Genomic DNA, 72,089 nt, shown 5'->3' on the forward strand with positions numbered 1-72,089 from the left:
GATTGGAACTGCACTACCTCGATTCGTCTCCATTGACTCTCTGGAATGTAATGATCCCATTGGTCCGAGCTTCGAGTCCCAAGGTTGACTGAAAGAGTCAGCAACCTGAGTTCTTTGTCCTCCTGTTGTCATTGAGTTTTGCACTCCAGTTGTTGGTGCTGGTCTATGTGAGCTAGAAGTAACATAATACTGATGTAGTGGTCCCCCAAAGTATGTATATCCTTCTAATTCTTTCTTGCCCATTGTTGAGTATTGCCTCCCATACTTATCGTAAGCGGCAATTTTCACTTCCGATCCCTCTGTGTAGGTAAAGACATAGAGTCTTTTTTTGTCTGTCAACTCTCCGGTGTAGGGTTCTTCACATCTATAATAGAGATCTTGCTCCCCATTATTATATTTGTATAGCCCCACATAGATGTTATCAGTGTTGATCCTTGTAGTTTCATTCTCTCTTCTTAACCTCGCATTAGGGAAGTTCATTATTGGTGCTTTCTCCTCGAGTTCTTCATCTATTTTGGCTTTGGTGCCCATCAATCCCCACTTGTCCACAATGTTAGGGTTTAGGACTACCAAGTACATGGTACCCTCGTCATCTAGATATCTATCTCCGCTATAGCTCACAGGCACTAAGTCCTTGAACTCACTAGGTCTATCTTCTATCTTTACACAATAGCGGTCCATTCCATCTTTGTAGATCTTGGCACCTTGCTCATTGTCGTACTGGTATTTTATGAACAATAGCTTCATGGTGGCGGAAGGGTTTGATGATCCTGCTGCCATATTTTCTTTGTTGTTCAGGTTCAAGTGTTCCAAGTTTTCGGTGAAAATTTCGTAAGATCTCTCCGAAGAAGTATCAGAGATACTTCCTTCAAAGATCGGCTCTAATGGTTGCACCCAACTTTGGTTTACACTTCCCTCGGTTGATATGACACTTGCTGGTTCCCCTTGTTTTGGTTGATTATTCTGGAGATTCCTGCCCGATCTCAAATTCATCAATTCCCCTAAAGGACTGTAGCTTTTCCGTCTCGGCAATTTGTTTTCCCCAAGTTTTTGTGGTCAGAATTGATCCAAACTGATTGATACTTGGTCAATTGTTTAATCTTGTCAGTTGGACAACTTCTGTTTCATCAAGTGAGAATTTTGTTACTGTTATGCTGAAAAAGACATTATACGCGTATGATGTCTTTTTTTCACAGATTTTGACTATTTTGGTTATGCTCACTCTCAATGGCCCCTTTATGCTCTGTTCACTCACAAAATTCAGTTTGAACTCTGTTTGAGCAAGTTATGGCTAATTTAGGCTTTTCTTGGCAATTTTCCGCTTTTGACTTGTTTTTTGGGTCAATTGTGATCCAAATGGGATGAAACTTGAAATATAGCCTCTAGATAGCTATTACAATGGATCTGTGTTGGCAAAGTATCAAAATATGTCCAAAATTAGGTCAAAGACATCATACGCGTATGATGTCTTTTTCATCAATTTGGGTCCAAACTTGATATTTATGCTTTCTACAGTGTTTGTAACAATCTTGTCAGGTCAGATTTCAAAAATAAGCAGTGGAAGTACAAAAAGACATTATACGCGTATGATGTCTTTTTTCCCAGATTTTGACTATTTTTGGTTTTTAGCCTTCTCCAATGTTTATAATTGAGTTTCAAGTGTTTTTGTCAGGTTTGAATATAAAAACAAGATCTGAATCAAAATTTCTTGTTCTTTGCGTTTTTTTGCTCTCTGACTTGGTCTTTTGGGTTTCTGAGAGTGTTAAAGCCCTTGTTTCAAGTTGATCTTAGGGTAAAACCCCCCTTCTAAACACTCTGGCAATGTCAAATTTTCAATTTTAGTCTCTGTTTAGGTCCTAAGACATCATACGCGTATGATGTCTAAAGTTGCAGATTTCCAGTTTTTTCAGCACAGAACTCTTCCAATAGCTCTTTTAAGTGCTCAGCAACAATCAGTTACACAGAAAATTTTTCTGAACTTTGTTTATTGCATATTTCACTACCAAAGAGACTTTTTCAGTGATCTAACATGCAATCAAACACATCAAGCAAATAGAACACCAATCGATAGCTCTAGATCAGGATCAAATCAGGCCCTACCTAAGCTACTTCTAATCATAAAATGGATTTTTTTTGCAATTGAAAATATAAAGAGATTTACTACCACACAAGGAGTAGCAAATGCTTTTTATGTCAACAACCACTTAAACACCATCAAAAAACAATCTAATCTAAGCTAAACTAAAAATACTGTCAACACGGAAGACCCAGGAATACCCCACTTCCTAGTATCTCTCGAGACCTTCGGAGTCCACCACTCCTAGATCTTTTCTAACTAAAGTATACAAAGTAGTTTATACGACTCACCTCGTAGGATTAGTCTAAGGTCACCTACTTAGGGCTCTCGTCCCCGGCAGCGGCGCCAAATGTTAAGGCGGTTACGCCGCTAGCGGAAGCTAAATAGCGAGAACTCAACCAACAACAGAATTTGTCAGACGAGGACGGAGCTTGACCCGCAGGCGCATGGAAACAACTAGGTGGGTGTCAAATCACCTACTCGACCTTCTAATGACAATCACTACTAAGGAAATCAAATCTAAGTTCTAAAATACGCAAGTGACTGAAATCCGTACTACGAACGAATGCTATACGAAACAGGATCTAGAATCATCGAATCGATCTCAAACTCAAGGGGAGGTCTATACACTAGGTAAGAACAACACCCTAAAGACTTGAACTGCAAAATCAACCTATAACCACTCCGTGCGGTAAACGCGTATGAAGACAGGCCGAAAAATACAGGTGACCGAAACTTGACCCCGATGGTACCAATGCGTAGCTCTACTCGTTGTGGTTCTATAGATATGCTGCACGCTCTATTCCGACACACGAGTTGGAAGAAAACTCACACCGAAGCTCGTAGGAACTTACCACACATAGAAGCCGATAGCGCGCACTCTTGGTATCTGTGCGTAGCTCTCGCCGTTGCTAACACAATGGCGGTGTCGCTTCTCCAATGGCGGCTCCGTAGCTCGCGTAGCAAGGAGATAAGACTCTCTCTCTCTCTCTCTCTCTCTCTCTCAGACACAGTCACGGCGCTCAAAACTCACTTTGATTAATCATTTAATTTTCTTAGGTTACAAAACTTTGGCTTATATACCTCAGCCTTGGAGGTGAGAACATCTCTAATTATTTACATCAGCAGGTGAAATTACGTCGGGATTACAAGTTGGAAACTCAATTGAGTCCCGTTACTTAATGAATGGCTCAAATCAAAATTAATGTCGGAAAGACATTTATTACAATCAATGGTTACAAAATGATGGGCGTGAGCAAAAATGCGGGTGTGATCCTCTGCTGGCTCAACACCAGTGTATTCACCCTAGGTGTAGAGTTTTTACTACCGGATGGCATCATAGTCATGGAATGCCGAGTAGACCACTTGGCACTCATCACTGAGGAGGTCTGCTTGTGCGATTTCTTCCATCTTTGCACCATCTTTCTCTGGATGCTTTCACGCACATACTCTACGATAGATAATTTCACGGATCTAGCAAGTTCTTAACCATTTCTCCACGAGTTTCATGATAGATATTGGTGTGTTTCTATTTTAAACATTGACCATGTTTTGGTCAAGACCTTGGTGCTAGCCATGTTCACACGTAAAAGTCAAGGGCTTCTAGTTATTCCATTATATAATCATCAGATAGGAGATGTGATAGCAAACAATGATGGGTTTGAATTTGATAGTGACATGATCCAAAGCCTCTCCGGGAGCTACCATGGATGCTAGATGGCTTCAAAGCACCATTTTGGCCTGGAGTGGAGAAGAGTGAGTTCTTTGCTTGGTTCAAGGAGGGGACTTCTTTGCTTAATAGTTTCCATTGCAATGTCTGCTAATGGTTTTGCTCCTCTAAACAGGTGGTTGTTGGGTATCTTCACAACGATTGAGGATGTAGTTTTGGATTGTCTTGTAGGATTTGGTAGATTGGTAACGGAGCGTGAGTGTCTACAATGACATTGCATTAGCATTGAGCAAGATCAAAATTTATTTTTGGTACGTGTTCAACCACAGCAATGGCTTCCTAGTGATTTAGGATCCATATTTTAACCTCTAGCAATACTTCCAGGTTGGGCAACCATAGTCAATCACTCTATAGGCCATTGTTTTCCACACTACCCATGGTGGCCCACCTACACACGCCACCCCAGTAGCGCAACTGCCACAAGTATTGCGGCCACCAAAAACCTAAATCCCAATTTGTATTGATTACTTCATATAAACTTATTCTCTATGTAATGGCAAATTAAAACTTGGTACTGGTTGTTCATAATATGTTTTAATTTTTTATGAGTATCGTGTACTATGTGCTTGCCACTATGTTTTAATTTTTGAAGGCAAGTTAATCTAAGGTGTTTAATCCTTTAGTGAGATCTATTTTAAATGTTTTTTTTAATCTTATAGAGGACATGGTGCAAATGATCTTGGAAGTAAAGACACTCAGGGTTCTTTATAAATAGCCAAAAAATTACTAGTTTCATTCATTCATTCATTCTCAAATCTCTCTATGTTTTTTTTTCACAAGCTTCTCTTTTAGTCTTCTCTCATTCACATATTTACCATGGCGAGGGGAAACCGTGGACAACACGATCAGCGTGGGCCACCTGCAAAACTTGGGCATGACCCTCAATGTGGTCCCCCCCCCCCCGGTGTTGACTTTATCGACAATGTGCATGCTAATTAAATTCTCAAAAATGTGTATGCAATGAATAATTTATGCATAGCATGAAGTGCATGCATGCATTGCTATGCAAGGATAAGCCAATGGAGCCAACAATGACAACAATGAAGCCAATAATGAAAACAATCACACTAGCAATGAGGGCAACTAGATTTCACCTTTGTTTGCTAGTGCGAGAGAAATAAGCCCATCGAACCATATGAGTATATTATATTGTTTTGTTTTGCTCCATATCTATCTTGTTGTAGTTTCTTTTTTTAGATATGTACTTTCAACACTTTTAATATTAGTCTAAATGGATTTGTTATTGCAATCTTTCAATGTTGTTCAAAGTAAAATTCGATTATTATGGACTGTAAATTGTTGAAATTGGCTTATTGCAAATAATTTGTGTGCATGTATCATTGGCCGATTGATGGCTAATCTTGCTGCTCGGTGTATATCACGATTTTTGAAAAGAGTGTGTGTGCTCTGATCTAGGTGTATTTTTTATATTTGTATACGAGTTTGTATCTGTATGAGTGCACACAAGTGGAAAGAAATAAAGATAGACTTATCACGACATAAATTGGATTACATTATTTTGGATTGTATAGCCTTAAAATTGGATTGTTGCAAATGAGTCGGATGTAAGCCTCGTTGTCCGGTTGGTGGTTAAGCTTGTTTCTCGATGTATATCATGATGTTCAAGTGTGCAATGATTCGGGTGTATTTTTGTGTTTGTGTATGAGTATACATGAGTGAGGCATAAACTAATCTCAGTTGTAGCATTGTCTAGTTGATGGTTATTTTGTTGCTCGAGATAGATTATGATGTTTGAAAGAGAGAGAGAGAGAGAGAGAGAGAGAGAGAGAGAGAGAGAGAGAGAGAGAGAGGAGTGTGAGTGTGTGTGTGTGTGTGTGTGTGTGTGTGTGTGTGCGCAGTGATTCAGGTCTATTTATGTGTTTGTATGAGTGTACATGAGAGAGGCAACAAAAAGAGAGAGATTTGTAAATGATGGATGTTTGATCGAGGTGTGTTCACCAAGAGATAAATACAAGGTGTGTGTGTGTGTGTGTGTGTGTGTGTGTGTGTGTGTGTGTGTGTGTGTGTGTGAGAGAGAGAGAGAGAGAGAGAGAGAGAGAGAGAGAGAGAGAAGAAGAATTTGAACATCATAGTAAACTATCACAAGAGACGTTAAAGATCTATTTGACGAGGAGAGTTGAACTCTAGACCGGTTATTCAAGAGGGAAATGGCATAACCAATCTACCACACTTGGGTGATAGAAAGGTTATACCATTTTCCTAAAAAAAATTAGCACACATACACCCACTGGCACATCACACACACACACATGAGATAGAGAGAGAGATAGATAGATAGTTCTATTATCATCCTCGGAGGTCAAATATGACCTATGGGACGAAATGAACATGTCACATGGTGTGAGTGGAGGTCATAAGTGACTCTCGATGCTCAAAAATGGTTGAAATGAGCGTCGCAATAGAGAGTCCACATCATGGTTGGGAGAGGAAGGTATGTAGGGAGAGCTCATGGCTGAATATATGGGGAAAAGAGGACCTAATGTGGTCAAAATCTGAGCACTCAAGTAGTGTGTGGTACTCACTCTCTCGCACTTGACGAGGGCATAAGTTGCAAAGTCGATGACACTCCTCGCCAGTGCCCCAACGTCCTGTCTCGCAGCGTAGAGAATGGGAGCTAAGACGAATGGAGGCAATGGTGCAGATCGCACTCAACCGGATGGGCTCAAGGATGTAGGGATGGGTTTGGTTACCTCGTTAGAAGAAGAAGAGAGATTTGTAGTTTGGGACAACGTGTGTGGTGTAATGGCTGAAGCGAGAACCTCCGGATTTCTCCCAAGCCGTGATACATTGGCATTGTAAGAAGGCCTCATTAACTTGGGAGTTGATTGTGCATCCTTAACCAAGTGACATGCATCCCATCTTCCAAACCATTTCTTAATGTCAAGCATCCACGCCGAACTTAGTATTTTTCTCTTAAATGTCTTTTGAACCTTTTGACTTGCTTCATATGCGATTCTAGGAAGTCGATGCAAAGGGCTACATTGTGTCTTACGCATGTACTCCGCAACCCTTTGCATGCCCAAGACCTCAATGGGAAGCGATCCAGACTCAAGAAGTAAGAGCATGTAGGGTGTTTGTGTCTTGACTTGGATAAAGTTGGTGAGAAAACGCTTTTGGACATTCTCAAACTCTTTCCAAGTAGACTTCCCGATGCTTCCACCCCACACCTCCACTCCATAAAGAAGCACCGGTGTCACCAATGTGTCAAAGAGGTACTTTTTGAGAGCCCAAAACTTGATCTCTCCAGCATTGCACATGTTCTCAAATGCATAATAAGCCCTCTTTCCGGCTTCCAAGTGACGCATTGCACAATCCTTCCATTTATGATTGGATGGAACCTCAAGGCCAAGGTACTTGAAGTGATCTACCACTTCAAGTTGCTCATTGTTGTATACAATGCATGGATTTTCATCATTGAGGATCTTTACAAGCATAACGTTGGTTTTGGATCCATTCACGATCAGCCCGCTATGTAAGCAAAAGCGTTCCAAGACACTCATAACTTTTGTGCATCTTCTAAGGTATGTGCCAAGAGCACTACATCATCGGCATAAAGCAAAAGCATGATCGCCGCATTTCCGATCTTAACCTCTTCTATGCCTTCTTGCTGCATAAAATCAAGAACCATGCATTCCAATTCATCAATGAGTAGCCTAAAGAGGGTTGGGAAAAGTGGGCATCCTTGTTTGACACCAATGGTGCTTGCAAAAAATTCTGAAATTCCATTTCCCATACGTAGTCGACATAACACTTTTTGGTAGATGCGAAAGACTGCATGCATAAATTCTCTCGGCACTTGAAGGCTTTGCATACGTCTCCAAAGATTTCCTCGCGGTACCATGTCAAAAGCTTTCTTGAAATCCTGAAAGCAACAATACAAATTTTTTCCTTTCAATCGAGACGCTTCCATAAGAACTCGAAGAGTGACAAGGTGATCAATAGTTCTATGATGCTTTTGAAAACCTGCTTGGCCAAGCGCACGTTTGCCATTCTTTTCAGACCATTCACTTATCTTCATCTCCATGATATATCCAAATAACTTTGCCATCAAAGAACCAACCATTATAGTGCAATAGTTGTTCACATTGTTTACATCTCCTCCTTTGTGCAAAGGTTTAATCCAATTTGCACTGCAATCATGAGGCATGCCATACTGAAGTGCAAGGTTAAACATATCGCATATCCAATATCGTGTTTTCTTGCTTGTCCATTTAATCATTTCAGCCTTGACACCTTGAAGGTCCCCTGCCTTGCGAGTAGCAAGTTTCTCAAGCACTCGGCATACATCTTCAATGGTAAAGAAGGGAGACATAAACGGAAGGGAGCTACAACACTCCATCTTATCAACATTGGGTTGCTCATAGAGGTTCTTGCAATGCATATACATATCCTCAAGAGTCAAGCCACCAAAGCTCTCAACGTGCTTACCTTTTAGATTTTGCCAAAACTTGCCACATGCATGTGCTTTCTCTTGCGCTAAAAGAAGTTGTTTTTTGACTTCCCACCTTCTCCTCTTCTTTTGAACAAGTGCTTTGTATGTGTGTGAACATACAAGTGCTTTGTATGTGTGTGAATATTCCAAGTAAACTTCCTTGTCTTTGATTGCATACAATCTTAGCAAGCGTTTTCGGGCTTGACTACATTCCATGTCAAACCATTTCTTCTTGGTGCTACCCTTCTTAGACCTTTTGCAAGACATGTGTTTCACCGAAAAGAATTCCTTTGCACAAGAGCAAATTACTTCTTTGAAAACTTTCCACTTGCATTCTAATTTTGGGCTCTCTTGATGCTCTATCATGCTTAAAATTTGGTACACCATATCAGCATATATAAGTGCTCGTTTGATGTCTAAACGTAGGTACAAATGATTCACATCATGATTGGAGGCTACATGCTCAGGCCATTTACCACACTTGAGGTCAATACATAACATCCTATGATCCGATTCCGGATTCCATTCACCAAGTGTAAAGCTTTGTATACACTCTAGAGTGGCTTCCGAGAACAACATATAGTCAATCACGCTATCACCATTGTGCTTTCTACATGTAAAGTCATTGGTGCCTTGCCATAGAGATACACCATTTGCAATGAGCATTCCGGTACTATTGCACATATGTAGAAGTGACTTTCCATAGTGATCCGGTTCTTTTTCATCATTAGAACTTCGATTATACATGTATGAGTCATCCATTCTTCTTGAGACATGCGGCATGTCGACTTGTTGTGTGTCGTGTTGTAACATATTTGTGCGAGCATTCATGTCTCCAAAAACAATGACTTCACCTTGATCCTTGTAATGAGCAATGTCTTCCTCTAGTTCAACAAAGGGCTGATCTCTATCCATATGAGAGAGAGAGAGAGAGAGAGAATATTTTTAAAATCTGCTCGTCAACTTCCAAAAAAAGCACTCGCCAAAAATTACGTCCGCTAGGAAATGAGGGAGTGACAAGGGAACCCATTGACAATATAAAATAAAATCAGATTTCAATTGCTCACATAAAAAGATAATTCTAATGAACGTCAAAAATAATAAAATTTCAAATGTCCACCTACCTCTCTTCTCCTCTAAGACTTGTTTTGGAAAGCAAATAACCAACACCCTCCACTAACCTAACAATGTGTATTGAGCGACGGTACTTCTTGTGGGAGTGAGCAATGCTTGCTTGTCTATGTGAGTTCGTCTCTAGCTAGGAGGTCATGGAGCCTGCACTTCATCTTGTCCCTCAGGCTGTGCCGCTTATCACACGTCCTGCATGCATGGGTGTGGAGCGAGTGTGAGAAATTGTGTGTTGTGAATGTGACAAATTCAGACACTTTGCCAAGGATTTCTGAAGGCGAAAAGTAATACAAATCCTACAACACAAGTCTCAAGTGAAGGGGACGGCAACCATGTTCATATTAAGGAAATCGTGGTGGAAGGGAATGAGAATCAGTTAAAGAGTAGCAAAGGGGCAAGATAGGGGAGGAAAATAAGTCTATGATTTGTGAAAAGGTGGACACCAAGATGCAGGAGACTTTCGAGAAGTGGAACCTCACACTGCAAATCTCTGAATGCACGTACAATGAAAATGCATTTGCTTTTCTTGCTTCAACAGCTAAGTTTATAACAGTGACAACTAAGTCGGCGGTGCAAATCAGATCTGAAGAGGGCAAAAAGGGTAAAGTCTGTGGCAAGGAATTCCATGTCACTTGAGGCTATAAGAGCCTTGAAAGGGAAAGGCTCGTCCCCACCCCCCACGCAACAGAAAGCGGGGAAAAAGTGACATTCCACTTCAGAACCCCTTTGTAGTGCTTCAAGAAAAGAAATCCCTTGATTTGGAACCCCCGGATTCTCTTGGGACCAAGGATGTGGCAATTGGGCAGGGGTTGGATGTTGAAGAACTTTATCCCTCTCTCCCAATGAAGCCTAGATGGATACTCTCGCTATACATTCTTAGAACCTGAAGGGATTAAAGACCCAGAAGAAGAGTGTCCTCTTCTGTGATGAAGTTAAGAAGGACAAAGCAATCAATTTCTAGGCCATCCAAGAGCACCACCAAGATGCTTGTAGCTGGAGGAAGCAAGATTTTAGGAAAACGCTTGTATTCTATGGAGAAGGAAGTCACGGATTCAACGGCGTTCTACTTATTGTAGACAAAGAATTAAAACCAAAGATTGTTCTCAACCACCCCTCTGATAGAGTCCTTGGAGTTAGAAAAAGGGTGGAATATCAGCCCCTCACCATAGTGAATGTGTATGGCCCTTGCAATGCAAAGCATAGAGCTATTTAATTATGGATGCATCTTAGGGATACTCCTATAAAAGGGCAGTGGTTGATGGTTGGGTATTTCAATATGGTAGAGAAGAGTAAGGATAGGAAAGCATTGGGTAAGTTCAAGAAAGATATGGATCTCAATAAACCTTTTTTTTTTTTTGCAAAACTCACAATTGTGAGTGGATAGTATTAAGAACATCAGAAATATACACCAACCTTGAGCTCAGACCGAGCCTTGAGGGTCAAAGGATTACAAGTTTTCTTCTTGACAGAGAAACCACTCCTAGGCTTTACTTATTACAAGATGTCATCATGACATGTACTGTTCTAGACCAGTCCTCTGAGGCTTGTTTGCTTCCGATCCTGTGGATCGTCACTTTGCTCTCTTGTATGATTTCACAAAAGCAAACACGCGGCGGTTCCTTGCTTGCCAAATATGGTGAAAGAAGTGGTACCTAATTATTTGAGTGCAGACAAGAAGAGCAGGACTTCCCAACCTATTACTACCAAAGCACAAACCAGTCTTGAAGAACTTAATCTGCCATGTCCTCTGAATCCACTTGCATATTTTCCCATCCATCCCACTAATTTCCTGGCATCCCATGAAAAGGTGGGCTAGGTCTTCACTAGCTATTCTGCACCCCGAGCAACGATCGGACTCGATTCCTCTTTCTTATATCTTTACGCCCGTCGGCGGCAGGGCTCCCCACATCACTTTCCACAGAAATATCTTCATATACTAAGGCCACCTTGGCTTCCAGATGTTCTCCATGACTCCCTCCCACCGTTTTTCCGTCCAATGCCTCTTCCATAATTTGTTGAGTGAGCTACACCAATTAGCATCGTGCATTAATGCTTGGTAAATGCCTTTAGAATGTGGTTTCCAAAAGAGGCTACTCTCGGGCCATCTCCAAGCGTCCCATTCAAAGTTGGATTCACAAATTGGCATCACCACCTTATCAAGCTCTTTCATCACCGTGTAGACTAGTAAGATCTCAAAGCCATTCAATTGAAATTGGATGGCTAAAGAGTCAGTAGTTTTCCAGCACTTCCTGTTGCCATCCCAGAATTGCTCTAGTCGAACAAGCCCCTTATTATCACATTCCTGGCCATTTCTATCCAATAGGGGCTTTGCGGCGGCCCCAATATTTTAGAGAGCCAAGGGGACCATTGCAAAATGGAGTTCTTAAAGTATCTAGTTGCTTCTCCCCATTCCAAAATCTCAGGTGCTCTTTTGCACTTCCTCATTAGCTCCCCTGAGAGTCCACCAAATCTAAGATAGGACCACTTCGGGGTGAGAAGTTTGTCGTGCATCACAACCCCCTTCCACTTCCCCCCTTTCGATCCCAGTTTTACTGCATCAAGCATTTCCTTAGTCATGATAGCCCAAGCTTGTTCCTGTTTAGCCAAATGAGACCATAAATTTGGCACAAAGGGCCTCAGCATGGAATACAAGGTCAAGAATGCCAAGCCCTCCTTGGTCTATCGGGCAAGCAACTACCTCCCATCTAGCCCACTGCCATGGCTGGGAGGTTTTCGTGTTGTTCTTCCAAAGAAACCTTTTCACTGGTTTTAGGAATTCTTTCCAGTTACACTTAGCCATCTTGAGCACGGGGCTGAGGAAAGCAATATACCGGATCATAAAAGCATTAATCACTCTAATCCGGCTTTGGAAGGGGAGGAGAACAACCTCCCATCTTCTCATTTTTTAGCAGATCTCAATAAACCTAATGCTTGGGATCTATTCACTCAAACCATTCAAAAAGCGATCAAAATCTCATGCCCTCAGATTAAAAAAGCCGTGAGGCACACCTCAAGCCCCTCGAGTGGAGGTGGCTTGGCTATGTCCAAGTAGATATTTGTGCCTTTGATATTTCTGTTGCAAAGGTCATAAGTAGAGTATCCAATGATCGTAATAAAATGGAGTTTAGTCTATTTTTAACCAGCTAAAACTACAAATCGAGACTGAAATTTGTTGGCTATTGGCTTTCTTCCCCGGTTCGGCGGATCTAATTGTCTGGGAAAGTGGCTCTTATTCTCCTTGCGAGGGTAGCTCCCTAATTAGCGAGTGTATGTCGTATGAGTTGATGGGTTCGAGGTGGTTGATGATGGGGTAGGTTTATGATGCCATGGCTCGGTATGAGCATGGCTGTGGTTGTATTGTTTTGATTTTCTAATATAACGTCTACTCACAGTTGTGAGTTTTGCCCCAAAAAAAGAAAGTGTTAAAGATTCTCTTGTGTGTTCAAAACAGATGTTGCAAAGGTCGTAAGTAGGGTATCCCACGACCCTAATAAATCGGAATTTAGTGTATTTACAACTAGCTAAAACTACAAAAGTTTGACTTGCTTCTGAGGATACCTTGAGCGAAGCGGGTAAAATTCTACAAGTATTGATGTAACAAGGTGAAGGTTCACGTTGGCATTCTCAAGGAAAAAAATGGAAGAGGTCACACCATGTAAGGCTATAAAACTAAGGACAAGGGGTCTATTGACAAATTGAAAATGGCATTATTCACATGACAAGATAAATTCGATCATCGTAAGAAATAATAAAATTTTTAATGTCCACCTAGCTCTCTTCTCCTCTGAGGCTTGTTTTAAAAAAGATATTTAAAAATTAAAATGTCTTTATTTTATTTTTTAAAAATTTCTAATTTAAATTTGTAGATTTGATATGTCAATAAAATATAAAAAATATAACATGTGTAAACCATAAAATGATATCTTCTCTCTCTCTCTCTCTTTACTCACATATACACACACTTGTGGGGCCCACAACACACAAAAGGTCTCAAGATAAAAGAGAGAGCATATAGTTCTAAAATAATCGCGTTCTTGCTCCCAAGTTAATAATCGTCATCTCTTGCTTTTGATTGGAATTGATAAGATTTTAAAGGATTGCTATTGGTTTGAGAGCTTGAAAGTTTTGTTGCTCAGTGGGGCTGGAGGTTAACCAAGTCACCTGGGAATGGAATCCGACATAGTCGAATTTTCAAAAATGCTAGCGACGGGTAAAATATCCGGAATGGAGCTCGTCATGTCGATGGATAAAGGCGATGGCTCGGTCGTGAGATCGATGGAGGATGCGACAATGTCGAGCCCCAATTCGCCAAAAGCAGTGTCGATCGAAAAGGACAAAACTGTCTCAATCAAAAAAGTTCCTTTGGAGGAATCAAGGGAGAAAATGGCATCAGCTCATGGGTTCAAGTTTGAGGTAAAAACCCTCAAAGACGGGGTCCCTCAGGGTCCCATCTGTACGAACGTGAATAAAGCGTCAAATGCATCTGCAGCTCGCACGCCAGGCATCTCGTTTGCTAGCATACTCAAGGGGCCTAACTATATGGATTCAGAAAAAGGCGCATCAAAAGGGGTGTCGGGTGAAAGGGATATCGAAAAACTGCAGAATACAAGAGATAGACTTCAGGAAGAGCTGATGGAAGTCAACAAAATGATTGAGTCCGGCCTTAGCAACAACAAAAGAACGTACTCCCAAACAGACCACAGTGGGTTGGTTGAAGACGGGTTGGCAGATCGGGCCTATTTTGCTTTACGAAAGTCCTTGCCACAACAGGTGGAGGTTTCTGAGGCTATTACTGTAGCGATTCCACCAACGCTTATCAAAGAACACTTAGCTAGGCAAGCTCAGCTAACGCTGGTTTTTGGGTTCAGTGGAAGAATCCCAAACACGTTTGAGATGATTCAATGGCTTAAGGGCCCTCAAATTCTTTGTCATGGAGGAGCAATTGAAAGTACTTTTTACGTAGCTAAAGGGTTTTGTTCAGTGAGATTCAAAGAGGCTTCCGATGTGGAAAAGATCCTCGACAAAGGGCCCCTAGTATTTAATAGGACTACGTTCTGTGTGGTGCCTTGGGAGCCAGTGTTCGACTCAGCTGAATCTCTACAAGGGTTCCATCCGGTCTGGGTGGATTTTGTGGGACTGCCTAGCTGGTTGTGGGATAATCTCAGGATGCTCGCTAGTCAACAGGGCACTCCCTTATTTATATCTAGCAAGAGAGGGTTTGGCAGAACCTCAAATAGGGTTTGTATAGGATGGGATGTGTCTAAAACGCCACCTAAGAGCATGGTAATCAATGTCGGAGCTGGGCTTGTTACTATTCTGCTCAACTTTGGAACATACTTTGGAGCATGTTTTGAATGCAACAACTTTAAACACTTCGCCAAGGATTGCCCCTTGAAATCTAAGGGTACTGCAGCTCTGGCACAATAGGCCACCAGTGAAATGGAAACCTAGATGGAAGGCAGGAGTAACGAAGGAGCAAATGCAGAGAAGGATAAAGAAGGCATGATGGATGTAAAAATGCAAGAAAATACTGTGGAGGAATCGATTCCCATAGAACGAATTTTCGAAGGTGCATGCAATAATAATAAGATCATTATTCCCGTGGCAAACTCAAAATTTATGATAGTGACAACGGGGACAGCTGTTCAAGTCTCTGGTCTGAAAGAGCCATAAGGGTGAAGGCAGTGGCAAGAAACTCCAAAGTACTTCAAGTCATGAGAACACTTGAGGTGAAAATTTCTAGTCCGTCTTCCACTCCATTAAAAGGAGGGGGGTTCACTGTCGCACTGCACAATCCATTTGCAATGCAAAAGACAAAGCTAAACTATGGATGCATCTTAGAGATACTCCTATTGAAGGTGAGTGGTTGTTGGTTGGCGACTTCAATATGGTAGAAAAGAGCAGGGATAGAACAGGATCCTCCAGTATGTTGGCTGGCTTGGAAAGGTCTAAATGGCAAAGTCTGTGTGAAAAATGGGCGATGATCGACTTATGGGAAATTGGCCCATGGAACAGCACCCCTGGGTTCACCTACATAAGCCTCCAGTATGCCTGCACTGCCTCCAGGCTGGATAGATGCTATTGCTCACACCAAGTTGACTGGATACCGTCGTTGATGGAGATGAAGGTAGTTCCAACAAAAAGCCTTTCGGATTAAATACCTCTACACATACATTTTAAGAAGAATACAGGGGAGGAGTAGACCCCAAGAGGTGGGAAAAAATTGTTAGTAACAGGGGCACACCTATTCAAAGACCCTCTTTTCAGGAATCTAACCAAGGAAGCACTAGGTAAGCTCAAAAAAGATGTCGACCTCAACAAACACAAGGCGTGACCTCTTTGCTCGGAGCATTCAGAAAGCAATCAAAACCTCGGGCCCCCAAATTAAGAAACTTAGGGAGGCACACCTGCAACATCTTACTGTGGAGGTACAATTGCTTACCTCCAGAAAATCCAAGGGACTTGCTACTGAGGATGAGCACAAACGATGGCTCGAAGCCAAATCTAACCTTGTTAATGAGTAGTTAGAAGATAGCAGAAAGGCAAGTCTTCTCTCCAGGGAGACTTCCCTTCAACCTGAAGCCTCTAATCAAGCGCATTTCTTTAGGGCTTTAAAAATCAAGAGGATCTGAGGCCGCGTCCGCTCGCTCGATGATGAGAAAGGGACAACAGTTCATAACCAGGATGAGATGGTTGGTTTGATGCTGAGCTATCTTAGTCTAATCATTGGACGGCCAGAGATCCAATCCCAAGAAGTGGAAGAAGCCAGAGAGTCCTTACTTCAGAGTGTCAAGAAGAAGATTCCCCACTCGGAAGCTAATTTCTTGGAAAAGGCATTTTTCGAGGACGAATATTCACTAGCATTGCAAGCCCTTGGCAAGGAAAAGTCCCCTGGTTGGGATGGGATGACTGTGGAATTTTATAGAGAATTTTGGGACGATCTCAAGGTCCCAATCACAAGGTTGGCCAATAAAGCCATTGTCGAAGGGTCGATGGAGATAGGTGTAAAGAGAGGGCTTATCAAACCCATCCCCAAACAGATATGTTGTTCTCAACTTAAACACTGGCGCCCTATAACAATGATGTCGGTGGCCTACAAAATTATTGCTAAAGTTGTAGCCCTCTGACTAGCCCCCTTACTCGCCAAGATCATCTCTCGCCATCAACATGGGTTCATCAAAGGAACGTCCATTTACGATTACATCTTGGCAGCAATGGTGGGCATCGAGCAAGAGTGTGTACTACTACAGTTGGACCTGGATAAGGCTTATGACAGAATAAGATGGACATATATAGAAGCCGTCATGGAAGCTTTGGGCTCTGGGCCGCGCTTATGTCAACTGGTAAGTGTACTGGGAGTTGGGAGCTAGTCAGAGTTCCTTTTCAACGATAGAATTGTGGGATCTTTTAAGTTCAAAAGGTCTATTAAGCAGGGATACCCTCTGGCCCCCCTGCTGTTTGCCATAGGATCACATCCTTTAACCACAAAGCTTGAAGCTAGTGCAGAACGAGGGGAGTTGCACGGCCTGGATTTGCCAGGAAACAGCCAACTCCTAGCAAAAAATTTTGCAGACGATTCTCTCTTCTTCTTGAAGGCGTGCCCCCAAGTCATCAGGAAGGCTCTGGAGATTGTACAAATATTCTCAGTAGCTTCAGGGTCCCAGTGTAATATAGAGAAGTCAAAGCTGATCTCCCTATCGGAAAATGACTCATTTGACCCTTCTGAGTGGTCGGGGGAGATTGTCACAAAAGGGAATATCTTCAGACATGTGGGAGCCCCCTTGGGGGTGGACGTAACTCACAAGCAAAGATTTGAGTGGGTGCCTAGAAAAAATCAAAACAAAAATGAGTAGGTGGGAATATGTTGTTCTCCCATTCCCAAGTCGGATAAAAGTGATAAATGCCTTTATGCTTCCTTATATTTCCTTCACTAGCCCGCTTCTCAAGATGGCTAAGTGTCACCGGAAAGAGTTCTGAAAAGGTTTTTATGGAAAAACAACACGAAATCCTCCAGGCCATGGCAATGGGCCCGTTGGGAATTAGTTGCTCGGCCAAGGAATCAAGGAGGCCTGGGAATTCTGAACATTGTGGCCCATGCAGAAGCTTGTTGCGCCGAATTTGTTGTTTCCTTGGCTAAACAGGATCAAGTTTGGGCTATCATGATCAAAGATATAATAGAAGCAGCTCAACTTGGCTCGAAAGGTGGAAAGTGGAGAGGGGTGGAGGTTCATGACAAGTTCTTAGCCCCGACATGGACTACCCTAAGACCGGGGGGCAGCTCAGGAGAATTGGTAAGAAAATGCAACAGAGTAGCAGGGGTCTTAAAGTGGGGGGAAAAAACCAGATACTTCAAGAAATCCATTTTGCATTGGTCCCCCTGGCTTTCCAAAGTTGTAGATCTGCCACAAACTCCCTATTGGATAGAGACAGCCAGGAAGCTGAATAATAAGGGATTGAATCGACTGGGGCACTTCTGGGACTGTGACAACAAGATTTGGAAAACCATTGATCTCTTGGTTACCCAATTCCAACCAAATAGCTTGGAGGTCTTGCTGGTCCACAAAGTGAGGAAAGAACTTGACAATATAGTGATGCCTATCTATAATTCAAAGTTTGATTGGAACGCCTGGAAATGGCCCGGAAGCAGTCTCTTAGGGAAACCTTATCCGAAAGACATTTACCATACAATGATGCAAAAGAAGAATTGGTCTAGCACCCTCAACAAGATATGGAAAAAACTATGGTCGGAGGAAAGGTGGGAGCAAGTAATGGAGAACACTTGGAATCCAAAGGTTCCGCAGCATGTCAAGGTATTTTTATGGAAGGTAATTTGGGGTGCTCTACCGACGTGGGTGAAGATTCAGGAAAGAGGGATTCGGTCAGATCGCTGCTTGGAGTGCAAGTTGGCTAGTGAAGATCTGTCCCACCTCTTCATGGATTGCCCAACTATCAAAGGCCTCGCAGGGAAAATATGTAAATGGGTCCAAAGAACATGGAAAATTGGTTTTTACAAGAGTGATCTATTCTTGGAGGGAAGAACCGCCATGTGTTTGAAGGAGGTCTTGAGGTGGCAAGCTTCGCAGAAATTATACAAGAAAGCAAAGTGCTAATTTGGACGCTCTGGCGCAAGCAACACTTGGAGGATTGGTCTAGGACTACTTGTGCCTTGTTGTCAGCAGAGGGTATGCGGGGGAAATGTTGGCTATCGGTATTTAAAAGATCTCAGAAGAACATGATAATGAACCTTTGTATCAAGGATAAGAAAGCGAGTTGGTTGGGATCGCTGCCGATGTAATTATGATCCCCAATGATGTCATGGCTCAACACAAGCATGACAAGACATTGTAATGTTTTGGGTGGATTAATATAATTCACTCACTATTGTGAGTTTAGGAAAAAAAAAAGATCAATTAAACAAAGCATGCAATGAATGTTGCATGATATTTATGACAAAAGATCGATCACATTTTAATTTTTTTACAAATTTGTAATTTAAACTTATAGACGTGATATTAATAAAATATCAAAAGTATAGAACAAATTTTTTTTAAGGCTAGTATATTTCACTCACCGAAAAAAAAACATGTGTAAACATTAAAATGATATGTAAAGCATGAACCCTCTCTCTCTCTCTCTCTCTCTCTCTCTCTCTCACTTGTGTTACCCAAATATACAACACACAAGAGTTCTCTAGGTAAAAAAGAGAGCATAAATCTCTCTCTCTCTCTCTCTCTCTCTCTCTCTCTCTCATGCATGAAACCAATGAAAACAAATCCACAAGATTCCACAAAAGAATAGAAGAGAAATCTGTTTAATGATGAATGATTGAAAAAGTCTTTAAGCGAATCTCATTAATGCTTCTTTGCACACAAACAAGAAAAAACATTCACTTCAATAAATTTGCATCAAATTTAATCAATATTTTTTTACCTCACATCGAAAAGTTAGCTTAAAAACGTTTTTGTCATGCCTTGTATATCCGTAACAGCTTAGCTTACAGTCCTACATGTTAACCTTGGCACTAACTAACATCTATATTCGGTTGTAATCTCCCCGACTTTCGTGCGTAGACTTCCCCGCCCTTGATCTCCTCCTCCCTTGTTTTAAAATATAGGTATTACTAATGAAAGTATATACTAGCATTTTGTAATAGATTACATGATAACGACCAAAGTATATACTAGCATCCTAATTTAAAAATTTAATAAAACTAAAAGGTATTCCTAATTCAAAGATTCTTCTCAACAATAAGAAAAATGATGCGTTAAATTATAGCACATAATAACACGCAATGAGACAACACATAGATTTGCAACAATATTAGCTCAAAAGGATGGATGAGAGAGAGAGAGAGAGCGCAAAGAAATCACTTAAAAGAAGAGAAGAAAACGCTAAAGGAAAAATAAAAGAAAAAAAAACACCTATTATTTTGACTTTCCATCTGCATTTGTCTTGTGACTTTCCACCGTGACCAGTCTTTTCATTTTCTAAACTCACCCTTCACTTATACACTTAATATGTTTTGAAATAATTTTTATTTTTTGAGATTGAGGAGACCTAATGGCTTTAAAAAAATAAAGGTATTCCTAATTCAAAGATTCCCTCAACAACAATAACAAAAACGAGGCACTAATTTATAGCACGTAACGATAGGCAATGACGAAGCACGTAGATGTGCAATAGTATTAGCTAGGAAGGATGGATACAACATTAAAAGAGAGAGAGAGAGAGAGAGAGAGAGAGAGAGAGAGAGAGAGGACACTTTAAAGAAAAGAAAACGTTAGAGAGAAAATATAAAAGAAGAAAAACACCTTTTTATATAACACACACATATGATCTATTGACTGTCCACCTTCATCTGTCTTTTCATTCGTAAATTCACCCTTCACTTATGCACTTAATATGTTTTGAAAGAATTTTTATTTTTATAAGATTGGAGAGACCTATAACATTTTGTAATAGATTACATATTAACAACCAAAGCATCTATACTAAGGACAAAGGGGGAGGGAATTCTTGTTCCCCCTCTCTGCCATGCATCAGAATGTCCTTCAAGCGGCGGATGTGGCCTGCAGCTCCGGGAGCACAGTGAGAGAGAGAGAGAGAGAGAGAGAGAGAGAGAGAGAGAGAGAGAGAGAAGAAGGGGGGGGGGGGGGGGGGGGGGGGGGGCGGGGGGGAGAGACGGGCGAAGTCCATCGGCTGTACTAGTACCCCTAATAGATTACATGCTAACAAAAGTATCTTCTAGCATTTCCAAGAGTAAAGTGATAATTGACACTTTGACTTTAGGGGCATTGACGTAAAAGTTAGACACATGGCATCGTATCTTTATTATTGGCAACATTGGCAATTCAGGATAAGAGTAGAGAGGAACCATCGTTCTCTAAAAGACTTGTCTATCTTGAACTTCAAACACAAGAAGAAGTCTTGAGTCATAAGGTGAAAAGAAAATAAGTAAGCCACTTTTAATTCAAGCTTTCACTTTTCTAATTGCAATCTACTTCGTTTCCAAAAAAATTAAAAATCAATAAAGCACGTGAAATATTTTTTTTTTTTTGGGGGGGGGGGGGGGGGGGGGGGGGGGGGAAGTACATCTAGAGTTGCTTTGAGGCAGTAGGGACAAAAAGTGTACATTTGTTATTCTGCTTCAACATTCTCAAAATTACATAGTAAAATGGGTAGTTAGTTAATTGTTAATTTTGGGAAATTTAATCAAAGCTTTCACTGTTCTCATTGTGATCTCTTTATTTGCACTTTTTCTTTTAAACATCAAATGAAGCGTGTGAGATATATTAGGGGGGACAAAATATTACATCCAAAGCTACTCTGAGACTAGAGAGAGAGAGAGAGAGAGAGAGAGAATATTACATCCAAAGCTACTATGAGACAATAGAGAGAGTAAATATACATGTGTTGTTTTGCTTCAGCATTTTCAAAGTACATAGAAAAATGGTTTATTAATAGCTAGTTTTGGGAAACTTCATTCATTACAACTTTGAATTTCGTCAAGTAACAACTGAGAATCTTCAATTTTTGTGCAAGAGATAGGTCCTCTTCATACAGTTCGTGAGCCCAACCTCCCATCTCATGCAGTCACTTGTCAGAGAGGCCTAGAACAACAGCTGTGAAAGCTTGAAATAGCACACTTGAGCTCAAATCATAGAAAATTCCCAGCCTTGTTTGCACATCTAGGAACTTGTTAAAATTTGCATCTCAAACAGTAGAAACCTAGTAAGCTCCCTCATAAATTCAACAATTCATATGCCTCAAGATGGTCCAGAAACATTTTTCCATGGCATTGTTCTAGGCCTAAGTGAGCACTCTTATTTCGTCTCCTAGAAGCAACTGTTTCCAGTTTAAGGGTTGTCTCAAGACCTATTGTAGGGGGTCCAACATGGCTTTATTGTGCACACAGTTCATGTATAGATGTGGGAGGGTCTCTTCTTCCCCATTGCATCTTTTTGCAGATCCTTGAGGAGAGGTGGGCCTTGGATAACCTTTCCCCTATCCACACTACCTTATGCAAGATTGGCCACAGTAAAATAAACTTCTTAGGAGGAATCATAGGACTTCAAAGTTTCTCAAATTTTAACATCCATTGCTCTCTTGAGTAGTTCACTTGTCATCTATTGTTGAGTTTTACATGAAGGGGGGGAGGAAAGGTGGGGTGGTGGTGAAGCTTAAAGCCTCTTTCCCAAATGAAGCCTCTTTCTCTTTTTCTCCAAGTACTCCGCCAACTAGTAAATGGCCAAGTGTTGGGTCCTTAAACCCTTCACATGGCTTTTCTACCCATGTCAGGTCATGTTCAATGACTCAGATCGTTGAGTACCCTTGTATCATTTTGGCTGATTCTTCAAGCAAGTGCACTTTGACACCCCCTCAAGAAAAAATGGTTCTGATCAAGGTTATGGTGTGGTTAGAATTTCAAAACCTGGCATCTAACGCCTCTAATAGGCTCAAATAGTTTTCAACACACCTAACGTTTTTTGTCATATTTTGGTCCCCCAAAATTTTATGAGTTCTTTGGACACTCTAGTTTGGGTTTTTTTTTTCAATAGCACCTCAAATCTCACTCTATTGATCAGATTTCTTTGTGCACAAGTAGCCTTTTTGTGCCTAGATGTGTGGTACAAGTGTTTGGGAGTCAAATGATGTGCCTGGCATGGGTTTTTCACTTATAAATGGTCAAAAAGAGCTAAGATAATTCTGTGCACTAGTGGCATTTTTGGCAATTTATTGCCATATATAGCTTACTTTGGTCTTTGGTATCTTGTTGGTCTTTTTAGGTCTTGATTTGGACTTACATAGATCAAGATATGCTATGTTTTGCCTTGGTAAGCTAAGAACTACCTTTCTATAGATTATATAGTCCAATTTCTTATCTACACTCTAAGGGTCTATTTGCTCTGTAGTCCTAGCTTGTTGGTCTTCAACTCCTCTAATTTCTTCCTTACCCTTGATTTCTGGCCTTTGGTAGCTTTATTTTCTTTGCTTGCAACTATATTTGCTAGATAGCCTACTCTTTACCCTTGTTGTGACTCTACTTTTCCCCCTTGTGGTGACTAGGTGTAGCCCCGACATCATCCATAGGTGTATGCAAGTGCTAGTGCTTCGGTTTAAAGACTGAAGCATACCTAATGAATGTCTTATGTATGGTGAACCCCTATATTGTTGGAATTAGGGTTGCAGAGAAACACACACAGCTTGGAGAAGACGAAGGAAGCTCAAGGCACACAATAGAGAGTGTGTTACTTAGTGTGCAATGGAAAGATAGATAGCCCTAGAGTGATGGGCGTATATACAATGCACGGGGGAAAAAACCTCCTAAAGAGGGAAAAAATGCCCCGGCGGTCCTAGTGTGTTCACACACATCACTACCACATGTATATGGTAACAAATCCCCCCTGGAGTGATGCGGTGAACGAGAGCTGGCACATGAGTAAAGGGAAGTGCCATGCCCTGAGGACAGGATCAGTCCACAAAGGGGAGTAAGCCCAAAGCTTTGCGGAAAGCTTCAAGCTTCTCACGAGACAATGCCTTTGTGAAAAGATCTGCAAGGTTGTCCTGTGTTGGCACATAAGCCAAGCTGATCTCTCCTGCTGAGAGCCTCTCCCTGACATAGTGGTAATGCACCTCAATGTGCTTTGTGCGAGCATGAAAAACTGGGTTCCTCGCAACTGCCAATGCGCTCTGACTGTCAGTGTAGATAGTGTTGGCAGTGTCCTGTCCAACACCCAAGTCAGCCATAAGGCGTCTGAGCCATACACACTCAACCGTAGCTGTGAAGACTGCCCTGTACTCAGCCTCACAACTCGAAGTGGCCACAGTAGGTTGCTTCTTGCTCAACCATGATATACATGAACTGCCAAGCATGAAACAAAAACCACTTGTGGACACTCGCGTGTCAAAACAACCAGCCCAATCTGAGTCCGAAAAAGCATGTAAGTCTGGCGGCAATGATCCCCCCTTGGGATAAAACAAGCCAAGATGTAAAGTGCCACTAAGGTAGCGGAAAATCCTCTTGACAGCCTGCCAATGCTTAGACCCTGGGCTATACATAAATCTGCTGACCTGCGAGACTGCAAACTGAATATCTGGCCTCGTGTTGCATACATAAATGAGGCAGCCAACAGCAGTTTAGTAAAGAGTGACATCAGCAAGATCGCCAGCATCATGTAGACTCAACTTCAAACCTGTTTCCATGGGAGTGGCAATAGGTTTGCAATCCTCAAGTCCAAACTTACATAGCAATGTCTCTATGTAACTTTTCTGACACAAGGCAATACCACCATCACACTGCTTAAACTGTATACCCAAGTAATGATGCAACAGCCCCAAATCTTTCATCTTGAAAGTAGCATTCAAATCAGCCTTAAATTCATCAATATGTCTCTCATTTGGTCCAGTGATCAGCAAATCATCAACATAAAGAACCACAATGAGAAATACATCATCCTCACGCTTTACGTACAATGTGCTTTCTGTTGGACTGTTACGAAAGCCTCGTTTAACCAAATGAGTGTCAGCTTTCTCATACCAAGCACGAGGAGATTGCTTCAACCCATACAAAGCCTTCTTACATTTGCACACTTTGTCCTCTTGTCCTTTTATGACAAAACCGCGAGGCTGCGTTACATAAACTTCCTCAAATATGTCACCATTCAAGAAAGCAGTAACAATGTCTGATTGATGTACATCCCAACCAAAATGAGCTGCCAATGCACATAGAAAACGCACAGTAGTCATACGACAAGTGGGAGCAAAAGTCTCTTCATAATCTATGCCTTTTTGTTGTGCATAACCCTTTGCAACAAGTCGAGCCTTATGGCGATCGATCTCACCATCCGGCTTGCGTTTCAACTTGTAAACCCACTTCGTACCAATGGCCTTTTTGCCAGGAGGCAAATCACATAAAGTCCATGTGTCATTCTCTATAAGTGCATCATATTCTGATTTCATGGCAGCAATCCAATTTTTTGAATTCTGTGCTTCATCAAAAGACAGAGGCTCCTCAACATCATGTAAACTAGACACAGCCAAAGCATAACAATCTGATGCATAAGATGCATGGCGAGAGCCTGAACGAGTACGACTAGATAAAGGTGCATCCAATTTACTGTCACGCAAAGTGTGCACCAGTCATTTTGGCATACCTCTAGCCTGCTCATTTTCAGCCCTTTCCTCATCAAGTACATCATGTACATCTGCATCAGTAATAGGCTGTTCTAAAACATTTTCAGAAACCCCCATAGGCTGTACATTTGCCTCATTGGAACTTACATTCGTATTTCCACCACTGAAAAGAGGCAACAAAGTGTCATAAATGTCCTGTGAGCTTACATTACTGTCTCTAGTACATGACAGCAAGGGTTGAACAGAATCTTCCACAAACACTACATCCCGTGAAACCAAAATACGTTTTGTTTGCGGATGATACAACCTGTAACCTTTGCTTTCAGCACTATAACCAACAAAAATACATTTGACAGCCTTATCATCCAATTTTCTGCGCTGCACTTGTGGCACCAAAGCATATGCCAAACAGCCAAAAACACGCATGTGCTCAATAGAAGGTTTTCTATCATGCCATGCTTCATATGGAGTAATAGACTGCAAAGCTTTCGTAGGACACCTGTTAAGTACATAAGTGGCACACATGATGGCCTCAAGCCAAAAAGAATGCGGCAAAGCTTGACTTTTGACCATACATCGTGCCATTTCCGTTAGTGACCTGTTTTTCCTCTCAGCAACACCATTTTGCTGAGGTGTATAAGGCACTGTACATTGGTGTTTTATCCCACGACTAGCCAGAAATGCATTAAATTCATGAGACATATACTCCCCCCCTCGATCGGAACGGAGGGTGCCCATAGTACATTTTGAGACATTTTCAGCCATAGCCAAAAATTGTTTGAAGCACATAAAAACTTCGGACTTTGCTTTAAGCGGAAATACCCATGCATGCCTGGAGTAATCATCAATGAAAGTCACGAAGTACAGGTAATTGCCCAAGGACGGAGTTTGCATGGGCCCACAAACATCACTATGCACAAGCTGCAACCTGCATGTGGCCCTAACTGAACCATCCTTTGGAAACTTAGAACGCTGCATTTTACCCAGAATACAGCCTTCACAAACATGTTTGATAGGTGCTTCAAGAGGCGGCAAAGAAGCAACCATATCAGATTTCTGCAAACGCAGCAAACTGGCAAAATTCAGATGACCAAAATGTGCATGCCAAAGTTTTGCATCTGAAATAGCCCTTGAATCTGCAACAGCATTTGCAAAATTTTGTCCACACTTGTCATACAAAGTGAGCTTATACAGCCCACGGCACAAAAGCCCAGATGCAACAATTTCATCACCAAAACTGAGATCATGAACTGTACATCTGTCATCCACAAATTTGACTACAAGTCCAAGTCTAGCAAGTGCGGATACAGACAATAGATTCTTCTTGATCCCAGGTACATAAAGTGCATCAACAAGTGTGAAGGAACTGCCATTAGCAGCAGTGAGCACAATCTTTCCAACTCCCTGAACTGGATAAGAGGCGTTGTTGGCACAAGTGACTGAATTCCCATGAGGGACAGACTCGAGAGAGGTAAACAATTCATGATGTGAGGTAATGTGCTTTGTAGCACCACTGTCGAAATACCACACATGTGAATCTGCAGCAACTGACAAGCATGCATCATGGACAGCAGGATTGTAAGTGCACTCTGCGCTAAAAGCCCATTCTGCATCAACATCAGCATCACAATCTCCTTTCACAGAAGACTCAACAATGGCTGCATTTGTAGTGGAACCAGCATTTGCAGTGGAACCACCCTCTTTCTTCTTAGCCTCTTTGGCCTTCAACTTAGGACACGACTTGATCAAGTGATCATTGGCTTTACAATAATGGCAACGCATCTTCTTTTTGCCCTTATCACCAGAATTGCCAGACAAAGTGCTGCCAGCAGAAGCATTAGGAACAGAATTTTTGCCACTCGCAGCAGAACCATAAGAAGTGGCCGCATTACTGTTACCACCCTTTCTTTGAGAAGCAATAAAAGCCTGTTCAACTGCACGCTGCCTAGTCCTGTTTTTTCTAGAAAGTGACTCTTGCAACAGCAATGTGCATAATGCATCAAACTTGACAACTTCAGGATTTCCTTGGGTCATCAGTCTCCAAGTACTAGCAAAAGTCTGGTAGGAATCTGGTAAGGCATCAAGAACAGTCTGCACAAGGGAACTGTCAGAAATGACTTCACCTGCAGAAATGAGTTGCTCATTGATATCCTTGACACTAGCAAGGAAAGTGTCCATATCATCTTCCTCATGCATAATCTTCGACTCTAGCTCTTTACGCAGCAAAGCAATTTTAGCCTCATTGCGGCTTGCATAAAGACCTGCTAGAATATCCCAAGCCCGTTTTGCAGATTTTGCTGAACGGATGTGAGGAATAATGGTGCGCTTCACAGACAACGCAATCAATGCATGAGCCTGCGCATCCTTAACATCCCAACGAGCTTGTTCTGCTGTAGGCAAAACAACTCTAACAGCTGCAATCCTTGCAGCAAGACCTGCAACATCCTCAATATCGCCTACATCTTCAGAACCAGGACGTACATCAATGCCCTGCACAATGTTCCAGACACCTTTTGACACAAGAACGTGTTGCATCATATAAGCCCACATAGGGTAGTTGTCCCCATCCAACCTGTCCTCAGCAGCAAACATCTTGAACACATCTGTGTTGTTGTTGTCAGCCATGGTAAATGCTGCACCTGATGTGAAAACTGCCCGAAAATAGGAGAAATGGAGCGGGAACAACTTGTGCTATATAGCACAAACCGTAGAAGACTATAAGGCACTTGTTATGCAGAAAACGGCACTGACAGAAAATCTGCACAAAATGACGAAATAACCTGTGCAGTACTGCCCGTAGTGGAAACGGAGGCCGAAATGAGCCCAAATCAAAATTCTGAGCAGACCAAGCTCTTCGAGCGCTCCCAAAATATTTGTCGACCTGCGAACGCTTGCCAAAGCTCACTGAAATCGGAGAAAGTGAGCAGGCGTGTGCTGGAGCAGCTGGCGACTAAGCCCGGGAGGACGTGACCTGCTCTGATACCAATTGTTGGAATTAGGGTTGCAGAGAAACACACACAGCTTGGAGAAGACGAAGGAAGCTCAAGGCACACAATAGAGAGTGTGTTGCTTAGTGTGCAATGGAAAGATAGATAGCCCTAGAGTGATGGGCGTATATACAATGCACGGGGGAAAAAACCTCCTAAAGAGGGAAAAAATGCCCCGGCAGTCCTAGTGTGTTCACACACATCACTACCACATGTATATGGTAACATATATGTTGAAGCATGCCTAATGAATTTCCTATGAATGGAGAACCCCAATATGTTGAATGGTCAAGAAATATTGTGGAAAAGAGAGTAGTAGAGAAGGGTCAGTGCACCTTTGGTGGTGCGAAAACTGACGTACTTTCCTCTTCTGTAGTTGCTAGACAATTATGCTCACCGTACCGCGTGAACAACCATAGTAGCATCTTCTCATCCAACCATATGTCTATAACATGTCAAAGGAAGAAAAACATATCAATGTGCATTGCAGCAAGTAACCAGACTTTTGAATCTTATGTTGCTCCATGTTTTAGAGAGCAACTTGACAATGTAGTTGAGTAGCAAGGATCTCAAATAATAAGTCTTGTAAAGATCTATCTTGTTCTTTGATGTTTGGCCCCACTTGGACACTAAGTATGATAAGCATGGATCGTAAATAATAAGGCTTGTAAAGCACTAGCTTGTTCTTTGCTGGTTGGCCCCACTTGGACACTAAGTATGGCTTGTTTGCTTGGTGTTTGGGCCTCTAGTTCCTTGTTTTTGGGCACCCATAGGTGCTGAATTCTACTGCCCAATCTTGAGGATAGGGTTTCTTTGGTTAACATGGCTGATTGGGAAGAGATAATGGTGAATTTGGTGGGGTGTTTTCACACTAGTTTGTAGCCTCCATGGTTTCTTTGGTTAAGGGGGTTGATTGGAAATAGGTGATGGTGAAGTTGGTGGGGGTTTTCTTGTAATGGAATTGGCCTATTAACTTTGAGAGTGTGGAAATTAGAGAAGTACTTTTATGAAACTACCTTGTGAGCATAGCGGGTGAACTTAATTGATGGTAGAAACATAAACATAGCATTTAGTTAACTTGGCATGAACGATACTTTTGCAAGAGAGATAGTTTAGAGAACATGACAACAATTGAGGACCGGATTTACGTGGAGCCAGTCCCCCCTCCAACACGCATTTGTATTATAGTTTCTCCCATCAAGAGAGACTTGTTACAATACAATCTTTGTGTTCCTTGTGGCCTATGTTATGCAATGAATATGGAAAGCTTCATGTATCATTAGCATAACATAACCTTTGTGGAAAGCATTAACTATCCCAAGCCTCAGTCCCAAGACCTCAAACACCTTTGAAGGTGGAGAGAGCTAGCTGGGAATGAGGGTAGGGAAGAGGAAGAAGATAGTTCCTCACTTATCATCACTCTTCTTGCTAGCATACATAATAGCATAGTAATGAAGATGGAGAAGATGGCAAGCTTAAGCATTGAAGCATAGCTCTTAGTTGGATTTTCATTCCATAGCTCTTGGTTGGATTTGTATTCCATAGCTCTCAACTTCTCTACTTGCTTGGAGAAGGAGATGGGGCTCTTGCACTTTGCACTTCACACAATGAGTGTGTGTGTGTGTGTGTGTGTGTGTGAGAGAGAGAGAGAGAGAGAGAGAGAGAGAGAGAGAGAGAGAGTATACCCCCCAAGCATGTCCCTAGCTTCCTTGATCGACCTCCCCTTGTAGCTCATGTTTGAAGCTCATTGGACCCCTCCATGCCTAACCAATCACAAGCAGGAGGTATTACAAGCAACAAGGGTAGTCTTGGGACAAGTGTCCCCTTTTCCCCTTTGAGAGAGAGGACTTGATAAATGCAAAAACAATTAATTAATTCTACTAAATTATCGATGGACCCCTTGGGTGGCCAACCAATAGGCTTTAGGCACACCATGAGGGCAACATGAGGAGGAACTTGACAAGTGTCCTAAATGCTTTCTTTGTACCAAGCTTACCTTGTGTGAGGGTGTCTGTTCTCTCTCCACCTCCCTCTTATAGGGCTCGCCCCATCCTTGTAGGGATAGACTTTGACTTTTGAACACCTTACCTCAAGAACTTTAGCCAGCAAGCATGACAAAACACCTCAAGCTTGGGTAGTGTTCCCACAAGCACCTCAAGCTCTCTAGTCGGCAAGCACCTTATTTATCAAGCACGACAAGCACCTTAGCCATCAAGCAGGACAAGAACCTCAAGCACCTTAGTCATCAAGCACGACAAGAACCTCAAGCACCTTAAGCTTGGGCCGGGTTCCCACCTCAAGCTCAGCCCTAGCTTACCTAAGGTCAAAGGACTTTTTAACACTAACCTTTGGAGTTCTTTAATGAAGCTAACCCTAAGGTATTTAAGCTCCATTAGCTAGCCTTCCTCTTTGACATAACATTTCTCATTTGGACCCCTTTACCATTGGCCACGTGGTGACATAGATCTGTAAGCACATGTCAATATTCGAACCCTTGTTCCTGTTTATTCTCCCACATTAATTGATCAATTTAATATGAGAAAATCATTTGGTAGAGAATTAGTCGTATAAGACAAAAACATTGTTCATTTGAAAGAAGTTTGTACATTTGCTGACCTAAATGTAGCATTGACAAGGTTCATACTATCCTTAAGTTGTATTCCTTGCATCCATCTAGCATTTTCAAAAGGATAAGTTTTTAACTTAATCAGATACCACCGAATAATCTTACCATGTCGTAGTACCTTGTCTTTATGCCAAAGGATAGCTTCGGGTTGTAGCACCTCTTCTTGGTCTTTGACTTTGGGAGGATCTTCAATAATTGGTTCACTTGGTGGCTCTCCTTTGTAGGGCTTAAGTACGCTCACATGAAAAGCATTGTGTATGAGCCAATGGTTGGGCAACTTGAGTTCATAATCCATCTCATTGATGGGCTTCAAGATTTGGAAAGGACCATAGTATCTTTTTGCGAGCTTATCATAATACTTTTGATGGCCTGTACGAGTTTTGCTCGTCATCTGCCTCGATCGAGCCTTAGGAAATTTAAGACCCAATCATTTTCTTTGAACGTTAAGGCCCTTCGGTTCTTGTCAGCAACAGCTTTTTGCCTTTGTTGAGAGATGGATATATACCTCCTTAATCTTTTGAAAAGATTCTTGTAGGCCACGGATATACTCATCGGTAGCGAAGATCTTCCCATGTACTTTAAGTAGCAAGGGACTTTTAGGTCTTCCCTCAATTATTTCAAAAGATGCTTTTCCCGTAGAAGTATGTACAGTATTATTGTAGGCATACTCTACAAAAGGTAAGTAATTTTCCCATTGTGAGTGTTGATTTACTTCTGTAACGTAAGTCTTTAGTAGATCTATTATCGTAAGATTGTCTATCTCACTTTGGCCATCCGTTTGTGGGTGATAGGTCAAAGAGAAATTCAATCTTGTTTCTAGATTTTCAAAGAGTCCTTTCCAAAAATTACTCGTCATTCTAGGATCTCTATCTGACACGATGGATGTTGGTAATCCATGGTGTTTGAAAATCTGTTATATGAAGAGAGTTGCCATTTGGTGTGCCTTCATAGTCTTTTCAACAGGAATAAAGTGTGTGTGCTTGCTAAACATGTTGACTATTGTCCATATTCCCGTAATCCCATGGATAAACTCCAAAGATAAAATCCATGGATATACTCTCCCATGGTGAGTTTAAGATAGGCAATGGCTGTAATAATCCAAGTTGCTTCCCTCTATCATACCCCCTGTAAGAAAATTTTCCCACCTCATTTGTTTGTCGAAAATCTTGGTTTGCGTCATGAAGTACTTGATACTTTGGTGGTCGGTTCGTAGAATAAATGGAGTACTCAATAAATAATGCTTCGATGTGTCTAGAGCATGTAGAACAGCTAAAAGCTCTTTCTCATAAATGCCCAAGACCTGTTCATTTGTATTGAGCCTACGGCTCTCATATGCTATGGCATGCCCTTCTTGAAGCAAGACTGCTCCAAGGCAATCACCACAAGCATCACATTGGACCTCAAATGGCTTTGAGGACTAGTTGGGAGGTAAGATTCTCTTTGATCTCGTGAAAAGTATTTTGCTCCTTAGCAGTCCATGAATACTTAATGTTCTTCTATGTTAAGTCATGTAATGGTCCTGCTATTTGAGAGGATTTTGCTATGAAGCGTCTTTAGTATGCACACATACCAATCAAGCTTCTTAGCTCATGTAAACTCCTTGGATTAGGCCATGCTTTTATTACCTCTAACTTTGATGGATCCATATGCATACCATCTTGAGAAATAATATGACCTAAGTATTGAATCTCTTGAAGGAAAAATTTGCTTCTCTTTTGGTTGAGAAAAATCTTGTTCTCCCTCAATGCTTGAAAAAGCACTTGGAGATGTTGCTTTATGTTCCTCCAAAGACTTGGAGTAGATGATGATATCAACACTCCACTGAATTTTTGGTAGAGTCTAAATATTTTCTCCATCACACGATTGAATGTGGCTAGTGCATTAGTCAAGTCAAAAGGCATGACTAGATATTCATAAAGACCAAACGTCGTACGAAACATGGTCTTTAGGATATCTTCATTCACTATCATATTTGATGATAGCCACTTTTAAGGTCAATCCTATTGAATTAAGTAGAGCCTTGTAGCTTATCAAAAAGATCTTCTACCTGAGGCACGGGAAATCTGTTTTTGATAGTGATATGGTTTAGTGCTCGATAGTCCACACACATACGGTATGTACCATCTTTCTTTTGCACTAAAAGGACTGGAGAACGAAAGGGAGAGGAGCTAGGCCTCACCATATCTTTTTCAACCAACCTTGTACTTTCCTCATGATCTCCTCTTGTTGAGCTTGAGAAACTCGATAAGGAGGCTTGTTGGGCGGCGAGCTTCTTGTAAGGAGTTCAATATGATGGTCATCATCCCCTTGTTTTGGAGGTAAATCCATAGGGATATCATCGATGAACACATCTTGGAATCCTTTTAGAAAATTAGACAAGTCTAACTCTTCTTGATTCTACATTTGATGAAACATTAGGATCTTTTAGAGACTCTTTGACAAAAATCATGTACGCAGAAACTAAGCTCTTCATTGATTTATCAAAATCAAGAGGATTTACAAGTGGAATAGTCCAACCAAACTCACTAGCATCTATATACATGTTCTTTCCCCGGTAGGTGAAGTAGATTCTCCTTTAAGGGAACTTCATGTTGGCAGCCATGCGGTTGAACCATGGTGCCAATAGGATAGCATCCTCATGTTGGAGAGGAGAGATGAAAAAGTCTTCTTTGTCGACATAGCTTTGGACATGAAGTCTCAACTTCCAATCAAGGGAGTAACAGAGGCTCGTTACATTGAAAGCAGTGTCGGACGTTACAGCATCTCCCATCTTGAAAGCTTGAATACCCAACTTGGTGGCCTACTTATTGGTATGAAGTTGTGAGTAGATCGAGGGTCAAACAAGAAGAAGGCATCATGCTCCCTTATCTTTCCCCAAGCATATGAGAGAGGTGCACCTTTGCAATGAGCATCCTCTTTTGGAGCTTCGATGGTGGAAGCCCTAGGTGTCTCATTGCGAGCATTTCTCTTGGGGCAAGAACGATAGTCATGTCCTTGCTCCCCACACTTAAAACACTTATGGTCCTTGCAAAAAGCTTCAAGCTCTTCAGGAGAGACTTTTTTTTTACCTTTGTAAGATCCCTTCTCCTTGGACCGAGTGTTGTTGTTGTTGTTGTTGGAATTTCCTTGGGAAGAATTTTGGGCATTGGTTTTCCCCTTTGCATCATTTGTATCTTGCTTTCCATGGGCTTGACATTCCGTCTAGCCCCTTGTTGGAAATTGATGTGCGAAGCAACCATAGTGTGGTGGATTACTTTGGTGATAGAACCAGGATGTTGAGAGTTGACATACTCGCCCATCTCTTCAGGCAATCCCGCACAAAACTCTTGCTTTTTCTCAGTAATGTCTATCTTTTGGAAGACAATAGCCTTGAGCTGTAAGGCCCAAAACTTGTCTACGTATTTGTGGATAGACTCATGTGAGAGAAGCCTTAATCTGCGCCATTCGGTGAGAACTTTGTCCTTTGCATCGTTTGCAAGTAATTGCTTCATGATGGATGGTCATAGAGTTTTCCATGTCTTTGGGGCTTCATCATTGCCACGAAGGCTAGCCCACCATTGACGAGCCAATTTTTTGGAAGTGCATAGCTACATGGTGTAGCTTGGAGGACTCCATGAAGCCCTCGTCTCCAAAGGCCACATCAAATTGCTGGATGAAGGCCAATACTTTGTCAATGGCACCAAAGGTGTCATCATAGGTGAGAAAAGAGATATTCTTTCCTCCCTCTTTGAACTTATTAATCTTTTGTGACCTTCGCCACGCACGGTATGATTTGTGATGTCCTCCCCTCTTGTATTCTCTAGGAGAATAGCCATAGCTTTCATCGGAAGAGGAGGAAGGTGAAGAAGAAGGAGAAGAGGGTGACCTCTTTCTTTCCATTTTCTTCCTTTGTTTCCTCTCTTCCCTTTCGGAGTGACAAGGAGAAGGATTATGTATTGATCTTTTCCTCTTGGGAGGAGTTGGCGATCGTCTAAACCGCCATCTTTGTGGAGCCACATCTTCAGAGGAACTTAAAGTTTCATTGCTTTCTTGCTCTTTGAATTCCTGGGACATTGTCACGTTTCTTTTATATGGTTAGGGTGAGAAGGTGGGGGGAAATTTGGGATAGGTATAATTTTATATTTGGCCTCAAACTATCTATTGTAGTGTGGCAAGGTTTGTCGCATTATTTGACTGTTGGCCTTGCTATTGATTTTTCCCCAGAATTCTCTTGTACAAGCTACATTTTGGATTTCTCATCTCTTTCATCAAGAGGTGATATGGTTGAGAGGGGAGGAGGGTTTACCTTGTCCTCTCCATGACACTTATTGCAAACCTCTTCCCCACATTGAGAGATCATGTGCTCATTGGGTTCCTATGGTTCTAAAAAGATGTGAAAGGGTGCCTTTTCACAGTGGGGCAGCTCTTCAAAATCGGGGACCACTACATCACTTAAGGTTTGTGGATCACTCCATTGAGAGATTATCTCTAGAGTTTTGGCATATGGTGAAACTTGTAATATGGTTGCAGAAACAATTCTAGTGTATCATGAGTTAAATCAATGAGTTTCTTTTTTGTAAAGAAATCATGTTTCCTCTTCAAGAGCACAAGGGCATTCCCTTAATTTGGTAGGTAGATTATTATCCAAAGCCACAACAGACTCCATGCAAGTTTTGCTTCTGTTGAGGCCATCATCAAGTTTTTTAAGTACCACAATGCTCATTGAAGGAGCATCCAAGAATTTGAACACTTCCTCAGTTGCCCTTGCTCCCTCTTCATCTTCTGGTTTGGTTAGCTTCTCCTCTTAAGGATTTTTAGGGTCGGCAATGATGGGTAGTCTTGTTCTATAGCCCCTTCTAGTTTGTCCCTTGTTAGAGGATTTAAAAGAATCTATGTCAAGGGGAGTCTCTGTTGAGGGTTAAACTTCTTGTTGAACCCTTTCTTGTGTCCTAGTGACTACCGTTATGTAGCACCAGTTGTCAAGTTGTCTTGGGTGCTCGTAAGTGACTTTTTTGAAGTGTCACTTGTATATAACTTAAACGCATTGATAGACGTTTTTTGACTCTCCGTAATTGCCATATTGAACTACATCACCCTATCAAAATCACTCAAACACTGTGGCTATCTTCACATTTTCATTGTACATAGGCGTGTATGAGTTAGGGGACTTTCCCCATATCTTCTTAAAAACCCTCCCTTAGCTAGTCACTGGGCCAAAAAAAAAAAGGCAAAGTATATTATGGAATTTTTGTGTATAAGTATTTCATTGTAAATAGGGCCTAAATATAGGGATTTTTATTATAATATTTTTGTATAGGTATCCGTTATTTACTTAAGTATGGTATGTATATTTACTCACCATTAACATAATCTTTCTTACCTATGTATTCTATGAAAAATCATTTCATGCAAGCTTCTCTTATTTTTGGTGTGAAACCACTCCAAAGGAAAAACCTCAAAAAAATACCTTCCACCATCAGTCTCATTGCCTTTCACTAAAGTCCTATTTTCTATAGGTATTCTTTCTTACCTCTTGTAAATAAATATATGTCAATAAAAACAAATGAGCGTCCTCTTCATTTGATTCCTTATATTTTCATATACTTATTTTTTTATATATATAACCAACACTATTCTAAATTCCATGAATTGTTTTATACTAGCCTATTTTTTTCGTCATATCCATAAATTATATTTATACATAATCCACAACCATGCATATTTTCAAATCCTTAAGAATCAATTAGGTCATGCTCTTATGCAAGAAGGGGCTCACCTTTGGAGTCTTATGAAAATTCAACAAGAAGGGGGCACTAAAGACTTTTCTTGTGAAGAAAAGTAGGCTTTTTGGTGGGATTTTTTATATTCATCTCCACTCCAAATCTAAAGCGGTGGATAGAAGAAAAAATGTAGACCAAGAGCTGAATAATCACCTCAAAAATTAGGAGCTACTGAAGCGGTCCGGGGCGGGCAACAAGAAGAGCAACCTCTAGACACCCTTCAAGGCTCCCGTGCTACTCAATGGGGCTGGGGCACACCACAACACAAACCAAAACAACAAACCCCCAGCCAAATCCCAACTACACAAGGGGCACCACCTAGTTTAAGAGCGAACTAGGACGCAAAAGAGGAGAATCGTTAGAGCAACCCACAAACAAGCAAGGAATTTACACTAACCCTAACACCAATGGAACACTCTCACATACTAAAACACGAGAGCGAGAGAGAGAGAGAGAGAGAGACAGAGAGAGAGAGAGAGAGAGAGAGAGAGAGAGAGAGAGAGAGAGAGAGAGAGAGAGAGAGAAGGGGGTGCTTGTTGTAGTAATGCCTTCTTACAAATCTGTCATGACCAATCAAAGTGAGATTAGTAATTGTTCAACATAGCCTGAGTAAATTACACCACAACACATCACAAGAAAAAAGCCACCCCAATCACTGTCTTAAGGCCAGGGGAGTCCTCTCCACCCTGTCGCCCTCTTACAGCATGTGGGATTTATGGCTAAATTGATAACAATACCCGGAGACAAGCTATCAAGAACTTAAATAAAACACCAAGACACTTACACATCATTATTGTCCATGACTTCACGTTGGAAGGGAGACAAGGTATCTATGCTTAGTCCAAATTCACCCTCCTTGATTCAGCAAATGTTGGGCTTACTCTAGTAGGAGAAATGATAGATTTCCTACTCTCAATTTAATGATCACTCTCTCTTACAATGGCATAGAGTTCCCTTGCTAATCACCCCTAATACAACACATACATATGCCTAATGCCAATGAGATTCCACTCAAGAGCTCCTTCTCAAGAGGTTGAGCTTGGCTTCTCAAGCTATAGCATAGTGCTCTTCTTCTCCCCCCTTTTTGTGCTAGCTACACCCTCCTTTTATAGCAATTTTGAAGGCTAGGGTTACTCCTCTAACCATGGTTGGGTTAGATTTTCAGTAATTTATCTAATTTCTTTTGCTTGGAATTATCAAGAAGTTGGTGGGGAAAGAGAGAGGAGAGAAATGGAGGTGATAGGACTTTTCATAGTGGGTTAGTGTTAGTAGAGTTAGTATTAATTTACAAATGGAATTGGATATTTACAATGGGAGTATCCATGTAGGATACAAATAAGGAAGAAAAACTCTTAAGAGGTAAGAAAAGGTGGATTTCTTACAAGGTTGATGCTCCAAGTGTCTTGAGTAGGGCCAATTTTGACGCTTGTTGACGGTCCACTAGCTTTGACGGTACATTTTTTCTCCACTCTTGACCTTCCTTGAGAGACAAGGTAATTGAAGCTGAGTAATCAACCACCATGATGCTGTCTTTTAAGAGAAGAGGCTGAATTTTGTGGTTTTTTTGATAGATATGGGTAATTTGGAGGAGGAAAAATGAGACTAGGTGGTCAATTTTGGAATGGAATTGTGTGTGGGAGGTATGACTTCACCATGGTTTCTCTTATTCTTCAAGGTTGAGGAGAAGGTGAGTAGGGTGCAGAGAGGAGTGGTGAGAGAGGTGGGGATGATGAGTGGAGAAGTGTGTGTGAAAGAGGAAAATGATAAAGTGGAAGAGAGAGTGTGGCTGCATAGCATGGGAAAACTGGGGTCCACTAATAAAATCATAGCTCACAGCTCGTAGCTCAAACAAATATGAAAAAATTTGAGGCAAAAGTTCAGCCCACGAGCTACAACTTTTGTTTGTATCACCTTTTCAAATTCGGAGAGCAAGTGAACTTTAAAAATTCAGCAAAACCGATCATTTTTTTCCACTGCACAAGGTCCTTGTGGGGTCCTTCTTTGGATGATTCTTTTGAATACCTCCAAGAGTGAGCCCTCCATAGTGCATGTATGCATGCCACCTACCCTTGACCTTATTTGGTAGGTCTATAATTGAAGATATTGTTGAGATCATGATATAAGTGAATAGTACAACTAAGAAAATCAAATATTGAGGGGTCTAAAAAATATGTACATGTCAAATATAAATAATATAAGTGAAAAAAATATAAAGGGGTCAAAAGAAATCTCTCTCATTATGAGGCTTCCATAAAAAGATAAATATTTTTGGTGTTCTAATTTTTTAGAAAAAAAACAAAATAGATGTAGGAAGAGAAAAATCACAATAGTGAAAAAATATACACATAAATAAAACTAGTTTTTTTGGATTTTTGTTGGGGTGGAGTTACACCAAATATAAGAGAAGCTTACATGAAAATATTTCTATATGGAATAAAGAGTATGAAAAATGGTAAGAAAAATTATGGTAATGGTGAGGCAATGTAAAGAGCATAAATAACACACACCTAGGTAAAAATATTTAAATAAATACCAAAATAATTATGAAAAAATCTTTTATTTAGGCCCTATATACAAAGAAATATTTACATACGCATGGGCCATAATATACTTATATTTTTTATTTTTTTTTATATTTTTGGCTCAACTAGCCCAATGCCTAGCTAATTGAGGGTTTTTTATTTCAGTAAGGAGATATGGGAAAAGTCTCCTAACTCACACGCACCTATATACAGTGAAAGGGTGAGGGTAACCACAGTGTTTGAGTGATTTGATAGGGGGGAATAACTCACTATGGCAATCACAGAGAGCCGAAAAACGGCTATCACTACCACCAGTGAGGTATGATTTTTTTATTGGACCCTAGTTTGCCCACTTTTCTCACAAGTAGCATATAGTCTTCTCTCACCTCTTTCCACACTTCTACACACACACACACACACACACACACACACACACACACACACACACACACTCATTCATCTCAATCTCTCACTTAAACTTGCACCTTGCACAATTTCTCTCACCTTCTTCACCATTAACCTCCTCTCTCACTTCCATAGCTCTCATACGAGCTCTACATGTACATACACCATCTCTATGCCTCTATCTATTACTTCCAAGTACAATTCCATTTTACCCCTTCTCTATATACATAAATTCAGCACGTAAACCATGCTTAACCTCTGCAATTGAGAGATCTCATCAACCGAATTGCCATTTTCATTGTGATAATCAACCTTGGCGGTGGTGGCATAAAGAAGAGGGAAAAAAAATAGAAGATCGATAGTCATTTTGAGAACCTACATGAGTAAGTCCTTCTTCAAGCTTCACCAACACAAGGATTTCCTTACTTCATTCAACCATCTTACTTCAACCATCCACCTCATTCTACCCATTGTAAATATATCATTAACTTTCTAGTGATTACTATCACTAACTACTAATATACTAACACAAAATAGCCCTTGACCTAACCATAAAAGACAACTCACCTCAAGACATGTACATAGTAACTCTCTCTCTCTCTCTCTCTCTCTCTCTCTCTCTCTCTCTCTCTCTCTCTCTCTCTCTCTCTCTCTCTCTCTCTCCCTTAAAACTCTACTTTCACCTTATCTACCGTCCATAACGCTCTCTTTTGAGCCCGCATCTAGGACTCAAGCAGACAAAGAAGGCCCACAATATTTTGATATTCCAAAAAAATCATAATCCTAATTTGTTAGCTTGTAAATTAGGATTTATAATAATCTTAATGAGAGGTCTCCAACCTATAAATAGGCCCCTCTCCTTCTTGTAAATAAGGCCCAATATCTCACATAGCACCCCAACACTCTATGCGGGAGGAGAGACTTAGGTGTATCAACCACATTGTGAGCTTCACTTTTGGTGTGAGAGAAGCTTTCAAGCTACACATTACAAGTGAGAGAGCGTGAGTTCAAAATCTCAAAACCACTATTGTATATGTTCATCCATAATCAATAAATTGAGGTTTGGTGTATCAAAGGCGGGAATCGACGTTCAAATGTTTGTCCTTCCACTTATGCCATACGGTTTGGTGAATTCAAGGTGACGTGTATTTTAAGTTTCTATCATTTGATCTTGTGTGAGCAAGTGTTTAGTGTGTTTTTTCTTGCCAATTTTGTGTCCATTGTAAGAGGGTATTGTGGTGAGAGGTCTCCCACACCCTAAGACTATGCGTGTGTGTTGACAATGTTTAGCATTCACTAAGGATTGAGTTAGCTTTGTACAAGTTCTACAATAGCATCATAATGAACCATCTTCATTTGCAAGCCTCTCCCTCTCTTCCCTTTTCTCTAGCTCTCTCTGCTCCATTTGGTGTGTGTCTTGGTGTGAGATTGCTTGTGTGTGTTTTGTGGTGCATCTTCTTGGGTGTGACAAAATCTCTCTTCTTGCATCCTAGTTCACATATCATAACTAGGTGGTACCCTTTCACTTATTTTGTTGTGGGTTTCTTATTGTTGTTTCTTGCTTGTGGTTGCCCCAGCCCCAATTGAGTAGCACGAGAGCCTTGATGGGTGTTTAGAGGTCGTCTCTGTTATTGCCCGTCCCAGACCTCCTCAATTCTGGTGCCCCCACTGAGGAGGGCTTGTGTATGTTGTTGTGAATACTCAGTCTTTAGAGTAATCAAGTAGCTTGCATGAATCACGAAGATTTGTATGACCCGTTTGTTCCTATTGCAAGGCAAAAGGTGCATATCATTGTAATAAAAATAACAATTTCAACGAGTAATTGTAGAATTCTAGGGCCTCTTAGGTTGGCCGAGAAAAACGTTCAGTAAATCCTTTTATTTGCCTCTCATTAGGTATGACCTTAGTTTGGACGTCTATATTTTTGTTTTGTTTTAAGCATTAGTTCATGCATAGACCATAGATAATGGTCCAGGAATAGAGGTTTTCCCCTTCCATTTCACTCCACACATTAGAATAAATGTTGAAATTAGTAGAAAGATCCATTTTCAACAACGTATGGTGTTCATGTTTGGTGCCCATCCTGCCTCTTGTTGACTATCATAGGTCATTTGATGTGCATATTTGTATTTTGTTGTAGAATAGATTGCAATTTAGAAAACATTATTGTGTAAAAAATTTAAAAAAAGAAAAACAAAGACGTGTTGTCACTTTGAAATTGATTCAATGAAGGCCCAACACCAAATGTCAGGATATCCTCTCTTTTTTGGAGAGGATGTCAAGCTATTTCTAGCAAATTTCAAAATGGCTTGCTGCATAAAAAGAGTGATAGGAGATGAGGAACGCTTAGAAATGTTTGCGGTAGTTCTGAGGAAGGATGCTAGCACTTGGTTTAACTCTCTACCTCAGGAGGTTAAGGGAAACTATAATGAAGTCATTGATCCCTTCAAGAGATACTTCTTTGACCCCCCAAACACTCAAAAGCTATGGCAAGACACCGTTTCTCACAAACAAAAAGACTTAAATGACTACTACATGTATAAACAAGAGTTTCTACGTCTTTGGGTTGTATGGGCGAGAAATGTTGCTAACCCTGGTGACAGTGCAGAGTTCTTAAAGAAGGGGAGGTTCATAGCCAGTCTCTTTTCCACACTCAAGATAAAAGTTGAGGTGGGTGCACCTGCTACCTTTGATGCAGCTGAAAGTAGGGCTATTGAAAAGTATAGGAACCTCAAGTGTCTAAGAGGAGAAGTTCCAATAGAGGGTCCTAGACCAAAGGGGAAATTGCAAGCATCAACATCCAGAGAGATTCCTGAGGTAACAGTTGAGGTAATTGAAAAGTTAAATGAATCCTTAAGTAACTTGTCAATCCACCTTGCACAAGTTGTAGGTCCCAAGGGACAAACAAAGAAATCAGAGGAGAGAGAGCCACGACCTAGACTACTTTTGCAATGTTGCAATTGCGGAGAGTCTGGACATGGGATGTATAATTGTCCTTGGCCTCGTGGGGATCCAGGGAGACCTAACTTGAATTACCTAGTGATGAATGCACGTGAAGTAACTAGTCAACACCACGGCTTCTGCAAAGACCAAATGGGGCAAGACCACCTCCATAAGGAGTGGAAGGAGTTCCACCTTTGCCAGATCCAAATGTGCATGTGATAGAGGTGACAAATTCCAATGATGTGGACATGGAAGCAAATGGCATTAAGCGTCGTTGTGGAAAAGGTAAGGAGAAAGAACGAGTCGCGTCACAAAGTGATCATGAACGAGAAAAGAAATCAAAGGAGACCAAGGAAACCAAGAGGACTCGACGTCGTATCAACCTCCAAGACTTCCCTCTTGGACATGGTATGGCTCCGTACAACTTGTTGGAAGACCTGAGAGGTAAGGGTCCTGATATCTCATGGCCTCAATTTCTTGCATTATGTCCACAAGTTAGGAGGGCTTTAACAAGGGCAGTTAACACTAGAAGAAAGGTAAAAGAGAGTGTGCCTGTTGTAAAAATTTCACAAGCTGAAATGAATGAGGATATTACACATGTGCTAGTTTTTTACATTAAAGGAAGATTGGTTAGGAAAGGTCTAGTGGATGGGGGTACACAAATTCATCATGACAAAGGGACTCATGCAAAGACTAGGCATGCACATCCATGAGACACCTGAAATCAAAGTCAAGGTGGCAAGCAATAGCAAGGCTATGTGTGTAGGCATTGGCATTTGTAAGAAATATTTTTGTGGAGGCCTTTGGCATTAAGAAGGCAGTGGATTTTAATGTTATGTCAACCAAGGGAAGTGGCTATCCATTTATCCTAGAAAGACCATGGCTAATGAAAATGCGATCTTTGTAGGATTGGAAAAGTGGAAAGTTGATCTGCAGGAATGAAAATCATAAGAAGGTTGTCTTTGACATGAAGGAGCAACATCAAGAGGAGTTCCATGAAGAATCATCACAAAGTGAGACAAAGGAAGACTGGAGTGATAGCACTTCAGAAGAAGAAGGTAGCGGTAGCATTACGGAAGAGGAGTCTTCCATTGAAGTCATGGGGGTAAGGTTTAAGCCAAGCAACCAAGAAACCTCTTGCCCAGGCTTTGGAGGAGGTAGGTCCTCAAGAGAACCAAAATGTGGAAGATGAAGGAATGTTAGAAGGTATGTTTTCTATCACAATTACAAAGGACGGAAGAGAGGAGTTTAAATGTGTGCTAAGAAAGTTTCCTAAGCTTTTTGTTAAAGACTACACCGACGTGCGTGGAGTAGGTGATGTTCAACACAAGATCGAGCTAAAGCCAAAGGCCACACCTAAGGCTCAAAAGCTACGGAGGCTAGGAGTCATCAAGGAGCAGGCTTTACTCAAGGAGGTAAGAAAGCTTCTATAGCAGCAGGTTTCATTTATCCTGTGGAAAATTCAGAGTGGGTCTCTCCTATTGTTGTCACTCCTAAGAAAAACGGCAAGTGGAGGGTGTGTGTGGATTACCGTCCCACTAAATGAGGCAACAAAAAGAGATCACTTTCCCCTCCTATTTCAAGATGAAATACTAAATAAGGTGGATAGTCATGAGAAGTACACTGTGTATGATGGCTACTCGGGCTACTTTCAAATAGGTATTGCATTAGAGGATCAATTGAAGACAACCTTCATCACTCCGTGGGGTTGTTATGCTTTCAAATTCATGCCATTTGGCATGACAAATGCTCCTACAACTTTCCAACGCTTCATGTTGAACATGGTGTTTCAAGCATTCTTTGGAAAGTCCATTAGGGTTTTTATTGATGATTTTTGCAATTATAGCTCAAAATCATTACATCTACAAAGGGTAGAAGAAGGTTTGAAGAAACTCTATGACATGGGAGGTCAACTCAACCCCGACAAATGCCACATAGGTGAGGATGAAGTGATCTTGCTTGGTCACAAGGTTTCCTATAAAGGTATTCATGTGGATCCTTTAAAGACAAAGGCTCTTATTGAGTTACCATCACCCAAGAGTCTTAAGGAGGTCATCTCATTCATTCAGAAGGTGAAGTATATGTCATGCTTCATTCACTTAGCCTTGGTGTTACTTCACCCCTTGCAAAAATTGACACAACAAGTCGATTTTGTTTGGTCTAATGAGCTTGAAGAATATTTTGTAACATCAAAGTCATTCTGTCAGAACTACCAACACTTTTGCCTCCTTGTTGGGAGTACAAATTCTTTGTTATCTCTAGTGTTGGGAAAGAAACGATTGGTTCTATTTTGCTACAACAAGATCCCCACAGTACCAGGATGCTACCCATCCACTTTGCTAGTAGGGTCATGAATGCTTTGGAGAGAGGCTACACAGAGGCAAACCTCATGATGCTTTCTCTCATGTTTGCGATGAGAAAGTTTAGATCCTACTTGCTACCAAAACCTTTTCTAATCCTCACTGCAGAAAATTTTTTCCCTTGGGTGTCATCTCAAATGAATCTTAGTACTAGGATCTCAAAGTTGATTATGGAATTGCAAGAGTTTCAATACTCTTTCAAGGTAGAAGATCGTGTGCGTGCACAATTGGCAGGGATTCTCACTTATAGAGTACATGAGAAGGAAATTAAGGTGCCTGAAGTAAAGACCCTACCATTGCCACCACCAAAAAGTATTCCTAATGCTTTTACCTTGTTCTTTGATGGAGCTTTTTGACAAGCAACAAGAAAAGCAGGGGGACGGCTAGCGTTGCTCAACCCAAGTGGAGAGATGGTCATGAAAGAGAAGGTCAATCTACCAAGTTCAACTAGCAACAATGAAGTAGAATACGAGACGCTACTTCATGGTTCAAAGATATGCATTGGCCTAGGTATACAACTTATCATGGTAAAGGGGGATGCACTTCTCATTGTGAAGCAGATTTTAGGCATTTGGTCATGCAAGAAAGAAAACTTAAGGACAAAATTTCATGCCATTCATAGGTTGTTTAATCCGTTTGAAGAAGTGTAACTATATCATATTCCTAGGAAACAAAATGAAGATACCGATTTACTTGCACAACAAGTAGTTACATGTGTTGAGAAAGAAGAGCACGCCATCATGGTGGCAACAACTGTCAAGCAACCGAAATACCAGGGATTGGAGTCATTGGCTCCCATTATTGGCTACATTTTGGAGGGCGAGTTTCCACAAGACTTTACAAAAGCTCAAAAGAGGAGACTCATGAAGAAGGCAAGTTTCTATCTCTTCCTAGAAGGCTCCCTCTATCAAAGAGGGAAGGATTAAGTGTACAGAAGAGTACCAACTATTGAGGAAATTCCAGCCATTCTAAGAGGTTTTCATGAAGAGGCATGTGGTGGTCATTTTGCCCAAGAATTAACCATGAGGAAGATTTTGCTTGCGGGACAAGCTTGCATGTGGATGTCCAACATTGGTGTACAAGCTGTCACAATTGTCAGGTAAATGCAAATAGAAGGTTGGTGGATGGCCCAAGGCAAATAGTTCTTGTCATAATAATCAATATCGAATTCTCCTAAATGATTTTCTCATATTAAACTAATCATTTAATGTGGGGAAGTGCTAGGGGACAAAAGGCTAGAATATTGGTTAAGCTAGCAGACCGGCCATAGTAGGGATCCAAAGGAGGAAAAATAGGGATCCAAAGGGGGGGCCATCTGCAAAAGAGACATGTGCAACAATGGGCTAAAAAGACCCTAAGGTTCAGCCCATTAAGACTTCCAAAATGCTAAGGTTCCAAAATTCAAAGGTTGTGTCCAAAGGGTTAAAGCTTAGGGGGAATTGGATGCTTTGTGTGCTCTCCAAAGTCAACACATATATATCCCTACATGGGAGGGGGCAAGCCCTTCTTCTAGGGGATGGAAGAGAAAGCCACACACACACACACACACACACACACAGACACACACACACACACACACACACACACACACACACACACACACACACACACACACACACACACACACACACAGAGGCTCCCTTTACACAAAGGGAATGCGGAACACATGTCAGCTCCCTAGGCCAGATGCCCACAAGGTGTCCCCAGTTTCTATTGGATGACCCTTGAAGTGGACCAATGAGAATTAAGCTAGAGTAAATCTAGTTTAATTAATAAAAAACATTTAATAAAAGAAACCAATGAGAATTAAGTCTCCTAGAAGACTATTGGGCAGTCTCACAAGGGGTCCAATGAGCATTCAGGAGCCCAATGGCTTGCCTGATTCCTATTGGCCAGGAGGCAAAGGGGTCCAATGAGAGTTTAGTTTAATTATTTAATTACCTAAAGCTCTCACAAAAGGGGAAAGCGGGACACATGTCAGAAGGCTATCACTTATGTTGCTTAATAGTCATTGGCTTGACTTGGGGAGAGCCAATGAGGGCTCAGCAAGAGCAAATAGCAAGAGGGCTCGCCCAAGAGAGAGAGGGGGGGCTGATTTTTGCAAGGCATTATCACACACACACTCACACAATCTCATGTGTGAAGAAAGAGAAGATTATCTCTTCCCAAGCTTTAATGGAGAGCTCATCACCTACTCCAAGCTTGTGAGATAGAAGCCTACATCAACACACTCTTGGCATGTGGATGCAAATCCAATCAAGAGCCAAGCTTCAATGCATGCTCATCTCCTCTACCAAGCTAATTACTAAGCTGAGCTATGCTAATATGAGTGATTATGTGAGGAGATGTACATCTTTCTCGTAAGATACTTCTTCTTCCTCTCAATCTACTCTCATACCCTGCTAGCTCTCACCATCTTCAAAGGTGTGTGAGGTCTTGGGTCTGAGAACGGAGATAATTCAAGTTGTGTTTGCTAAGTGTTTTGCTTAGTGCATGAATCTTTCATCTTCATTGCACTAACTAGTCTTGAAGGAACACAAAGAATTGTATTGTACAATGTCTCTCTTGATGGGAGAAACCATAATACAAAGCCTTTTGGAGGGGGGACCGGCTCCATGCAAATCCGGTCCTCAACTGTTGTCATTAGCTTAATTTCTCTCTCTTTTGAAAGTATTGTCGATGCTATCTAACTAGGTGTTATGCTTTTTGTTGCTCTCTCCACCCAAGCACTCTTGTAATTCTCATTAGGAATCTATTCTAATGAAATGCCCACTATGTTCATGCTCATTTCGGCTACACACAAGTTATTAGGCCATTAAATGTTACATTGGTATCAGAGCATGAGGTTTCTCTTTTCTTGCTCAAGAAGGGAGGTCCTCAAGCTAGCTACAAATGGTTGGTACTATTAATTGCCTGTGAGTAAGTAGAATAGGGATTTTTCAGCCTTGCAGTACGCCTAACTTTGTGCAGTTAACGGGGCATCACCGTCGAGAGCTATGGTCTTAATAGTGGATTCATACGGGGCTTGCCTACGGCTTAACCACTATTGAGCTATTAGAAGCTTGACAGGAGCCGATGCTGTTTTGGTGTCGAAAGACCCTCTCTTCTATTCCTTGCAATTAATGGTATTCGAGCCGCGGGTACAGTAGCTTGAGTGCTTTTTCTAAAGGGGTAAAGAGGAGTAGCAACTAGGGCTTGAAGTGCCAAAGTAGACCTAAAAAGTTTACACCTAAAAGTTGTTAGAATGGCTGACAATAGTAAAGAGAGTGAAATTAATGTTGATAACTTTGATTTTGCTCATGAGCAAGCTCCTAATGATGCTTCAATGCTTGTCAACTATCTTGTTTCTAGGCTTCAACAAGCCATGGGCAATCCATCTCTCCAACGTGAAGTGCAATGACAGCTCCGTGCTCACGGGATTCTCCAAGCTCACCACCATGACAAGAGAACACCTAGGAATCCTCCTTGTGAGACTACCAAAAGAGGTCTCTCTCCGATTCGGGAAGAAGAAGAGAATCCATATGAAGGGCTCAAGAATTTACTTCTTGATGATGCATCTCCTTCCCAAAGGAGAACTCAAGAGCCTCCACCGAAGGAACGAGAAAGAAGCGAGTCTCCCGCCACCTCGGCGGAGATGGCTCCACGAAGACGGCGGGCTAAAAACTCTCCATCACCACCAAAGCGGAGAAGACCATCGTATTCTTCTCCTCACCACAATTCAAAGAGGGATGATAAAAAGCAAGAGAAGAAAAAGGCAAGAAAGAGGACACCCTCTTCTCCATCTTCTTCATCCTCTTCCTCTTATGAAAGTGATGGTGAAGACGACTCTTATCGTAAGGATAACCGGTCTTTCAAGTGGTGGTCTAGCTTCTTCATCCTCTTCCTCTTATCGTAAGGATAACCGGTGTTTCAAGTGCGGTGAACAAGGGCATGCGTACCGCGCTTGTCCCCAAAAGAACAACCGCCAAGATGCTCCAAGAGCTTCCTTGGTTGAAATCCAAGAGGAGGAGACTCACCAAACTCACCACAAAGGATCTCCTCTATGCCATGCTTGGGGAAAGGTAAGAGAACATGATGCTTTTATTCTCTTTGACCCTGGTTCTACTCACAATTTTATATCTATGGAGTTAGCCACCAAGCTAGGCATACAATCCTACGAGATGGGAGATGTCCTACCCGTAGACAGTGCCTTCAAGGGGCAAGAAGCTTCAGTCACTCCCTTAATTGGGAAATTGAGGCTTCATGTCCAAGGCTATGTGGACAAAGAGGACTTCTTTATCTCTCCTCTCAAGCATGAGGATGTAATCCTAGGGGCACCATGGTTTGACCGCCTGGCTGCCGATGTTAAATTTCCTGAAAGGAGAATCTCCTTTAAGTTCAGGGAAAAAGACATGTATATAGATGCTAAGGAAATGGGTAACACTATCCCCATTGTACATACACCAGCTTTCAACAAGTCAATAAAGAGCTCTATTTCCGTGTACATGATTTTTGTTAAAGACTCTCAAAATGAACCTAATGCTTTAGCAAAAGAAAATAAAAGCAACCAAAAGGAATTAGAGTTATCCAATTTTCTCAAGGGGTTTCAAGATGTTTTTATTGACGACATTCCTTGTGAGCTACCTCCTAAACGAGGTAATGATGACCATGCAATCGAACTTCTTCCAGGAAGTTCAACGCCTAACAAACCTCCTTATAGAGTTTCTCAAGCTCAACAAGAGGAGATTATGCGGCAAGTGCATGAGTTAGTTGAGAAGGGTATGGTTAGGCCAGCTCATCTCCATTTTGCTCACCTGTGCTATTAGTGCAAAAGAAAGACGGCACATATTGTATGTGTGTCGACTATAGAGCACTAAATAGGATCACTATCAAGAATAGGTTTCCTGTTCCACGGGTAGAAGACCTATTTGATAAGCTATAAGGATCGACCTTCTTCAGTAGGATTGACCTGAAAAGTGGCTATCATCAAATAAGGATAGTTGATCAAGACATTGTAAAGACCGCATTTCGCACCACATTTGGTCTTTACGAGTACATTGTCATGCCTTTTGGCTTGACCAATGCACCAGCCACATTCAACCGCTTGATGGAGAAGCTGTTCAGGCCTCATCGAACCTTCACTGGAGTGTTCTTTGATGATATTATCATCTACTCTAATTCATTGGAGGAACACAAGCAACACCTCCAGGTAATATTTCAAGTTTTAAGAGAGAATAAACTTTATGTTGATCGAAAGAAAAGTGAATTTTTCTTGCAAGAGACTCAGTATTTAGGTCATATTATCTCTCAAGATGGCATCCAAATGGATCCATCTAAGTTAGAGGTAATAAAAGGATGGCCTAAACCAAGGAATCTTCATGAACTAAGAAGCTTTATATGTATGTGTGCATACTATAGACGCTTCATAGAAAAGTTCTCACAAATTGCGGGACCATTACATCACCTAACAAAGAAAAGCGTTAGGTATACATGGTCTGCTAAGGAGAAAAATGCTTTTGAAAAGCTTAAAGAAAAGCTTATCTCTCAACCTGTGCTTACACTACCGGATCTCTCAAAACCATTTGAGGTCCAATGTGATGCTTGTGGTGATTGCCTTGGAGCTGTTTTACTCCAAGAAGGGCATGCCATAGGCTATGAGATTCGAAGGCTCGACCTTGTTGAGCAAGCTCTAGGCATATATGAAAAGAAACTCCTTGCAGTTCTACATGCCTTAGACTCATGGAAGCACTATTTATTGGGGACCCCTTTCATTCTGCGAACGGATCACCAAAGTCTTAAGTACTTCATGACGCAGACCAAGCTCTCCGACAAACAAATGAGGTGGGCAAATTTCCTTTCGTAATTTCATTTTCATATTGCTCACATTTCTGGAAAGCATAATCAAGTAGCTGATGCACTCTCAAGACGGCCGAGAGTGAATGCGGTTTCCATAGCAACTCACAATGATCTATCTTCAATGATAGATGAGTACGCTATTGATCCCGATTTTAGAGATGTGATTTCAGCCCTTGCATTAGGGAAGAAAGAAGAACCATTTACCTTACAAGATGGTTATCTTCTCTATGGCAATAGACTATGCGTTACTAACTCACTACGTGAGAAAGTAATGTATGAATCTCATGCTCCACCTTATGCGGGGCATAGAGGGATTCAGTCTACCTTAAAGGGAATTGAAACATATTTCTATTGGCCTACCATGAAAGTGAACATACAAGAGTATGTTTCTAAATGTGTGGTATGCCAAAAGACAAAATTTCATAGAGGGAAGCAACTTGGATTGCTTCAACCCTTGCCAATCCCTAATTCACCATGGGAGAGCATATCCATGGATTTTATCTTTGGATTGCCTAAGTCTATCCATGGGAATACGGGAATATGGACGATAGTAGATAGGTTCAGTAAACAAGCTCATTTTATACCTGTCAAAAAGACTATCAAAGCCCATCAAATGACAACCGTCTTTATTTCACAAATTTTCAAGTACCATGGCTTGCCAATGTCCATAGTGTCGGATAGAGATCCTAGAATGACCAGTAATTTCTGGAAGGGTCTCTTTGAGAATTTAGGGACAAGGCTAAACTTCTCTTTGGCCTATCATCCACAAACGGATGGCCAAAGTGAAATAGCTAACCTAACCATTCTCGATCTACTAAAAGCCTATGTAACGGAAGTAGATCAAAGATCCCAATGGCAGAATTACTTACCCTTAGAGGAGTATGCTTACAATAACACTGTACATACTTCCACGGGAAAAGTACCTTTTGAGGTAATTGAGGGAAGATCAAAAAGTCCCTTGCTACTTAAGGTACATGGGAAGATCTTCGCTGCAGATGAGTATAGCCGAGACCTACAAGAATCTTTCCAAAAAATTAAGGATGCTATCTCTATCTCACAGCAAAGGCAAAAGGCTGCTGCTGACAAGCATAGAAGAGCCCAAGCCTTTAAATATTGGGTCTTGTTAAAGTTTCCCAAGGCTTGATTAAGGCACACGACGGGCAAGAATCCTACGGGCCACCAAAAGTACTATGCTAAACTAGCAAAAAGGTACTATGGTCCCTTTCAGATTCTTAGGCCAATCAATGAGATGGCCTATCAACTCAAGTTGCCCAATCATTTGCTCATACACAATGCTTTCCATGTGAGCCTATTAAAGACTTACAAAGGAGAGCCACCTCAAGAACCAACTATTGAAGACCCGCCGGAGATCGAGGACCAAGAGGAGGTGCTGCATCTCGAGTCCACTCTCCGACATGAAGACAAGGTGCTAAGAGGTGGTAAGACTATCCAGAATGTTAGCATGCATGTCATTTACACCACAAACAGGAAAACTGATAAGCATGTGATCCAAATACATAGAAGTATGAAAGACCTCATCTTAACAAGCATTTGTATAGAAAACCAAATTAGTCATGGCATGGCTCTCTTTCTCAAAACTGCACTCCAAGGTATTTTCTTTCACAATATTACTTGCACCTAACTCCTCATCAATGTCTACATCATAAAAAGAGAGAACCTCATCTTCTACATCTAACTCAACCTCATCCTCATTGCTACAATCATCACTAGTGACAGAGGAGATCTTGTGTGAAATGCATGAAGAAGTAGAAGATTGATTGACATCTTCCAACCATCTTTTTTTCTTCAAGAAATCAACAATTCTCTTCACACCCAACAAGTCAGCGCAAGCAACCTCAATGCCTAAACATCCTGGAAGGGTACCAATGAACAAGAACTTCTCTTCCTTTTCATCCAGAATCATATCCTCTAGCTCCTGCTTTAGAGAGCAAAACCTCATGTAGTGCATGTCTAACTCTACTATGTTGCTTAGCTTCAACTTACTGATCATATCATTCATCCTCAACAACGCATCACTAAAATTGACCATGGTTGCAATTTTATGTATGAATCACCAACATTGAAGCTAACTTGAAGCAACTCCTCGACGGGGGGCGCCAAAACATTGTTAGCTAATTGCAACACCTCTATAGCAATGTCACCCAAGAGCGTTGAAAGAGCACTACAAGAACACCAAAAGCTTTGGAAAATCCCTTTGAAATAACACAAATCCAACAAGAGTAGTACCCTTGGGAATTTACTGACCGTCGGCCACCCAAGAGACTACGTCACATAGGAGCAAAACCCTATCAAAGCACGGATTTACAGCACACGCCGACCAATGCATATGAAGACAACGGCCTCCCCTTTAACTATTGAACATCACAAACCCACAACTTCAACATCAGTCCACAATTCATAGATACATGCCCTCCCAATCTGTTTGCACGCAATTTGCGACTAGGCTGCCATAGCCATAACCCTGCAGAGAACTAGTCGTAACCTGAAGAGCACAACTCCAATGCAAATTGACGCGAACAGAGAGATGTCCCGACACGACTACACGTAGAGTAGGCAAGGCTAGGGCAAAAACTGCAACAGAAACCATCAAGGGGACACAACGAACTCAAACCAGAAAATTTTTGGAGTTTGACTGAACTTTTTTAAGTTTTTACATGAGTTTTAGTTATATACAAGTCTCACTTTAAAAAACTCACTCACGGGCACTTACAGTAGCTCACTTCACACCCAACAAGTCAGTGCATGTACATGTGCTTGCTAAACCAAGATAAAAACATCTCAAAAGAAATCCCACACAAACTTTTGACATCGGGCCTCATGTCTGTATGTATAAATTTACAAAAAATGGAGTTTTCAAAATGCGCGCAACATAGTTTGCCAAACCCCTAGTCTAATAGAGCATTCATACTCAACAGTAGACTATGCAAAAGCTTATGTACAAAGATACATCATGTACAAAGGAATCAGCACCATATACCCTTACCACGATCAAATGAAAAAGTATTATCCCTTGCATCCACGGTGCACACATAATGGCATCCTTCAAAGTGGCAAGGACAATCATCAATCACTAGTGAGTTCCAACCATCAAGAATCATGGGGTACAAACCAAAAGACCATGGATCAAAGTTTTCACCATCATGAAAGCCAAGACAAAACATTCATTGTATCCATGTCATTATGGCTATCCCAACTTTCCAAGTTACAATGCTCTTCAACATCCACACATGCATGTGAGGTTTTCATAAACTTTTTCACCCTTGACAATGCATGACACACCCTAACTTGCATCTCCTTATTCATCTCAACTTGTGGATCATCAAATCCCCAATCAAGACTACCATCACAATGCACATCACTCAAACCAACCTCTTGCTCATAATAAAAATCATAACTAGTAGGAGACTCAATGCCACCAATAGCATCATCAACATCACAAAAAACAATCTGAGCATCCCAAATGGGTCCACATGTCCACAACTCATCTGGATACCACATCACCTCATAAGATGGAGGAACAAAAACATCACCCAGAATATCAGCATGCATGTCATTTACACCACAAGCAGGAAAACCGATAAGGATGTGATCCAAATACATAGAAGTATGAAAGACCTCATCTTAACAAGCATTTGTATAGAAAACCAAATCAATCATGGCATGGCTCTCTTTCTCAAAAATGCACTCCAAGGTATTTTCTTTCACAATATTACTTGCACCTAACTCCTCATCAATGTCTACATCATAAAAAGAGAGAACCTCATCTTCTACATCTAACTCAACCTCATCCTCATTGCTACAATCATCACTAGTGACAGAGGAGATCTTGTGTGAAATGCATGAAGAAGTAGAAGATTGATTGACATCTTCCAACCATCTTTTTTTCTTCAAGAAATCAACAATTCTCTTCACACCCAACAAGTAAGTGCAAGGAACCTCAATGCCCAAACATCCTGGAAGGGTACCAATGAACAAGAACTTCTCTTCCTTTTCATCCAGAATCATATCCTCTAGCTCCTGCTTTAGAGAGCAAAACCTCATGTAGTGCATGTCTAACTCGACTATGTTGCTTAGCTTCAACTTACTGATCATATCATTCATCCTCAACAACGCATCACTAAAATTGACCATGGTTGCAATTTTATGTATGAATCACCAACATTGAAGCTAACTCGAAGAAACTCCTCGATGGGGGGCGCCAAAACATTGTTAGCTAATTGGAACACCTCTTTAGCAATTTCACCCAAGAGCGTTGAAAGAGCACTACAAGAACACCAAAAGCTTTGGAAAATCCCTTTGAAATAACACAAATCCAACAAGAGTAGTACCCTTGGGAATTTACTGGTCGTCGGCGGCCACCCAAGAGACTATGTCACATAGGAGCAAAACCCTATCAAAGCACGGATTTACAGCACACGCGGACCAATGCATATGAAGACAAGGGCCTCCCCTTTAACCATTGAAAATCACAAACCCACAACTTCAACATCAGTCCACAATTCATAGATACATGCTCTCCCAATCTGTCTGCACACAATTTACCACTAGGCTAAGAACTAGTCGTAGCCTGAAGAGCACAACTCCAATTGGGAAACTTTAAAGCTTGAGAGAAATCTTGAAAAATGACTGGCGGGAAAGCTGAAGATGGACAAAATTGAATCTACAAGCCACTACATGCAAATTCACGCGAACATCGAGATGTACTCACACGACTCCACGTAGAGTAGGCAAGGCGAGGAAAAAAACTGCAACAGAAACCATCAAGGAGACACAACAAGCTCAAACCTGAAAATTTCTGCAGTTTGACTAAATTTTTCTAAGTTTTACATGAGTTTTAGTTATATACAAATCTCACTTAAAGAATCTCACTCACGGGCAATTATAGTAGCTCGACAGCTATCACTAGACTAGCGACTTGTAGTACATGTACATGTGCTTGCTAAAGCAAGATAAAAACTCCTCAAAACCAAAGCCCACACACACTTTTGACATCGGGCCTCATGTTCATATGTACAAATTTACAAACAATGGGGTTTTCAAAATGTGCGCAAAATAGTTTGTGAAACCCCCAGTCTAATAGAACATTCATACTCAATAGTAGACTATGCAAAAGCTTATGTACATAGATACATCATGTACAAAGGAATGAGCACCATATACCCTTACCACAATCAAATGGAAAAGTATTATCCCTTGCATCCATCGTGCACACATAATGGCATCCTTCAAAGTCGCAAGGACAATCATCAATCACTAGTGAGTTCCAACCATCAAGAATCATGGGGTACAAACCAAAAGACCATGGATCAAAATTCTCACCATCATGAAAGCCAAGACAAAACATCCATTGTATCCACGTCATTATGGCTATCCCAACTTTCCAAGTTACAATGCTCTTCAACATCCACACATGCATGTGAGGTTTTCATAAGGCTTTTCACCCTTGACAATGCATGACACACCCTGACTTGCATCTCCTCATTCGTCTCAACTTGTAGATCATTAAATCCCCAATCAAGACTACCATCACAATTCACATCACTCAAACCAACCTCTTGCTCACAATAAAAATCATAACTACTAGGAGACTCAATGCCACCAATAGCATCATCAACATCACAAACATCAATCTCAGCATCCCAAATAGGTCCACATGTCCACAACTCATCTGGATGCCACATCAACTCATAAGATGCAGGAACAAAAACATCACCCAGAATGTCAACATGCATGTCATTTGCACCACAAGCAGGAGAACCGATAAGCATGTGATCCAAATACATAGAAGTATGAAACACCTCATCTTAACAAGCATTTGTATAGAAAACCAAATCAGTCATGGCATGCCTCTCTTTGTCATACATGCACTCCAAGGTATTTTCTTTCGCAATAGTACTTGCACCTAACTCCTCATCAATGTCTACATCATAAAAAGAGAGAACCTCATCTTTTACATCTAACTCAACCTCATCCTCATTGCTGTAATCATCACTAGTTACAGAGGAGATCTTGTGTGAAATGCATGAAGAAGTAGAAGATTGATTGACATCTTCCAACCATCTTTTTTTCTTCAAGAAATCAACAATTCTCTTCACACCCAACAAGTCAGTGCAAGCAACCTCAATGCCCAAACATCCTGGAAGGGTACCAATGAACAAGAACTTCTCTTCCATTTCATCCAGAATCATATCCTCTAGCTCCTGCTTTAGAGAGAAAAACCTCATGTAGTGCATGTCTTACTCCGCTATGCTGCTTAGCTTCAACTTAATGATCATATCATTCATGCTCAACAACGCATCACTAAAATTGACCATGGATGCAATTATATGTATGAATCACCAACAAGCTAACTTGAAGCAACTCCTCGATTGGGGGCACCAAAACATTGTTAGCAAATTGGAACACCTCTATAGCAATGTCACCCAATAGTGTTGAAAGAGCACTACAAGAACACCAAAAGATTTGGAAAATCCCTTTGAAATAACACAAATCAAACAAGAGTAGTACCCTTGGGAATTTACTGGCCGTCGCCACCCAAGAGACTATGTCACATAGGAGCAAAACCCTGTCAAAGCACGGATTTACAACACACGCCGACCAATGCATATGAAGACAAAGGCCTCCCCTTTAACTATTGAACATCACAAACCCACAACTTCAACATCAGTCCACAATTCATAGAAACATGCCCTCCCAATCTGTTTGCACACAATTTGCCACTAGGCTGCCATAGCCATCACCCTGTAGAGAACTAGTCGTAACCTGAAGAGCACAACTCCAATTGGGGGAAATCTTGAAAAATGACTGGCGAGAAAGCTCAAGATAGACAAAATTGAATCTACACGCCGCTACCTGCAAATTGAAGCGAACAAAGAGATGTCCCGACACGACTACGCGTAGAGTAGGCAAGGGGAGGGCAAAAATTGCAACACAAACCATCAAGGAGACACAATTAGCTCAAAGCTGAAGATATCTAGAGTTTGACTGAACCTTTTTAAGTTTTTACATGAGTTTTAGTTGTATACAAGTTTCACTTAAAAAATCGCGCTCACGGGAACTTACAGTAGCTCGACAGCTATCACTACACTAGCGACTTGCAGTGCATGTACATGTGCTTGCAAACGCAAGATAAAAACATCTAAAAAAGAAAGCCCACACACACTTTCGACATCAGGCCTCATGTCCATATGTACAAATTTACAAAAAAATGGGGTTTTTAAAATGCGCGCAACATAGTTTGCCAAACCCCCAGTCTAATACAACATTCATATTCAATAGTAGACTATGCAAAATCTTATGTACAAAGATACATCATGTACAAACGAATCAGCACCATACACCCTTACCACAATTAAATGGAAAAGTATTATCCCTTGCATCCATCGTGCACACATAATGGCATCCTTCAAAGTCGCAAGGACAATCATCAATCAGTAGTGAGCTCAAACCATCAAGGTTCATGTCGTACAAACCAAAAGACCATGGATCAAAATTCTCACCATCATGAAAGCCAAGACAAAACATCCACTGTATCCACACCGTTGTGGCTATCCCAACTTTCCAAGTTACAATCCTCTTCAACATCCACACATGCATGTGAGGTTTTCATAAGCTTTTTCACCCTTGACAATGCATGACACACCCTAACTTGCATCTCCTCATTCATCTCAACTTGTGGATCATTAAATCCCCAATCTAGACTACCATCACAATGCACATCACTCAAACCAACCTCTTGCTTACAATAAAAATCATAACTAGTAGGAGACTCAATGCCACCAATAGCATCATCAACATCACAAACATCAATCTCAGCATCCCAAATGGGTCCACATGTCCACAACTCATCTGGATACCAGAGTCAACTCATAAGATGGAGGAACAAAAACATCACCTAGAATGTCAACATGCATGTCATTTGCACCACAAGCAGGAGAACCGATAAGCATGTGATCCAAATACATAGAAGTATGAAACACCTCATCTTAACAAGCATTTGTATAGAAAACCAAATCAGTCATGGCATGGCTCTCTTTGTCAAAAATGCACTCCAAGGTATTTTCTTTCGCATTTTACTTGCACCTAACTCCTCATCAATGTCTACATCATAAAAAGAGAGAACCTCATCTTCTACACTCAACCTCATCCTCATTGCTACAATCATCACTAGTGAGAGAGGAGATCTTGTGTGAAATGCATGAAGAACTAGAAGATTGATTGACATCTTCCAACCATCTTTTTTCCTTCAAGAAATCAACAATTCTCTTCGCACCCAACAAGTCAGTGCAAGGAACCTCAATGCCCAAACATCCTGGAAGGGTACCAATGAACAAGAACTTCTCTTACATTTCATCCAGAATCATATCCTCAAGAACCTCTAGCTCCTGCTTTAGAGAGCAAAACCTCATGTAGTGCATGTCTAACTCTGCTATGCTGCTTAGCTTCAACTTACTGATGATATCATTCATCCTCAACAACGCATCACTAAAATTAACCATGGCTGCAATTTTATGTGTCAATGACCAACATTGAAGGTAACTTGAAGCAACTCCTCGATGGGGGGTGCCAAAACGCTGTTAGCAAACTGGAACACCTCTACAGTAATGTCACCCAAGAGCGTTGAAAGAGCACTTCAAGAACACCAAAAGCTTTGGAAAATCCCTTTAAAATAACACAAATCCAACAAGAGTATGTAGGGATGCGTTGTAGCACGACCTAATCGCAACCCACAAAATTGTCAAATCATGGATCGGTAACCTGGCTAGGGCATGGAAGCACGAGCGTTGGATGTATAGACATAGAGGATTCAAGGGATTCTTCTTCTCATCATACAGAGAAGCCATGGAAAGGGGCTTCCTCTAATCAACAACACATTCCTACTCATTAATCACTTGCACACAATTACGTGGTTGAAATTAACCTCTCACATCAATCACTCTTAATCACAACTACACAAGCATGCAATTAACATACCTACTCCGCATTAGTGTGTCCATTCCGGCAGAACCCCTCAATACGACTACGTATGCACACACACTAACCGCACCTTGTAGAGAGAAATGAAGAGAAGGAAGGCATAGCCCTCACACAACATGGCCAATGGCTTGGATAGAACAGATTAGCTCAAAAAAGGGATTAGGAGATCTACCATCACACTAATACAATCTCACTCCACATAATCAAACAAAGAGACTAATAAGAAAGAAAGTGTAATTGATTATTATAAATCAAGAGCTACATGGGCATGGAAAGTCCATGAGCCTCATGACCATCCACTCTACAAAGAGGAGTCCTCACCCAAGAATCACTACTGATTAAGCATAGGGCTCTTTTATAGCTTTGGGCCTCAAACCCTTCAACTATGGGATAAAGTTGAGCTCTCTAGCCTAGACTCATACAACTTTGGAACTCCTACATGAGCCCAAATCCCTATACAATGAAAAAGAAATATTGTGCACTATGGCACATCCACAGCTTGGTGCATAATTGGTGTAGCCTGTGTTAGCCGCTACTAACATTCCCCCCTTCCTAATTTGGCGCACGTCCTCGTGTGCCGGTGAAGCAAAAACGGTGACATGGTAGAAAGCAAGTCCATGGAAGAAATGTTGAGCTGCAAAACATAAGAACAAGTATGAGCATCAAAGGCCACCAAGAATAAATAAAACATGAAGTACAATGAACAATCATGCAAAGTGAATTTTTGCTCCCAAAAGATGGGTGAATCATAGTCAAAAACTAGACAACATAAAGCAAAAAAACAATGAAACTATTGTGAAAATTAAACCACTTGACATTTCATTTTTATGCATGAAACACAAGCAATCAATTATGACCTTAGGCTAATGCAAGTTCATAAACCTACTAGCCTAAAAGCTATGTGAACAATCTTAATAAATCATCTAAGTCTAGCATGTCTACAGGCTATAGAAAAGCTCTAAATCTATTATTACATTGTCAAAGCTTTTTTGAAGGTCATGGAAGTTTTGTTTTTGTCATTCATTGAAAAAAAGTAAAGCACAATACAAGGCTACCACCCCAAGGCAAGTCTAGTTGGGACTCTCAGCTCCTTGAACACTCAAGAAGGTGTTCCAAAGGCCTACTGGCCTACCAAGGCGACGGCTAACCCCTATCAGCCCAGGGCATCGGTTGAGGGCCTTGACCAAGCAAGCCAAGGTGATTCCCCTCGCCTGCCAAGTGCCAATAAGGCGCTAGGCCTGACATAGACACAACATAACATATAAATTTTGATTTTCATGTACCTAGTAGCATTTTTGCTGTTTTTTTCTTGACACTTTTTTGCTTCATTCATTCATTTTTTTAGCCCTTTTTTATTGCTTCCAACTTGAGATGCTAATGGCAATTGGACTAAAGGACTAAAGCCTAATCATAGCCCTAGGTCATGTTCAAAATGAATGGAGTATTTAAGACCATCACTAAGAGTCTAGGACTAATGAGAAATGAATCTACATTAACCGAAGGTCAAGGCCAATTACCTATGATTAGCACACATAAAACCTAATTTTTTGATGAGTTAATTTTCACAAAGCAAAGTGTTGAAACTTTAAAATGCCTAGCTTTCGAACATGAAAAAACCATAGCTTAGAAGCAAAATTTCACTTAAGCCAAGCATGAGAATGAACGTATGAAAAAGAGCAAAATCATGGAAGGATTACACCTATTCATGCTCTTTGTGCATCTTTGAGCAAGCATCCCCTTTGTAGAGAAGCCTCTTGATCTTTTTATTTGCAAAAGAAGCTGATTTGAAGACAAGTGTAAACACAAGCTACAAAAGCCATTTATTTGAAATCAAAAAGCACACAAAAAACATTAATGAAAACCTAAGCTAAGGTCTTGCATACCCGAATTTGCCAAAGGGAAAAAAACCAAGGGAAACAAATGCCTTTGGTTATGCACATGATGCTCTAAAGTAGCAAATTTATGCAAACACATCAACCATGAAAGATAAAATGCTTCTACATAAGCAAATTTTACAATTTTTACCATCTCTCATGCATGATTCAAAAGTTTGATTAATTTCTATGCAAAAAACAAGCCAAGAGCTGAAAATATGCAACTTTTGAATGAAATGAAGTGGCTCTTGATAGCCAACTTTTTCAATTAAAAGATCCAAACAAGTTGGCTAAACACTAGCTCACATGAAATTTTCAATTTCTAGAGCAATCTATGAGCTAGAGATGACTGCAACTTAGTGAAATGAAATGAATGGCTCTTAATAGCCAAATTTATACTTTAAAAGCTCAAAAAGTTGGCTAAACACTAGCTCAAATGAAAAAATTTGCATTTTTAGACCAAGCTATGAGCTAGCATATACACAACTTTTAATCCAAACAATTGGAATGGCTCTAAGTAGCCAAATTTGCAATATTTTGCAATCATGACCCTCCTTGGATCATTTGAAATCACACTCTGCCACACCCCTTCAAAATGAAGCTCAACTATTAGTGCTCTTAAGCATTTGGAATTCTAACACAAGCACTAAAAGATGCACAATCAATCACAAGCCCAAAAGTTTAATGCGCTCTTGGCCATCAAACAAGATCCATTTTGGTTCTATGCACGGTTTGCATTCAATTCAAGAAAAAATGTCTTGTTCAATCACAAACTTAAAATGATTATGCTCTCCCATGGTTTAAAAAACTCAATTTTAGTGCTATGCAAGGTATCAATTCAAGCCCTAAAAGGTACAAGCAATGTCAAATTCAAATTTAATGATCTCTTTCGTCTATCAACCATGCTCAATTTTAGCGTTTTCTAATGATTTTTCATTCAATTCAAACACTAAAATGCATAATCAATATCAAGCCCAAAATGCACAATGTTACCCAAGCATTAAAGCATTAGCAATGGTAGCTCTTGAAGTTCATATGCTTGCCAAAAGCATTTTTCATGTAATCCACACTCTTTGGACGGCCATGGAGATCCCCAACGACGGCTTTACCTTTAAACTTCAATCATTCTTTAGTGCAATAAGGCTATTTTTTGGTTCGGTCAAGGCACACACTCGATGATCACACCCTTTCAAAACAACTCAAAACATTAGTGCTTTTAAGCATTTGAACCTCCAATACAAGAAATGATCAACCATAACCTCAAAATGCTCTATTTTGGCCACTCAAGAAGGTCAATTTTAGTGTTATGAAATCATATGATCATTCTATACCAACACAATGGTTAGTGCTATGAGTGATTTTGGCCTTTGGACCAAGCACTAAAATGCACAAACAATACCCAGTTCAAGCTCAAAGTCACGACCAAGCATCAATGTAATGTCAATGATACTTTCAAAAGTGAAGCTCTCATGCATGCCAAAAAGAATTTTTCTTTGTATTGCAATGAAATATTGCAAGTAGGACAAGTGTACACAATCAATGCCCACATTTGTGCTCTTAAACTAGCAAATATGGCATACATAGGAAAAGAGAGAAATTCTTGTGATTGAGTGAACTTTAAACCCTCTCCAATAGAACAAAACTTGATGGTATGGCTCTTTGATAGCCAAATATAACACCAATAATCACCATGGGATTTGCAATGGAAGAGTAAAGTTCCACTGTTGAGCAAAATCCCTTGAAAAAAACCGAAGTATTAGTACAATGAAAGAACAATTTCAAGGGAAGCTACCCACAATCGCTCACTAATGCCCAGAAAGTAAAAAACCATGATGATTTTGGCATCCTCAATTTGAAGCTAATACACATAAGCTCATTTTGGATGTGTTTGTTTAAGGCTCGCTCGAGATGGAGGCAACTAAAGGACTCGTGCTGCAAGGCAAGCATAAGGGAGGTGTGACTCACCTCTTGAGGAGCATAAATTTTTTTTACTTTTATTTTTTTGAAATCTTCTATTTCTTTATGTAGGCTTGCTGGTGGTGGCGAGCTGAGGGACAGAGAAAAAAGGGGAATCCTAGGTATGTGTGACCCGTGTGAGTGTGGGTGAGCATGGCGCCGACAAGATGGCCACGCCAACCAGTGTGTGTGTTTGGGTGTTGAGATCCGCCAAGCCAGGAACAATGGGTGTGTTGTGAGCCAACGCTGTAGAGGCAGGCGTGTGTGAGCATATGCGAGGTAAGCGGGATACATACCCCAAGGCAGTACTGCCTCACAGGTTGGTGGAGCCCGAGCAGGAGGGGGGTTTGCAATTTTTCCGCGAGGGCATTTCTAGAAGTAAATGCACGTGTGTGTGTGTTTCTCAGCTAGGCCGAGTCGCTCAGTATGAGTGTATGTGTGTGTTTAAAGCCAAGGCAAGTGGGCCGAGCGGAGCGGAACGGAATCAGTGGAAGATGGAGTGTGTGGGGTCGTGCCAAGCAAACACTGCAGATCAGGCTCCGTACGCACTGTGTGTGTGTGTGTGTGTGTGTGTGTGTGTGTGAGGACTTGAATCCAAAAATGGCACGGTGGGGTTGGTTTTTTTATGCACCACATTCGACAGGAGAGCAAAAACCCGAGCTGTATTGGCAGCTTTTGTGTCTGTGTGTTTGTTTGCTAGCGCCAATCAAGGCAAGCCGAAGCACGTGTGTGTGTGCGTGGGTTTTGCTAGCACCAAAACGGGCCAGTCAAGCATGATTATTATGTTTTTGTTATTATTTTCTAAATTATTGAAAATTTTCCTTTAGGAGACGGTTCTCACGGCTTCACGAGCCTAGAAAAGGAGTGAAAGTGCCCAGGATGATGTTGAGCTAGGCGAGCTTAGTTAAGGTGAAAGGAAGTATTCCCGAGGATCTTGTATCCAAAGAACAAGGGAGAGAACATAATTCTTGACTCTTGAAAGAATGTCATACATAAATCCAAAGTCATAGTGGTAATTTTAACAATAAAATATTCGATTTCGCAATTGATCGGAAAGTAATGCAATCTCACTCATTTCTAATTAAACTCTTTGAAATTTTATGATGAGTATGCTCACCAGAAAAAAGTGCATAGACCATGCAATGCAAAATGATGCTATCTACCGTATCTTCATATGGGCATCATTCTAGCTTTCAAAATCCATGTTCATTGTTTTCAAAGAAAGAATTCATGCAATTGGTTGAAGAAATTCATGAACAAGGTTTCAAATCCATCAACATGCAAAATGAGCAACCCTCTTTGGCCATTTTGAACCCGATTAGCAATCATCGCAAAATCAATTGCTCATCTCTGATTTCTCTAATCATCCAAACCCCCTCGGATTTGTCATTTGGCTTGTATGGCTACTTATGAGTGAAAAATATCCACAATTGAGCATTAATTGAGTAATTATCTTAATTCTCAAAGACAGTTTTGACACACATTTCAATTATTTAGTCAAATTAATCATCATAATTGGTAAAAAATACCAATTATTCATTCAAGCGTCGGATTGCATATGCCATTGAGTAGGCACACACACCCAAATTTAGGCCAAGATTTTATGCAAAAATTACATCAATTCCACATTGCAATGCACAAATTGCAAACTCAATAAAGCATAATGAATGCATGCATGCTCAATTCTTTAAAAAATTACACTATTTTTACCCAATCAAGCAATGCACACACTAAAAAATTAAGCACAAAAGTTCAAATTTGGCTCGATTGGCATTGAATTTAGGCTTATACTTAATCATTGCCCACACTTTTAATGATCATTTCACAATCAAAAACCATTTAGGTGTGCCAATTGACTATCAAACATTGAAAATCAAGTGGTCATTGATGGGCACACACACTCAATTTTTGCCCTTTTTTTTTGGCAATTAGGCTTATCCAATGATTGAATTAGCCTAACATAGACATCATTTACATGATTGCATACTCATGTATACTTTTTATGTATGCACACATTCGAGATTAGGTGCGCACACACTTGAAATTTTTGACAGTTTTTTCCCTCTTTAGTGTGTGCACACACACAATGATTTTTATGCACACACATGAATTCTTGATGAGAATTAAACATTATTTAGATACACACAAGTTCATTGGTCACAATTTGACTATCAATTTCATTCAAAGTGTATCAAATTAGGTGCAAAGTGTAGGTCAATTTGTGTTACATACCTAATTTTAGAAAATTATTAGCAACATTGAATCACATTGATCAATCAAGAATTGACATAGCAAGTAAGTGCACTTACATTGTAATTACACTCCAAGCTATTCGTTTGTTCCATGCAAAGTCGCATCATTGCACACACAAGTGTGTGCACCATCAATTCGGCTCCAAAATTGACCATTTGTAGATCAAAATCAAACACTCAAAGTCATCAATTTAGGCATAAATTGGTACAATTAACTTGATTAGAGTGATGATTCCACCTCTTGCAAGGGAATTTCACATACTTTACACTTCAAATGTTAGTGGTTAGGTTAGCAAGGTTAGTCAAAATTAGTAGAAATTAGCATGAAATTAGTAAAAATTAGCATGGAAAGAAGCGAATTAGCAAGGGTTAGCATGAAATTAGTGCAATTGGGGGTTTGGATTATCCATAACTCAACATTAGCATCAATTTCTTGCACAATCATCATCAAATCACACCAAATTAAGTTACAAAAACTCAAAAATCGAGAAATTAGTAATGAAATTACTCTATTCTACACATCCTAAACTCACTAGCTTAGGTTATCGATCCCCGGCAATGGTGTCAAATGTAGAGATGCGTTGTAGCATGACCTAATCGCAACCCACAAAATTGTCAAATCGTGGATCGGCAACCCGGATAGGGAATGGAAGCACGAGCCTTGGATGTATAGACATAGAGGATTCAAGGGATCCTTCTTCTCATCATAGAGAGAAGCCATGGAAAGGGGCTTCCTCTAATCAACAACACATTCCTACTCACTAATCACTTGCACACAATCACGTGGTTGAAATTAAGCTCTCACATCAATCACTCATATTCACAACTACACAAGCACGCAATTAACATACCTACTCCGCATTAGTGTGTCCTTCCGGCACAACCCCTCAATACGACTACGTATGCACACACACTAACCGCATCTTGTAGAGAGAAATAAAGAGAAGGAAGGCATAGCCCTCACACACCATGGCCAATAGTGTGGATAGAATAGATTAACTCAAAAAAGGGATTAGGAGATCTACCATCACACTAATACAATCTCACTCCACATAATCAAGCAAAGAGACTAATAAGAAAGAAAGTGTAATTGATTATTAGAAATCAAGAGCTACATGGGCATGGAATGTCATAAAATCTAATATCTAACCAACCCAAATGATTTTCTCATATTAAATTGATCACTTAATGTGGGAGAATAAATGGGAACAAGTGTTAAGATATAGATATGTGCTTATAGATCTATCTCAACACGGGGCCAATAGTAAAGGGGCCCAAATGGGAGATGGTCTATCAAGAGCAAGGCTAACCAATGGAGCATAAGACCTTAGGGTTAGCTTCATTGAAGACCTCCAATAATGTGTGTAAAAGTCCATTGACCTTAGGTAAGCTAGGGCTGAGCTTGAGGTGGGAACCCGGCCCAAGCTCAAGGTGCTTGTCGTGCTTGAGGTGCTTGTCCTTCTTGAGGTGCTTGTCATGCTTGAGGTTCTTGATTAAGATGCTTGAAGTGCTTGACTGGCTCCATGCTTGAGGTGCTTGACTTGGTGCATGATTAAGGTGCTTGAGGTGCCTTGAGAAGCTTGCCTGAGATGCTTGTGGGAACACCCACTACTTCAAGTGCTTAGTCATGCTTGATGACTAAGGGGCTTGCTCATCCAAAGTCAAAAAGATCCCTACAAGGAGGGGGGCGAGCCTACAAGGGGGGGGGATGAAAGAGAACACACACACAAGGGAAGCCCCAGCTTGAAGAGGCAGCAAGGACACTTGTCAAGTTCCTCCCCATGTTGCCCTCATGGTGTGCCTGAAGCCTATTGGTTGGCCACCCAAGGGGTCCAATGATAATTTAGGATATTTAATTAATTTATTTTTCATTTATCAAGTCCTCTCTCTCAAAGGGGAAAGGGGGACACTTGTCCCAAGGCTACCCATGTTGCTTGTAATGGCTCCTGCTTGTGATTGGCTAGGCTTGGAGGGGTCCAATGAGCTTCAAGCATGAGCTACAAGGGAGGGTCGACCCAAGAAAGCTAGGGGGGTGCTTAGGGGGTATACTCACCCACACACACTCACAAACACTCTCATTGTGTACTATGCAAAGTGCAAGAGCTCCCTCTCCTTCTCCAAGCAAGTAGAGGTTGAGAGCCTACACCAACACTCTTGGCTATGGAGTGCAAATCCATCCAAGAGCCATGCTTCAATGCTTGAGCTTGCCATCTATTTCTCCTTCATTACTATGCTATTATGTATGCTAGCACGAGTGTTATGATAAGTGAGGAACTAGCTCTTTCTCGTATGAAATGTTTCTTCTTCCTCTTCCCTACCCTCATTCCCTGCTAGCTCTCTCCACCTTCGAAGGTGTTTGAGGCCTTGGGACTGAGGCTTGGTATAGTTAAAGCTTTCTTCAAGTTTAGGTTATGCTATGATGGTGATGCATGAAGCTTTCCATCTTCATTGCTTCACCTAGGTCACAAGGAACACAAAGAATGTATTGTAACAAGTCTCTCTTTATGGGAGAAATCATAATACAAATGCCTATTGGAGGGGGGACCTGCTCCACATAAATCCGGTCCTCAACTGTTGTCATGTTCTCTAAATTCTCTCTCTTGCAAAAGTATTGTCCATGCCAAGTTAACTAATTGCTATAATTATGTTGCTATCTTCAATTATGTCTACCCACTATGCTCACAAAATCATTTCTTGAAAGTACTCTCATTAAATTCCGCTACTCTCAAATTGAATAGGCAAATTCCATTACATTGGTATCAGAGCATTTGGTTTCTCTTTTCTTGCTTAAGAAGAGAGGTCCTTAAGTAGCCTATAAATGGTTGATGTTGTTAATTATAATAGGGTAAGTGGAATTGGGATCTATTATCGGTTTTGTTGAGCCCACTATGTGGGGGATGGTGCACACCTCGGGAGCTTTGGACTTAATAATGGAGTCTTTCTAGACTTGCCTACGTCTTTACCATTATTGAGCCATAAGAAGTCCGAAAGGAGCTAACCCTTGGCAACTCTGCTATGTTAGACCTACTCCTCTACTCTCTATAATTAACCACTTTGAGCCGTGGGTGTAGATACTTAAGAGCCGATTTTCAAAGGCTAAGAGGAGTGGCAACTAAGGTTTTGTATTGCCAAAGCATACACTAAGTATAAACATAAATTTTGTTAACATGGCTGACAATAATCAAGAGAGTAGAATGAACATTGATAGCTTTGATTTTGCATATGAAGGTGCTAATGATGATGCTCCCATGTTTGTGAATTATCTCGTCACTAGGTGGCAACAAGCTATGGGCAACCCTGTTTTGCAAACCGAAGTTACTCAACAACTTCGTGCTTATGGAATTTCCCTTCCTCTTCCAGAGGAGAGAGAGCTTAGGAGGCCTCTTGAAGAGACCCCCAAAAGAAGACTCTCTCCCATTTGAGAGAAGGAATCCAAAGAGAAAGAAAGCAATGACAGTCTAAGTTCTTCTGAAGATGTGGCTCCACGACGACGGCGGTCTAGACGATCGCCTACTCCTCCCAAGAGGAAAAGAGCAACCTATAGTCCTTCTCCTCATCACTCTGAAAGGCAAGAGAGGAAACAAAGGAAGAAAAGGGCTAGGAAGAGGTCACCCTATTCTCCTTCTTCTTCACCTTCCTCCTCTTCCGATGAAAGTTATGGCTATTCTCCTAGAGAATACAAGAGGGGAGGACATCGCAAATCATTTCCTGCATGGTGAAGGTCACAAAAGCTAAAGAAGTTCAAGGAGGGAGGAAAGAGTATCTCTTTTCTCACCTATGATGGCACCTTTGGTGCTACCGACAAAGTGTTGGCCTTCATCCAGCAATTGATGCGGCCTTTGGGGACGAGGGCTTCACAGAGTCCTCCAAGCTACGCCATGTAGCTATGCACTTCCAAAAATCAGCTCGTCAATGGTGGGCTAGCCTTCGTGGCAATGGAGAAGCCCCAAAGACATAGAAAACTCTACGAGTTTCCATCATGAAGCAATTTCTTCCAAGTGATACTAAAGATAAAGTTCTTACTGAATGGCGCGGCTTGAAGCTTCTCTCTCATGAGTCTATCAACAAGTATGTAGACATGTTTTGGGATTTACATCTCAAAGCTACTGTCTTTCAAAAGATAGACTTTGCCGAACAAAGACAGCAATTCTGTGCGGGATTGCCTGAAGAGATGGCCGAATACATCAACTCTCAACGGCCCGGTACTATTACCGAAGTAATCCACCACACCATGGTTGCTTCACGCATCAATTTCCATCAAGGGGCTCGACGTAATGTCAAGCCCATGGAAAACAAAGATAAAAATGATGCAAAGGGGAAATCCAATGCTCAAAATAATTCCCAAGGCACTTCCAACAACAACAACAACAATCGGTCCAAGGAGAAGGGAGTTTACAAAGGTAAAAACAAACTCTCTCCTGAAGATCTTGAAGCTTTTCGCAAGGACCATAAGTGTTTCAAGTGTGGGGAGCAAGGACATGGCTATCGTTCTTGCCCCAAGAAGAATACTCGCAATGAGACTCCTAGGGCTTCCACCATCGAAGCTCCAAAAGAGGATGCTCATTGCAAAGGATCATCACTCTCCTATGCTTGGGGAAAGGTAAGAGAGCATGATGCCTTCATCTTGTTTGACCCTGGCTCTACTCTCAACTTCATATCAATAGAGTTGGCCACCAAGTTGGGCATTCAAGCTTTTGAGATGGGAGATATAGTAACAGCTGATGCAGCTTTTAAGGGACAACAAGCCTCCGTTACTCCCTTGATTGGGAAGTTGAGGCTTCATGTCCAAAGCTATGTCGACAAAGAAGACTTCTTCATCTCTCCTCTCCAACATCAGGATGTTATCCTAGGGACACCATGGTTTGATCGCATGGCTACCAACATGAAGTTCCCTGAAAGGAGAATTTACTTCACCTACAGGGGAAAGAACATGTATATAGATGCTAGTGAGCGTGGTCGCACTATTCCACTTGTAAATCCTCTTTCTTTTGATAAATCAATGAAGAGCTCAGTTTCTGCGTACATGATTTATGTCAAAGAGTCTCTAAAAGCTAATAATGTTTCATCAAATGAAAATGATAGGAATCAAGAAGAGTTAGACTTGTCTACTTTTCTAAAAGGATTCCAAGATGTGTTCATCGATGATATCCCTATGGACCACCTTGGCCAAACTAAACCGCCTAGTAACCACTTGAGAGACAACATTTTGATATGCCTCTACAGCACTGCCCTCCACAAGCTCTACCCTTTGGAAACTTCCATTTTCTTCCCGTCTGCGACGACTGCGACTTCAACTGCGTTTTAGAATGCCGACCTACAATGGCTTGGGATGCCGACCTCCTTCCTCCACTCATCAGGGCTCTAATACCACTTGTTATGCATGCGGGGCTATGGTGGGTGCCACCGAGGAGCCATGGAGGGGTGGAGAGCATGTAACGAAAGTTAGAGAGAGAGAGAGAGAGCAGATCGACATAGCAAAAGAACACGCTACTCTTGATTGATTGAAAGCTTTACATATACTTTTTCCCATGCAAACTCCACAATGATCGGAGTGCATCAATTTGTTGATAAAGCGTTTTCTCAGAGGTTAGATGACCAATGACCAGTGTTAGACAAGGGGAACTAGAACCTAGGAGTCCACCTCCCAGCCACCCACTATATAGCATGGCTCCTAGCCCTTTTCCCTAGTTGGACTCCCTTTCCACACTGCCTAGCCCGACCTTGCCCTTATCTAGTCCGGCCTTGCCCTTGTCCTGACATTACTCCCCCCTTAAAGAAGAGTTTTCGTCCTTGAAAACAAAAGTGGAAAACTTCTTCTTAAGAACACTAATGTTTTTCCAAGTGGCACCTTCCTCACGTCGATCTTTCCACTTGATTAAAGCTTGTTGATGTACATGATGACGTGTACGTAACTCATGATAATCGAGAACACGTTCAGGTTCATGCGGTAAGGTAGAAGGTTCAATGAAATCAACCAAAATATGTTGGTCAATGACATTGTTGTCCCCATATAACCGCTTGCGTAAACGGCTTACATGAAACACCGGATGAATACGAGAATGTGTAACATTTAATGGCCTAAAAACTTGTGTGTAGCGGAAATTAGCATGAACATAGTGGGCATTTCATTAGAATAGATTCCTAATGAGAATTACAAGAGTGCTTGGGTGGAGAGCGCAACAAAAAGCATAACACCTAGTTAGATAGCATCAACAATACTTTCAAAAGAGAGAGAAATTAAGCAATTGACAACAATTGAGGACCGGATTTGCATGGAGCCGGTCCCCCCTCCAAAAGGCTTTGTATTATGGTTTCTCCCATCAAGAGAGACATTGTACAATACAAATCGTTGTGTTCCTTCAAGACTAGCTAGTGCAATGAAGATGAAAGCTTCATGCACTAAGCAAAGCACTTAGCAAACACAACATTAATTATCCCCAGTCTCAGACCCAAGACCTCACACACCTTCGAAGATGGTGAGAGCTAGCAGGGTATGAGAGTAGATTGAGAGGAAGAAGGAGTATCTTATGAGAAAGATGTACATCTCCTCACA

The sequence above is a fragment of the Adiantum capillus-veneris genome, chromosome 2 (assembly GCF_014529385.1).
Source record: "Adiantum capillus-veneris isolate H3 chromosome 2, ASM1452938v2, whole genome shotgun sequence".
In the NCBI taxonomy this organism is placed as follows: Eukaryota; Viridiplantae; Streptophyta; class Polypodiopsida; order Polypodiales; family Pteridaceae; genus Adiantum; species Adiantum capillus-veneris.